This window comes from Benincasa hispida, chromosome 1, assembly GCF_027475165.1.
Source record: "Benincasa hispida cultivar pf3 chromosome 1, pf3_genome.v1.1, whole genome shotgun sequence".
In the NCBI taxonomy this organism is placed as follows: Eukaryota; Viridiplantae; Streptophyta; class Magnoliopsida; order Cucurbitales; family Cucurbitaceae; genus Benincasa; species Benincasa hispida.
The window spans coordinates 65377257-65449345 of NC_143478.1; the positions used below are offsets into that span (position 1 = coordinate 65377257).

Consider the following 72089-nt stretch of genomic DNA (forward strand, 5'->3'; position numbering starts at 1 on the left):
ATAAAGATAAATATTAACAACACTTGTTAACTTTTAAGTGGTTTTACTTGGAACTAGTACATCAACACAAATTAACCTTTCTACAGGTTTATAGCCTTTTATATGACATTCCTAATAAAATCAGTATCTGTCACACAAATACATTATTTTATTTTAGAGTGTACAAAAGGACATTTTATAACTTCTTAAGGACTACATACATTACGTGTATTTTCAAACATTTGTTTCACCAAGCGTATTTATTGAGGGTTCATTTTGACACAAGTATCTCAATTTACCCAAATACTGAAATGTCGTAAACCGATTTTACATCACTTTCGTAATTCAAAATTGTCTCAAATATTTTTGGAGGAAACAATGTTCAAAATTGCAATCTCTATTGCATCTCCTTAGTGGAGTTTGTCATCAGTGTAATGAATATGTTTAACAAAGTACTTAACATGTAATAAGTTTAACAAGGCCAAATTTCTCCAGTTACAACACAATTTCATCCAAATTATATCTAATCCTTAAAATTGAGATCTTATCTCATTTCTATCAATTAGACTTGCCTAAATGACTTAAACTTTAGTCTAATTTCTTTTGATCATTTCAAAAAGAATAAGACTTAAGTTGCATTCTATTAAGATACTTGTTCTCATAATACTCATCAATCATATCAATGATATATTTATGATATCAAACTTACTCTTTCAGTCACTAGACCACTTGGGTCAAAATGCGTAAGTTCAACAGATCTTTGGCTAGGTAGCCTTATCTACTAAAGTTCAATGACACTCTTATTTGAAAAGCAGGACTTGTGACAGACAATAGTAATTTAACTATAATTCTTAGAGGATTACTCGTAATAGTCATTTAACTGCCAAATACAAGTATCCATTTAGGAGAAAAGAATTTGTCTTTCTTTTTGGATTCGTCAATCCTTACTCTCTCTCAAACTAGTATTAAGATGTATTAACTTTTAACACACACAAATATGTATAACAGATTTCAAACAACTTTTGAAAACATGCCTTATAACTAAAAATTATTAATACTCTATGAATTATTTAGTAATAAAGTATGGAGAAATTGAATTTCTCTTATGGTGATAAAAACACCATATTCAACAGGTAATAAAGTGTTGGTTTACAGAAATATGCAGCGGAAGAAAATAGGATCATTAAGCATTCTAATTCCTTAATTTTGACATTAAAATAAGCATGTTCATAGGGTATTAAGAGGGTTTCAATACATATCTTTGAAGATCCTCTTCAAACACGAATTCGAGCTATAATCTTCTCCAATTGAAGTCGTGGACCATCAAGAGATCTTCTCTACTGTTCTTAGCCTTGAATTTGAGTGGTGGAACTCACAATTGGGCTGAATTTGTGAAGGTTTTGGTGTGGGTTTGAAGAGAGGGAAAAATAGTTTCTCCAGAAACTAGTTTTCAACAGCCTCCTTTCCCTTTCAATCTCAAATTTGAAGAGTTTTATCATTCCCTTTCGTGCAGATACTCAAGAAACCAGCTGATGCCACTTCAAATGCATGTAATTAATTGGTAATGTGCGTGAATTGGAAGAATCCACCTCCTATTAAGAGAAGTTTGAATGTTTCCACTAACAACTTACTTTCCAATTTTAATTAATTCCAAAATTAACTAAAATCTAATTTAATTAATTCTAAATTAATTAAGTTCAAAATTTCAAAATCCAATTTCTCAAATTGAATGAAATTGAAAATTAATTTGATTTTAATTAATTAAACATATTTAATTAAATAAATAATAATTTAATATCAAATATTAAATTAAATAATAATTTAATATCAAATATTAAATTAATCATACACCTAATTTTAAACATGAATCCTATTCATGTAATTAATATTTAAATCAACATTTAAATATTATAAACTCTCCAATTTTGTTTAATTTTGATAAATTAAACGTTAATGAATTATATCAAATATAATTATACAAACCCTAATTTAAATTTGAACTATTCAAATTCAAACCCTAAATTCAATTTGAACATTCCAAATTGAAATTCAATTTGAACACTTCAAATTAATATTATTCCAAATTCACTCAGTTTACTAATTCAAGGTGTTCATGTTTTACGAGCTAGTAGTGGGACCTTATGGACCTACAGATCATGAGTTCCAACGATTTGAGATTAATTGGCTAAAACTCTTTAGACCAAATTAATCAATATTCGTTAACTATCGAGTCATGCCACTATAACTCGATAGTTTTGAAGGAACTCGTTTTATAGAGATCCTTGAGTGGAAGTAAATTGTCCAAATTTCATTTTGATTGAAAAACTAAATTTACAGTAAACATACAAGATTTGCATTCATAAACAAATTACAGCATGTAGAAAGAAGAAAAGGATTCAAGAGATATTACCTTTGAAGAACCTTTCTTCTTGTAAATCCCTTAAATAGTCACGAACCTCGAACTCAGCAAAAAACTTGAAGACCCTCTTCAAGAACTTCTCGAACCAAAAGGAGACACTACCACAGTGAGCTTTTGGTATTATCAAGGCGAGAACACAGGAGTGGTGAGCTTTGACTATTTTGGTTTGGAGGGATTGTTTGAATTTGAAGGAGAAAGAAGATTGAAGAAACACAAAACATTTCTGTGAAAACTCTCTATCGTATAGCAATGGCCTTCAATCGTTTAGTCTCTTGTGTCGTGTAAATCTTGTAAGGAAGAAATATAAAGAAATTAATTTCTTTTATTCCTTTTTCCATAAAACCAATTAACCACCCACTAAGGTGGTTGGAGAGAAAATAAGAATTTATTATTCAAAATAATAAAAAATATAAAAAAAATATGATAACTAACTTATCATATTATATTTATATTAAACTATTTGTTATATAAAATATAACACATAACCTATAGTTTTAATATTGTATCATATACAATATAAACTATAGTTTCTTTTCTTTATTTTGTGGCATTTAATATAAATCATATTTATATTAAATTTAACAACTATGAATCATATTCATAGAAATATATTTGAATCCCATTCAAATTTTTATTTCCTCCAATTAAACTATGATGTATCAAATACATTATAACAATTATATCATATATAATTAAATTTCCTCTTATAAATTTGAACAATTAAAATTAACCCAAAAACTGATTTTCAACTAAATACTTTTGAGCTACCAAGGGGACCTTATGGACTTGTAGCTTGAAGCTCCAACGGTACGTCAATAATTAATTAAACTCTTTAATTATATTATCCACCATCCGTTAACTGTCGAGTACTCCACTAAAGATCGACAGCTGCACTATTCGCACTACAGATATATTTCTGTGTCCATTGGATATAACCAATCAACAGTACGATGACCCTTCACAAATTGCTTGTAAGTACAGCTAGGCCAAATTACCGTTTTACTCCTATAGTTACATCTAACTCTTTAAGTACCACTGATTCCTCTAATGAATAATAGATCATAGTCCTACTTGTTGGGGTTGATGACCTAAATCTTCTAGGGTCTTGTAGTTTGTAAACACATGTATGAACAAACATTTGTGATGTAATAATATGAGATATTTTATTCATTACAGTCTATGAAATATGAGATATTTTAGTTGCATTAACCACAAACTAATAAACTAAGATCCCTGGTTGTCGTTGTTACTTAAGCATGTATGTGGAGACATACAAGTGAATCATGCTTTAAATGATGACCTAAATGGTTTGTAGTATATGGATAAAGGAGGAAAACCTTATCCTGGTGATGCTACGAGTGTGGCTCGCTTTGTAGATGTTACAAGTATTGTAAAGTGCTACAAATGGTTTGATCCTGATCATTCATGTATTAGACATACGAGCGGGGATGCTCTATACAAAGGAGTTTGTATAAGACCGGACTATGAAATGTTTAGTTTCGTTATATAACACCGTTCGTGACAGAGACTTTCATTTCACTAGGATGACCATAGGTAACATGACTTTAATCCTGAGTGAGTTGGAAACTCCTGCCTATGAGGGTAGTCCTTTGATTTACATAGGTGTGAGTGGCCAGATCGTCGACTCAAACCTACCACTTTGGGGATTCGTCTGATGGGGGGTTGAGAACTCAGCTACACAAGATGGAATTCACTCCTTCCCCGAAGTAGGGGTAAGTAGATAAATTGCACCCTTAAGGGCTGATTTCGAGGTTTGAAAATTATGGCACCACACCTTCTCTTGGCCCGAGAAGTGATTACTCATAGTATTGATGGAACATAAAAAATGCATGCACAACGGAAGTGATGAAATCAACAACATTCTAATTGCAATAAAAACAGAATAAGCATGCAAATGGGATAAAAAAAATACAACCTTTGAAGACTCCACCACAATCTTCCTCTCCCAAGCTCGATCGATACCACCAACGGTAAATCCCACTATTCTCCGGTTGAAGAACACGATTGTGGGACCGTTATGTTAGTGAAAATAAGGGAATTTCACTATAGAAAGAAGGATAGTAAAGAAAATTTGTGGTGGAAGAATTTAGGTCAAAAGTTGTGGAAGCATTAGTCTTGTAAAATTAAAAAAAACAAAGCCTTTTATAGAGAAAACACATGTAAAATCCCATTTTGCATGTCTTCCATCTCAAACACCATTAGCATGTAATCTGTAGGTGTCCAGCTTGGAAAATGCCTCTTCAATGTCTACTTAGTTAGTGGGAAAATCCAACAATTGGATTTTTCCACTGACTAATTTTTTTTTATTAACAAAATGAAATACAATTTTCAAATTTTGGTAATTATTTAATTAAAACAATTCTAATTAAATAAAAATAAACAAATTTAATATGACATATTAAATTGTTTAAGACACCTAGTTTTGATTAATCACATTAATTAAGTTTAAAAAATACTTTCATGCTAATGATCAAGTGTACTCTAAAAAATAAATAATTAATAAATTAATTATTTAATTGTAAATTATATCTCATATAAAATACAATTTTCCCTTAAGACTGAATTTGAACATTTCAAATTCTCACTTCACCTAGTTCTTTAATTTTGTTCGTATTGAGCTAGTAAGGAGACCTGATGAACCAACAGATCATGAGCTCCAACGATCCGAGACTAACCGGTCAAACTTTTTAACCTAGTTAATCAATATTCGTTAACTAACAGGACTGTCTACTATAGCCTGTAGTTGCACTCACCTCACTGTAGATATATTATGTGTCCATTTGATATAACTGTCATCAATAAGTTGATCCTTTACAGGTTGTTCATAACCTCAGCTAGGTCAAATACTGAAATACCCCTGAGTTACATCTTTTCTCCTTTAAGTACCATTGTCCCTCTAATGAACAATTGATTTAGGATCATAACCACTAAATCCATTTCCTCTCAGGCCAATGAGAGGATAGAGCCCCTTGTTCAAAACTCAGGATCAGCTTTTAAGAGAACAACCTTTCTACAATCCTTAAAATGGGTAGGAGTGAATTCCATCTTGTAAATTATATGTCCCCAGCCATCTACCTGGTCTTATCCCTGAAATGGGAGGCGTATTGAGCAGCGACGTTGGGTTTACCCTCACCTATTCAGATCAAGGGACAATCGCGAATAAACAGGAGTTCATAGACAACTCATGATTCATATCAAGTTATCTAGGTCATCAAGAAGTGAAATTAATCAGTGTTAACAGTAAACGGTGCTAATACGTAACAATGATTATTTCGTGGTCTGTCTTACACAATCACATCGTGTAGAACACCCATGCTCACATGTCTTTACTTGAGCGAACAGATCACATCGTTTAGGACACTTTATAACATTTTTAACAATCATAAAGCGGGTCGTATTCAATAATATCTCCAGAAATAGGTACTCAACCTAATCCAAGTACTATAGACGGTTTAGGCTATTTTACTCGAACTCGATCTAGTTTATGTCTCCACATAAAGTCCAAGTATTCATAAAAATAGCCAAGGGTTCGTAGTTTATTGGATTTAGAGTTATTAAACAATCAACAACTCTTGTCTAAATAAACTTCATATATGTTTACTGTGTACAAAACTACGAGTTTTACGACATGTAACCCAACAAACTCCTACTTGGACTAAAACTTCTAGTGGGTCACAACAAAGTTGAGTGTTGTGAGGAAAAATAAATACAATAAACTAGGGCATCTCATACCCACATTTTCTCCCACTTGCCCTATTTATTCTACAGTAGTCCTAAACGCTTTAGGTGACCCTTGAAAATCTTAACCGAGAAGGCCTTTGTAAACGGATCAGCAATATTGTCCACATTCTTAACAATAGTCCAATGTTCATAACCAGGATTGGACTGATACCTATTGACAGTCCCTACTGCAAAGCATATGTTTCGATGAGTACATAGCATTGCATACATCAGACTTCTGACTACTGATGCATAGGGAACCCGTCTCATATCCTCAACTTCTTGAGGTGTCTTAGGACATTGTTCCTTCTATCCTTAAATCGGGTAGGCGTGAATTCCATCTTGCACCCTATGTTCCCAGCTATCTACCCAGTCTTACCCCTGAGCTGGCGTTGTTAAGCTAATTCTCACCTATGCAAATCTAATAATAATCCTAAATAAACAGGAGTTCATAGTTAGCTTAGGATTAAAGTTAAGTTACCTAGGTCATTGCATAGCCAGTCCTAAACAGTAAGCAGCATTCTAAAGTAAGAGTGACTTATTTCTTGGTCCGATCTTATGAAAACTCATTACATAGGGCACCCACACTCCTCATGTCACCACATGAAAAATTTAGGATCACTTTGTTTGTAGCATTTTACAACTCCTTGTAACAACAACAAAGTAGGTCGCATCCAATAGTGTTACTAGAATAAGGTACCAACCTTATTCGTATACTATAGATCATTTTGACTATTTACTTGAACCTAATCCACTTTTATGTCTCCACATAAAGTTCAAGTATTCATATAATATCCATGGATCTTAGTTTCTTAGATTTGGTATTTACAAGTGCAATTTACAAATTCAATAACAACTTTATTGAAGAAATGTTGAATAACATATTTATTGATAATAGAAAATATTTAACTCTAGAAACTGCGAGTTTTAGGACATACAACCCAACATAAAGGACATTTTAATATCTCCCACTACTTCAATTGAGATGAGCTTTCTGTTGCCAACTAGTAGAAGTTATTCTACTAATTTAAGTATTTGCCAAGAAACACAATTTAATTGTAATACCAAGAAAAAAAATTATAATCAATTCCTCATTAACTAATGAGTATAACAAAAATCCATTTTTGGATACAACAAAAATAGACAATTTTTTTGCTTTTGATAATCCTAGCCTAACGAAGTAAAAAATTCTGAGAGTGAATCCTTGTTCAACTATCAAAGTGTGAATCTTTATTCCCCACCAATAACTTAGTAAATGAAATTTACTTACTCTTATTTTTCTTCTTTTTTTAGGTATTTTTAAAATTCCTCACCATATAACATCCCAAGCTAATTTGGAAACTTTTTCCTTATTGGCTCTTTCACAAAAACTTTTCTTGAACTCAGATAATACTTAACTTTTGAGGTCATTTAGTTTCCTATGACTTTAACATACAATATGTTATAGTCATGACTTTATCTTCTAATCCAGACACACCTTATGTTATCTAGATGATAAAAGTAAGCTATCACGTTGTTTATAATTCATGGACATTTCATTAATTGACAACACCCTTTTGGGAACATTTTCAAGTTGAAGACAAATTTGAAATTACACTGCCATTATGTGCTGATAACATTTTTCCAAGTAAAACACCTAAGACTTATATCAATATTCAAAATTAAAACTCCTGAGAGAAATTGTCATAACTTTGAAATATATAAAGTGTGTTATTTGATTATATGTAATCTTTTATCCATTCTAATTCTATATAGAAATTAAAAGAATGATCCCAATAGATTTAATATGAATCTTATTCATATTAATCTAAAATTTCTATTGATATGATACTCCAGTGATTTAGAACAAAAGTCACTGTAGGGCAATCAGTTACCCTTCACTGAATCGAGATTCTCAACTAAATATTACACCAGAATAATTCTTATTCCTATAATATTTAGTTACCATTATTTTGATCAGAATTTCATTAACCACCTTAATGAAATCTTGTAAGTGTAACCAATTATTATGAAATTTATAATTTTTGCCCCTACAAGTCTGTCGTAGGGAAGAACAATATTGAAAACAAAAAATATAATCCTATCTTTTTCAAGACTTGACCCTGATATTAACTCATGCAAACATCCTTCATAGGGAGACACATTAAAAGCGCCTGAAGACTAAGCATGAATCTCATGTCGTCAACTACTAATGGAGACCGCAGGATGTGTTAACATACGTCCCTCTCTCACTTACTATAAATACTTTCTCTCTAATTTACCTTAATATTGATCCATGCAAACACCATCTATAGTGGGACACATCAAAGGCGTCTCAAGGCCAAGCAGGAATCTCACAGTATAAATTATCTGAGAACTTAGGAGAATCATACATATCATATATATATCATTTTTCCTCTCACTAAGTATTTTTCAATTGAAGGTTTACTACTTAGGTAAATTAGACTAAAAAATTTATCTAAGTCTTGTTAAGTTTGCCCAATATAACTCTTGTATTGGATAGTTTAACAATGTATAATTATCATTTATTAAATATTATTCTAATAATCTATTGCATGCTTATAAAACATTTGGCTAATTCACCTTCAAGGTCGGTTCTCCAGTAGGGGTGTTCCGTTTTTGTCAGCTTTAATACCCCAATCCTAGAAAGAACGTTCCTTAGAAAAAGGTCCCTTATAGGCAAGTGTTCTATAAATTTAATCTCTTTTTTTTTCATCTTAATCCTATTAAAAGAAAATAAATTTTTTTAAAAAAATTAATCTCATTATAATAAAATTTGAGGATTAATTAAACACGTTTTAAATCATTTAAAAAAAATTAATTAACCTTATCCTAATCGCATTGGGCTAGCATGAAATCGAATCATATGCATCTCATGGTATTATTAACTCAACATAACAATTATAAACTAATTAATAAAACCATATTCCATGCATATCACATTCACTAACATACATAATATAACTCTTATATTAATGCTAATGAATAGATATAATATGCATGTTTTTAATCATACATTAAAACATATAATATAACTCTTATATTATAATCATGCAAACTATATAATATGATCATACATATACATACTTTAGGAATTAACCTAAACTTTATGAATATAACATTTATATTTAAATATGATGCACGATCGTGTATTTTTTTAATTAATATAACTCTTACATTAATACTAATGAAACCAATAAACATGCTTTCGTATAATATAACACTTATATTAAATATGATGCATGTACATGAATATTATATCATGCATTCATATAATATAACATTTATATTAAATATAATACATGAATATGTTTATCCTAAGATGATATTTTAAATTGTATGATATAATGCAACATATAATTAATACAATTAAAAATGCATCTCATGCATATTAAAACTATATTATAACAATAATAGACCACATATTAGCACCCCGATAAAAACATTAAATTAAATTACATGAATTTAATTTAAAAACACATGCCTTCAACTATTAGAAGAAAATAGTCACTTTCATGCTTGAAAAAAACTGCCACATTCACGTTGGAGTTTTCCAGGCTTTCCATGATGTACAAACAAGGGCGGATGACAGTCAGAAACTTTTAATCACAAAACATGACGGACGACATAAATCTACACAGAAACCTCTCAGGTATGTACTCCAAAATCCCTTTTCACCTCTATTTTTGGCCTTTTTCACAAGAAACACTTCATCATGAGCGATCCTGACTTACATACTCGATCGACCGAATAAATTCCTAAAACACCGATTCTTTACGTTGATCAAATCAAAGTAAAAAGTTGTAAATTTAATTGTCAATATTTGTAAACATCTATTATGCAAAAAATAACCCACATTCTCTCTAATTTTTTATTTCAAAAATGAAAAATTGAGACATGATTTTTCTTTGAGACTAATTGAAGGAATCGATTTCTCGGCGGAAGTGCATACATGCGTGTGCCATCAAAATTCGTTTTAGAAAAATTGATAAGACAAAGAAATTACATAATAGGATAAAGATAATTCATAAACATGTTGCACAGTGAGTAAGACATACTCTTAAAGACCTCCTTCAATATTTTCCTCTGTACGAACTTTTTGAAGACGTTCTTCAAGAATTCCTTATCCGCGATCTCACGAACAACCATGAATAAGGACATCATCACAGTGTCTTCCTTGCTATTCTTAGGCAAGAATTGAGATTATGAGATCTCAACTTTGGAGATGGAAAGAATAATTTTTACAGAAAAAATGGTTCTGTAAAAATTCCTTTTGAGAGAGATGTTTCTATCTTTTAGAGAGAATTTGCAATGCATTCTTATAAAATCAACAACAATTGTGATTTTAATCAAACTACTGCTCATCTCTTAACGTGAAAACAATGAGAGAAAAATGGTTGGAGGGGGAGTTACAACTCCCATCCACTCACCTGTGTAATGATCCCCTTTGGGAATTATACTTATCTTTAATTGATTAAATATATATCTTAAAATCTATTTAATATATAATTAAATCAATAGTATTAATTAATTAATAATTAAATATCATATATTTAATTATATTTGAATCATATTCAAATAATATCCTCTCATATAACATATAGTTTTAGTATGAATCTTATTCAAATTAATTTTTAACCTATAGTTTTATATGAATCTCATTCATATAAATAATATTTAAATCTTATTCAAATATTTATCTCTCTCATATAATAAAGTATAATTTGAATCTTATTCAAAATTAACTTTATAATATAATGTATCTATATACATTATACTAATTGTATCTCATACAATTAATTTTCTTATTTAATTTGAACAATCAAATTAATCCGAAACAAATGATTCTTGTTTTATCCTTAGTGAGCTAGCAAGGGGACCTAATGAAGTTACAGATTAGAAGCTCTAATTCTATGAGATTAATTAGTTAAACTTTTTAATTAGATTAATCAACATTCATTAACTGCAGGTCCCTCCACTAAAGATCCACACTTGCACTCTTTGCACTGTAGATATATTTCTGTGTCCACGGATATAAGCAATCAACAGTAAGTCAACACTTCACAAATCACTCGTAATTATAGCTGGATCAAATTACCATTTTACCCTTATAAGTATATCTAACTATTTAAGTCCAACTGATCCTCTAATGAACAACCTGTTTATGGTCTTACCACAAACAAAACCCTCTCGGGCTAGTGATAGAGATGGACCCCATTGTTCAAGACTCGGAGTCAATACTTAAGGGAGTAATTCATTTACTTACGCTAAAGAAAGAAATGAGTGAATTCCATCTTGTGTAGCTATATTCCCAACTCGAACAAATCTCTAAAATGGTAGGTATATTGAGTCAGCGAATCTAACCACTCTCACTCATACAGATAAAAGGACTGTCCTCATAGACATGAGTTCACAACTCACCTAGGATTAAGATTGAGTAACGTATGGTCATCCTATAAAATGTTAATCTTTTCAATTAACGATGTTTTTTAGAGAGACTAATTATTTTGCGATCCGATCTTATAAAACTCTTTGTATAGGATACGCCTACTCACATGTCGCATGAACGATTAGAATCAAATCATTTGTAACACTTTGCAACTTCTGTAATAATTACAGTGTGGGTTGTATCCGTAGTGTCATCGAGATAAGGCACCCAATCTTATCCATATACTATAGACCTTTTAAGTTATTGTTTAAACATGATCTACTTGTATGTAAACCATATACATGTTTAAGTTACATAAAATAACCTTGGGTTTTTCTTTAATAGATAATCACATATAAAATAATCAATCATTATTTCAAATAACATATTAACTATGAGGCTTTAAGACATACATCCTAACATTATCTCATCTGTTTTCTCATCTTTTGAGGCTCTAATCGGTCCTCGTTCTTTAGTGGGGCTCTTCAATCCTAGCCTCATCTTTTTATCCTCAGTTTGGTCCTCTCAGCCTCGTCGTTAGTTGCCTGGTCTCGACCAAGTTCATCTTAGCTTCAGCATGGACTCCTCGGCACAATTTGTACTATTAATTTTAGTTCGTTAGTTCTGATGGCCTTGTTATGCGTTGCTTCATGTTGCTTTCATGGTTCTACAATTTTAGTTTGTCTTATTGGATTTTTCTCACCTAAGGTCAGCCTATCCTTTGGCTTTAGAACACAATACTTCGTATCTCCCACATCTTAACCAAAGGGCATTTTTCCTTTGCAGGATCACATACTAATTGTTCCACCTGAACCATTACTGAAGGGTTTAGCTTGTCTAAAATCTAAAGTAGTCGAGTTAAATCACGACCCATTCCAGTTATTTGCTTTTCTAATGTTTCCAATCTTTCATCAGGTCGAGGCGGTGTTTGATTTCTTATCTTCTATAGGTGGAAGTCTTGGTCTAAGTTACCTCCGTCCATGTTCCTAATCTCGTCCTTCTTACTCATATTTTATAAGATATGAAGATTATAGGTAGAACACTTTGTTCTCCACAGACGACGCCAAAATGTTGATGCAAAGTTTGGGATAGAGGGAATGCACTAACCCTCATGTGACACCAACGATTAAAATTTGTTTGAAGAGGAGAAGAACGTGGTCTGCAAAAGAGAAAACCTGCAAAATAGTGTGGTACTTGCTACACACACTTTAATGCTTAATCAAAGAGTAGAAGAATGTAGAAGCTAAAGAGTTCGGGAGTAGAACTCAAGTTACCTCTATGAAATTATAATGATGTATTTATAGAGAAAGTTGACCTAGGGGTATTCTCTAAAGTTTCAGAGTCGCCTTAGGATAATCAGATAACCGATCGGGCCAAGAAGTGTGTCTGGTTTTGTGCTTGGTTCGAGTCGGCTTCGACTTTAGACCTGAGGCCAAACGCCTTCCTTAGACTATATTTTGGGTCTAATATGTCACCTTAGGCTGGGGCATGCATGTAATATGCCCCGTTGGGCATTTGAAAATGGTCTGCCTCGAAGCCGAGGTTGCTGGCTTGGGCCAAATCCAAGCTACCACCCTTTTCCTAGGCCCATTTTAGTCTTTAGTTGACACTTTCGACTCGTATCATGCTTCTTCTTGGCTTTATCGTTCCTAAACATCAATTTACCCTTCGGTCCAAAATCACCCATAACAACTTTGATCTCAATCTCGATCCTGGTCGATATGACACTAGAAAAATTAAGAGTTGAGAAGTGAGTATAAATATAAGAGTTCTTTAAGAGACTGGTAAAAGTAGACAGATGGTAGTTAAGTCTTTCCTCCCACTCGCCCAAAAAAACTGAAATATTTTCTATTTCTTTTACTTTTTACTTTTTAAATGTTACGACTATAATTTTGAATCTCAAAACTATTATTTCAATGTGTGTAATAATTTCATATATGGAAACTTGTTAACTTCAAATCTGAAATGTTTTTTTGGTCTTCAAAATCATAGGCTTGTTTTTCTAGTCATATGAATTCTTCATCATCTTTTTCTTCAAATGGTTTTACTCATTGATTTTGAGCTTTCTCTCTTATTTCCAACCCTCTCTATGATGAGTGAACGTTCGAGGGAGGTGTTGTGTTAACCTTGGGGCATAGCAACTGTCATACATAATTTTTACCAAGATTAGGCTAAATTTTCTTTCAAGGTAGTGATCTCTATGACACAACACTATAGATCCAGAATCAATGGCAAACAACAATTGTGTGTCCATATTTTGTTTTGGGTTAATATATATACATGGATATATATATATATAATACTTATAAGAGAAATTACATTTTTAGTCCTCGAGTTTTGAAGAATATGTGCGTTTGATTCTTGAGTTTTAAAACATACATTTTTAGTTCCTGAGTTTTTTAAAATAGTTCATTTCATTCTTAAGTTTTCAAAATATACCCTTTTAGTCCACGGATTTTTAAAAATAGCTTTAAAAGGTCCTTGTAATAATTTGTCATTATTGTTTTAAAATGGAAAAATAATTTTTAAAAGATCATATCTTCTATCTAAAATTATTTTTTAAACAAATTTTTGTAATTCAAAATTTCATATAACTATATAAAATGAAAATAAAAAATATTTTGGAGATCTCTTAAACCCATTCTTAAAAACTTAGGGACTAAAAATTTATATTTTCAATACTTAGGGTCCAATTTCACCCATCCTAGAAAACTTAAAGACTACAAAGATATGTTTTAAAAACTCAAAGACCAATCATACCTATTCTTCAAAACTCAGAAACTAAAAAGATAATCTGCCCTACTTACAATCATGTTCTTTAATGTTATGATTTGAATTGGAAATTAAGACAATAAGTTGATAGTAAAGTGTGAAGAACTCAGTGATGGTTAGTGTGTAATTCTTTTCATGAGGTTTAAAATTCAAAATTCCATACTCAAATTATTGTACTAATTAAAAAAAAAAAAAAAAAGGACATTTGCAAAAAGGGAAAACCCACATCTTTGTTGTTTGCAAAAATGACAAAAACGAAGCAAACCCACGTATAAAATGATGTAAAATGTCGCAAATGCCCTCACTATACTGATATATACTTGATACATTTGATATACTTGATAATGATGCATTTGACTGATATATTTGATATAATTGTCAATCATGCACTCGTTCATACTGCTGATAAACTTGATACACTTGACTGATATACTTGATATTGATGTATTTGACTGACAAACTATTGATAAATTTGTGAATCATGCACTTATTATACTTCTGATAAATTTGATATACTTGATTAATGATGTACTTGACTGATAAACTATTGATAAAGTTGTCAATCATTCACTCATTTATATTGCTGATAAACTTGATACACTTGACTGATATACATGATAATGGTACACTTGAATGATATACTATTGATACATTTGACTGATATACAGTCTTTAAGCTTGATAATGATGCACTTGACTGAGTTGATATACTTTATAATGATACAACTAGATTTTTATAAAAAACAAAAAAGTCAAACATTTTCTTCTTCACAAAAACAAACCTCCTCCCAACATTTTTGTTTCACCAACTAACAACTCCTCCACACCATCTATCCCGACTACTGCTCTACCTCCTTGCCGTTTACCTTTTTTTACCGCCGCACATTCGACGTGGGTCTTTCTCTCTCTCTCCCTTCCTTCCTCCCACTAGCATTGCTCTACCATTTGTTGTTGGCCGATGCTTTGTCATATTTACAAAATATTAAATATGGATGTCACACTTACAAAATAATATATTCAATTTGTCACCAATTGCAACTTCCAAAAAAACATGCATGGTTAATTTCTATAGAAAAAATATGAAAAAAGTTCATATATAAAAAGTAGAGAGTGAAAAAAGTAACATCATCATTGTTGGTTACTATTATTCATGAAGTCAAAAGCTGGCGGGACAATGGGTTGACCCAACAACCTAAAATTATGTTTCTCTGATATAGTCGAGAGTAGGAAGGAAAGGTGAGAGAAAATTGAATTGATACCTTCATTTTTAAATTTCTATAATTATATATTTTGCATAAAAATTAAGGCCGTAAAAGAAATACTCTTAAATGTTAGGGAAAAAAAAAACCCTTAGGATTGTTTTGTTTTTTTGAAAATGTAGATAACTGAAATATCTATATATTTAGAATTATAAATGTCAGAAACTAAAGATGTTTCACATCCTTTGATAATCATGTTTGTTTCAAATAAATATATTTAAAGATATATGAGAATACTTGGATGATTTGTGTTTGTTTTGTTGGAATTTTACTCGAAAATATCTTAAATTTATGTAATGTTCCAAGAATATCCTTACAACTATTCATTAGTTTATAATTAATTAAATATAACATTTTTTTTTATTAATTTGAACTTTTTAAATTAATATAATTTTATTGTTTTATTTTTTTATTTTTCTCAACGAAATGATATATATATATATATATATGAGTTTAAAATTTTGTTATAAAATAAATTTTAATTTTAATATCTTTTTTAAAAAATAAAACAGCTACAATATAACCAAAAAGAGTGAAATACATGGTTGATAATATTTATTTTAATTATAAAATAAAAATAAAGAAGAACATATATATATATATATATATTAAAAAAAAGTATAAAAAAAAAAAAAAAAAGATGCCCTCAACTTGGGAATCTAAAAAACCTATGTTTCAGAAGGGCATCCAAAACTCTTGAGATGTCCTTTATAACGAAATTTTAAGATGTTCGAGAATCTTTGGATGTCAGGACATTTTTTATTACTGCAAAAACAAACGAAATAATCTAGATGCCCACTTTATGGGAATCTTAGATTCTTACGAAACAAACAACCCTTTAAATTAAAAAGGGAACCTAGAATAAGTATAGTGGCAATGTTTGAATCCTAATTTTATAATCAAGTTCTTCCATTTTTTGTCCAACATTTTAATAGATTTTTACTCTAATGTAATTTTGAAATATCTATAAAATGTCAAGGCTAATATTATAATTAAAAAAAAAGGAGTACTTTTGAAACAGACAAGTTTGGGATATGTTGTAAAACTTTAATTAATTTAAGTTAAGGATTTAGTTTTGAACTCCAATGATTGTTCCCTTTTATTTTTGCATAACAATTAAATTAAAAATTGTTATTGTTAAATTATATATTTGTTTGTATAGACATGCATGATGAGTTAGTAAATTTTTTGTATTTTTTTCCCACATATTTTTTAGTACTCCTTTGTCACATACATTAGTTTACTATCCAAGTTTCATAATACTGTAGATGTTTTATTAAAATGAATATTTATGATACATATAAGTTTTCTTCCATTATCATAAATGTTGATGCGAAAATTGTAACAAAAACAACAAAAGAACAGTAGTTGAAAACAAGAGAGAAATATTATACGAAAGAGTAAGTGTTTCAATTGATTTCTATATTCATTGAAGTAAAAACATTATAAGTATTTATAAACAAATTAATAAACGATCCAGTAATGCATTGTCCTTCCATTTCTATTGTTATCCTTGAAATTCTCTCTTAATCAAATCTCACTAAGCCTTTAGGTCACTAACTCCTAAATAAAAGTCAATAATATAAATTAAAACTAAAAATTATTTTGATTAGTTATAAATTAAGGTTCCATTTGAGATTGCTTTTGCAAACATAAAAAGCAATTGTATGAGAATTTTAACTACCTTGGTTGTTTGATAAATCAATTTATTAATTAATTTACCAATAATAACTTTTAAATTTATTCTAATATGTTAAAGCTATTCGATGGAACTTTTAGGTTTCGTTTGGGATTATTGCAGTTTTTAAAATAATTGCTAACAATTATCCTTTTATAAAATTCAGCTAAGAAAAGAAGTAAAATTGTGTTTAGTAACTTTCAGCTTAAACTTAATAAATATAAAAACATCTTACATAATAACTAAAATGGTCCTATTGTCATTTTTTTTTAATTTTTTTTTTGTAATTTAAAATTTTAAATAATTGTTTAATATGATAGATTTTGTTTATTATAGATTATTTCTTAAATATTAAGAAAAATAGCTTTATTTAAAAAATATATGAATATGGTATTTTTAAAAAAAAAAAACATTTAACTCATGAGAAAATGAAAATAGATTTGATTAGATGAGAAATATATAAATATATAAACAAATATTTTTTTAAAAGTATAAAATTGAAAACTAAATGTTAATTAAAAATTCTACTTAATTTTAGAAGAATCTAAAAGCCAGTAGGATATTACTTTTAAAGTAAACCTGAAATTAACATGTTTTTAAAAGTGATTTTAATATATTTAATTTAATCAATTCCAAATGGCTTTTTGACACAGCCAAATGTAGTCGTAGATTGTAGCTTTCTTTAAAATTTGGTATATTACCTTATTCATCTCAAATTTATCTTTCCATTAATTTAATCACATTTATTCTAAATCTTAATGGTAATTTATTATAATATTTATTTTAAAATATTTTTTTTATAAAAAAAAACTTAGATTAAATAAAATTAGTTTCCATTCCATTCATATATATTTTCAAATAATTTATATTATAATAAATTACAAATTAAATATGAATACAAAAAATTATTAAAATAATAGTTTGTTTTTGTTCATATAACTAAGGGTAATTGTTTTAAATGACCAAATTACAAAAAATATTTTCAAATATAGCAAAATATCATTCTCTATCACAGATAGACAGTGACATTTTGCTATATTTGTAAACAAGTTGGCTTATTTTCTTATATTTGAAAACAACTCTATAACCAAATTACACAAATTTAGTGTTAATTTACTAAACGTCATGTTAGTTTTTTTTTCTAAAATCAAACTTTACATAACACTATTTTACTTCTTTCACATCTCATTTTTTCCAAAAGCATAACTACCAGCAATTTTTTTAAAAGGTATAACAATCTCAAACTAAGTCTAAGTCTGCACTAAATTTTCAACAAAAAAAATCTAGATAAAAAAATACACTAAACATTCTCATGACATGTATAAATGGTGAATTTGTAATTTGGAGAATAGAGAACCTAGAAAACAAAGAAAAAAGACTTTGATACCAAAGTCAGAGATGAAAAATTATGTAGTAGAAAAGAAATTAAAATTTTAAATTATGAATAAAGTCGTATGAAGTTATAATAATGTATATATAAAGAAAATGACTTGAAGTTTATATTTAGGTGAGATAAATTTTTTCTGATCAGACAGAATCTAAGATAAGATCTGATTAGACCAAATGACCTGAAGTTTATATTAAGATGAGATAAATTTTTTTTGATCAGACAGAATCTAAGATCAGATCTGATTAGACCCGCAATTAGTTGGCCTTAAACTTATTTTAGCCTAATTTCAACATTTTTCTTATATTTTTGACATATCTCATCAAGACCAATTTCAACAATACTCCATAATTTTTTTTTTTTTTAAAAAAACACTTTTGGTTCCTAGACTTTCATGAAAGTGATGATTTAGTCCCCGAACTTATGTTTATAACGATTTAGTCCATATACTTTCAATTTTGTAAGAATTTAGTCCTTGAAACTTAGTATGTAATAATTTACTCAATGTACTTTCAAATTTGTAACAATTTAGCCCTTAAGTTAAAAAAAAATGCTTCAAAATTGGGTGTAAATTTTTATTACTTTATGATGCAGACTTTGTATTTAATAAAAATATTGAGTCTCTAATTAGTTTATCGATTTATTTAGGTAAGAAAACTCATTAAATCTTCACACTCATTTCGGATGAAGTTGTTACAAATTTGAAATTATAATGACTAAATTATTACATACTAAAGTTTAAGGACTAAATTATAACAGATTTGAAAGTATAAGAACTAAATCATTACAAACATAAAGTTTAGAGATTAAATTGTTATTTCTTTGAAATGATTTTAATTTTTTTTCTCAAAACATTTCTAAAATTTTGAATTACCAAATATTATAATCTTTATTTAGCATTAAAAAGCAAGAAAGAAATGTTCGATTCCATCCTATATTATGAAGATGCTATGCCTATGCTATGTATAGCTAGCTATCCACTTAAATTTAAAGAGAGAGAGGAAAAAAATATGATAATAATGAAAAGGAGTGATTAGATTAGAGGTTAGGCGTGAAGATATGAAGGAAGTGGAGCCAAACCACTAAAAATTGTCCCATGATTACAAGGGAGGGGGCCCACTTAAGGTGGCCATGATTGGAAATCCATCATCACTATGTTTGAAAATTAAATTCCTTTATTTACTTTTTTTAAAAGATTAAATAAAATTTTAATTCTAATTTATGTGAAACTAAATATAATTCAATTGGCATTTGAATGTTTTCATAATCACGAGATATATAGGTTGAATCTCCTACTTCCAGAAAACTTCAATTTGAATTTCATTTTAAAGTTTTACGTTTAATTTTCTATTTTGAAAAATATTATTATTTTTTTCTCTATTAATTTTCATTTATGGTATGAAAATTTATAATTTAGTTAAATATTAACTTTTTTAACTAACATTAAATTTTATTTAAAAATATGAAAATTAAAATTGAAAATTTAAAAGGAAAATTCTTATAAATAGAAAAATTCTAAAAATATTTACACTTTATAGAAAAAAGTTTCAAAAGTAAATATTTTTGGAACTTTTTGCTTTAAAGTATAAATATTTTTTTTAAAAAATTATATTTAAAAAGACTCTACTTAAAAATGTGTAGAGGAAAATAAAATTAAGCCGGAGTTTAGAGATAAAATATAGCTTCAAGTAGAAGTTGTTGGAGTAATCAATATTTGATATTGATGTTGATAATTATTTATAAAAAAATTAAAAAGAAACGAAAAAATTCAAAAAAATTTGAATCAAAGAAATAAATATTCTATGTTTTTTAAATAAGTTAAATATTTATTATTTGCACTATATGATATTTTGTTACATTTTTATATTTTCTTTTTATTTTATATACTTTTCTATGGAATGAAAATGTTGATTCATCTTTTCAACGTTAAAATGTTAATATTTTAATACCATGGTAACTACTAACCAGGGTTGGTCAAACGTTTTAGCGCATGCTTATGGTTTTTGTTTTTTCTCTCTCTATTTGGCCCTTTTTTTTTTCACTCTTTGGGCCCTACCAACTCCTGGAAGTCCTTCTCTCACTTTTGTTTTTCCATTTTTAAAAAAATCAAATTTCTTTATGATTTTTTAAAAATCCATGAATAGTGCTGCAATGATAATGATTTTGTTTTTGTTTTTTAATTTTTTATTATTAAAATACATTTTATTCAATTTTTGGACCATAAAATTGAAAACATGTAGTAATGATAGGGGGAATATGAAAATTCAACATGAACTTGGTAAACTCGATATTTTTTTTTTTTTTGAGGAATAAACTTGATCAATTTTAATTCAATTTTAATTCAATTTTAATTCAATTTTAATTCAATATTAAATTACTGCTTAAATTCTTATAAGTATTTGCAATTTCTATTCTATGATAAAATTAATGGAAAATTTTAGTGGAGAAACGGATCATGTAGTAAAATTTGCAACCAACATTTGAACTTTTTTTAATTTAATGATATATCTCGATAATTTGAGGTAAAAGATGTAAATTTTGTTAAGTTAATCGATAAAAAAAGACGATTATTTTACCTAAAAAAAATTATTTCCAAAATCAAAATAATTTTCACCCAAAAGAAAAAAAAAATAAAAAAGCCACTATAATTTGAATGTAGATTCCAATATTTGTATACCCAAAATAACTATTAATTTTTCTAGATGAAAATTTTTAATATTGCAATAGTATATATTATTTCCATTCAATAGTTAACCTATTATTAGTAGGGATAACAATAGGGGTGGAGGGGATTAGGAATGCACTCACCATCTTTGTCTCCGAGATTTATCATCTCCATCCCCCACCATATTCTCCATTTTGGAGAGTTGTATTCTCCATTTGAGCATTTTTTATTGTACATTTAATAAAAAAAAAACTTAAAGTTATCATACTATAAAATAAAACTTATAAAAAATTAAGTTATTGTTTTATATTATAAAATGAAAAAAAATGATATATATATATTTGGAGAGGGAAAACTCTCTCCTCGTTTCCAACTAGGAGTCGTTTTGAGTCCTTAGTTTGACTCCCATCCTCTCTCACACAGGAGATTCTCTATCCTATCTATGGGAATTTGATCATGCGGGAATTTTTGTCAACTAGTTATTAAATGAAACATTATTTTACTCAATTATCAAATGTTAGCAAGTAATGAATTGAGGCTCATAATATTATATATTTTCTTGTTCTTTCACCAAGCTCTTCTTTCTGGCAAATAACATTCATGCCAAAATAAATATAATTCTTTTTTATTTTAAGTATAACAACTACGATCAGAAGATTGAACCTCCGACCTATTTAGATCGAAATGTTAAAACCACATAACTAAACTTGCTTCGGCAAAATAAACCTAAAAAAAAAAACGTTGGCCTTGAATAGAAGTTTTAACAGAATCCGAGGTGGCAAAGGTGGGCTCCAGTTGCCCTTCTCTTAGCGTTGACTAAGAAACAAAAATTTGGTTCGTTTTCTTTATTGGTGTGCGGCCATGGCCACGTGGGTCCCACTAACCAAAATCAAAATCACAACACACCTGCCAAAAGCAATTTCCTTTTCCACTTCTCACTCTCACTCTCTCTTTCACTTTGATTCTCAAAAAGCAATTTAGGAAGAAGAAAGGAACCGAAATCCCATATGAAAAAGAAAGGGAAAACAATACAACCCATTTCATTTTTGGGTTCCCCTAAATTTACTCCCATCTCAATCACAAAAACTCTTAAACCCACCTTCTTTCTTCTTCTTCTTCAATGGTGGTATAACGCTTCATCTCTGTTTCTCTTTCATCTTCGCTTATGGGTTCTTTTTGTAATGTGGGTGTGGAGGCTGGGTGTTGTGAAGTTTCGTGAAATCGCCTCACGTTTTGGAGGGAGGAGATATGAAGAAGCGGCCAAATGGGGCTTTGGTTTTGCTCTGGTTCATCTTTGTGGGGCAATTTTGTACCAATGCCTCTGCAACTGTAGAAGGCGATTCCCATTTCTTTAATATTGTTTATTATGATTTCTCTTTTCTTACTACTGATTTGCTTGTTATACTTGCGTAGATGAAAAGAGTGTGTGAAGTTCATCGATGTTTTCGAATTCAATTCTTTTTGGGCAATTTACTTCTTTGCCTAGGGGCTAGGGCTGTCATCTCTTCATATTTCCATTTCTATGGTGGTTTTGACTTTGTGAGCTTAATTGTTTGTCATGGTTTAGAATAGGTTGAGACTTGAAGCACACACTTTGGCAACATTTTGCGTTATCAAATTGACACTAATCAATGATTAACAGAAAACATAAACAATAGAGAATCGGCCTGAAGATTTACGTAGTTTACTAACAACGTGTTACAATGTCATGCAAAAAGGGAGAGAATAGTTTATTATTAGAGAGAAAATATCATATTACAAATTTAGAGGCACTAGTGAGTTAGAGAGTTTATATAATGCACTCCTCTAAACATTAGGGCTAAAGTCGTAAAAAACATTAATAACATAAATACAAAGCTAGTTCCAGATAACAAATTCAAGCTATTCCAACGTTTTGATATCTTCAGAAATGGAGTGATTGAATCCTTGGAGTTTAAAGAATGCCCATGAATGTGGACTGAGTAAATCTAGTGACCAATTAATAGAAATGTGTACTAACTTGGAAAATAAAACGCTGCATTTTCTTTTATTTGCTTGAATTTTATTGTTGAAGTCAGTGATACTCTGTCTCATCGTTATAATATACAATTCTTTCTATGAAGTTCTTGTTCAGTTTGTGTTGAATTTGACAATGTGTTGTTGTTTCTATTCAAAGCAGCTACTGTTCTGCATATATTTCGATTGAATTTGGAAGATCCAAACAATGTTCTGCAAAGTTGGGACCCCACCCTTGTTAATCCCTGCACTTGGTTTCATGTCACTTGCAACAATGAAAATAACATTATAAGAGTGTAAGGGACCTGCTTTCATTTTAGCATTCGTTCATTCACTCGTAAACTTTGGTCAATGTCATACAAAATTTTAACAATTTCGTTTGGGACTCTCTGCAGTGACCTTGGAAATGCTGGATTGTCTGGTAAATTAGTACCACAGCTTGGTCAACTTAAAAGTCTTCAATACTTGTAAGTCATTGGTTACTGTAAAACTTGTTTCATTGAAAGCCTTTAGACTTGAATTCCTATAGCATAAGCGGTTGTATGGGAGCATTCTATTTTTATAGAGCTAACAGAAGCATGGATTGCAGGGAGCTTTATGGCAACGAAATAAGTGGAGAGATTCCAGATGATCTCGGAAATCTGGAAAATTTGGTGAGCCTAGACCTTTACTTGAACGGTTTAACTGGCCCGATTCCAGACACGTTTGGAAAGCTCACACAATTGCGTTTCCTGTATGAACATTCATCCTTTGTTCTATCATTTGTGATTTTACTTTCATTGAATGAGACACATGCTTTCTTAAAGGTTTGACTGTACTCATTGTGCTTTCATGTATCTTTGTTAGTGGCAGATCTAGGATTTTATGTCATGGGGGCACAAATTTCTTTAAGGATAGAAATATAATACATGAACTTCTAGATTAGTGTTCTTTGAACTTTAATTTTTTTTTTTTCTCTTTTTATTTAGGTTCATGAATTCTCAATTTTTGTGTTGAATGGATTCCTAACATATTCAAAATGTTAAAAACTAAATGTTATATTAGATACTAAATTTGACTTCATGTCTAATAGGCACTACTGGAAATCTTTTTAAAATTAATATATCTATTAACTACAAAATTAAAAATTTAATGTTCAATTAGACAAATAATTTTTTGTCTAATAAAATGGTTAATTTTTAAACTTATGGACGTTTTCTCTTGGTATACCTTTGGAAGGATAGTCGGCTAAATGACAACAAACTATCTGGCTTGATACCGATTTCCTTGACTAATATTTCCACCCTGCAAGTCTTGTAAGTATTTACATTGTATATTTTTTGTTGCCCTGAAGTTCAATTTCGTTGGGATTAAGTGGAAGTGAGATAGGAGTTGAAATAGAGTGGTGATAACGTAGTTTTAAACACTGTTCACAGGGATCTATCAAACAACCTCTTATCTGGAAGGGTTCCAAATAATGGCTCATTTTCACTATTTACTCCCATCAGGTATTTTAATTTGCTGATAAATCTAAATCACACGAACTTTCTTCTGGATCAATGTTAGCTGATCCGATACTGACTGCGCCTATCATACTGTTTGTAGTTTTGCAAATAACTTGGATCTATGTGGTCTGGTAACTGGGAAACCTTGCCCTGGGGATCCTCCCTTTTCTCCACCGCCGCCATTCATTCCACAGTCACCATTTTCTTCCCATGGTATTATTATCTGGTTAGAAAGATTACTGAAATAGCAAAGATTATTGGAATATTTCATCTCACCATTTGGTTAGGATAGTAACTGCACTTAAGTTCAAATATACATTGTGTTTGTTGAACCTACAAAATGAGGTTAATTATCATTTTAGAAATGAGTTTCTATAGTTTGGTTAAACCACTCAAAATGTACTCTCTGCTAGTAAATACCTAAACAGTTCGTTTTAAGTAGCTTTTTTTTGGACGTAGAGAGATACAGTGAGTTAGCATCCAAATAAAAAATGCCAAGTGAGAAAATTAGTAACATCCAGTAATTATAGAGAAACATTTTGGAAGATTTAACAAAACTATAGGAACTAAATTTGAACTTTTACGACCAAAACAAACGCTCAACCTATTTTGTGTTTTTAGTTGCAAAATGTAACTTCCCCCTTGTAGCATTTGTATCAGCATATATTTGAGAAAACTTAAAATATGTGTGATTTCTCATCAGAAGTAAACAATCCGAATGGAGCAATTGTTGGAGGAGTTGCTGCAGGTGCTGCTTTACTTTTTGCCACTCCAGCTATCATATTCGTCTATTGGCATCGGAAAAGATCACGAGAAATATTCTTCGATGTCCCTGGTTTGTTTTTGTTGCAAAAGATTCACTTTTACCTTTTTTTAGCTTGCAAGTCACCATGACTTTTGTTTATGCAGCGGAGGAAGATTCAGAGATCAACTTGGGGCAGCTGAAACGATTTTCTCTGAGAGACTTACAAGTTGCAACAGATAACTTCTGCAACAAAAATATTCTTGGTCGAGGTGGATTCGGTAAAGTCTATAGAGGACGTCTGGCTGATGGATCATTAGTAGCAGTAAAAAGGCTCAAAGAAGAGCGAACTCCAGGTGGAGAGTTGCAGTTCCAAACAGAAGTAGAGATGATTAGCATGGCAGTGCATCGGAATCTTTTGCGACTACACGGATTTTGTACAACATCAAGTGAACGCCTCCTTGTTTATCCGTATATGGCCAACGGAAGTGTTGCATCATGTTTAAGAGGTACAATTTCTTGTTTTTCCTTGTAAATGTTAAACAGTCTTAAGTGAATATGTTATATATTATATATTTTATTAAGTCTTGATGCAATACCAAAACCATCCATATCTTTGTTATATTATGAACTCATAATGTAGCTAGTATATTTTTCATAGAACGCCCACAATCTGAAGCTCCTCTCGATTGGCCAACTCGAAAGAAAGTTGCATTAGGCTCTGCAAGGGGGCTTTCTTATTTACATGATGGATGTGATCCGAAAATCATCCATCGTGATGTGAAGGCTGCAAATATTTTACTGGATGAGGAATTCGAAGCTGTTGTTGGCGATTTTGGTCTTGCAAAGTTAATGGATTACAAGGATACTCATGTTACAACAGCAGTACGAGGTACCATTGGGCATATAGCTCCTGAGTATCTCTCAACTGGGAAGTCATCTGAAAAGACTGATGTTTTTGGTTATGGCATTATGCTCTTGGAGCTAATAACCGGACAGAGGGCTTTCGATCTTGCTCGACTCGCAAACGATGAAGATGTTATGCTGCTTGACTGGGTATAAACTCAGGACTTTTGTTTTAGCTCTGAATAGTCTTTGTCTAACCTTTCTCCTTTTGATTACAAACTTGAGGAACTTTTCAGGTAAAAGGTCTTCTGAAAGAGAAGAAGTTGGAGATGTTGGTTGATCCTGATCTGAAGGACAACTATGATGAAATTGAAGTTGAGCAAATAATCCAAGTAGCACTTCTCTGCACACAGAGCTCGCCTATGGAACGACCGAAAATGTCTGATGTGGTCAGAATGCTCGAAGGAGACGGCTTGACCGAGCGATGGGAGGAATGGCAGAGAGTCGAGGTAGTCTACCACGAAACCGAATTGGCATCTTCTCAAACTTCTGAATGGATGGTTGATTCGACTGAAAACGTTCGCGCTTTTGAATTATCTGGTCCTAGATAACTTACAGTTTGATAGAAACAAAATGCCATCATTTCTTTTTTCTTCTTTGATTTAGAGTGCTCACTTTTTTGCTTCACAAAACCTGTGTATATGAACCTTGTTAGAGTAATATATGTATACATAGCTGAATTTTCACAACTCTTCTTTCTAGTTCTCTTGATTATAGTTATTTATAGGTGTTGACAAGACTTGAAAGTTTACAACATTAATTTTACCCCCCTGAAGAATTATTTGTATTAAGTTATTCAATTCTCATTTGAGCTCTTTGTTCGCACGAGATTTCTGGATAAACTTATTTTGTGGAGTTGAACTTGAGTTGGTGTTGGTGTTGATGTTGATTTGATGCAATGTGGTTCGATTTCTAGTATTTGGTCATTTGATTCTCTCTCCGTTGAATGTGTACACTTGTCTTGAAGAAGTGGAGCGCGTGATTTTTTTAAAGTTGAAGTCTTGGAAGAGTCATTATATCTTCAAGAGACTTGTGTTTTCAAGGAGTATACAGTTTCAGGAGTCTAGAGTGTTTCTGATTATTGGGAGAATTCTGTCTGGGTTGTAGAATTATTGATCCTCACAAATGAAGAAAGTGGCTCTCTAGTGGGCTTCTTGGGTTTAGGCTTGACCCTTAGGCCCAACTAATTAGATTTGGGCTTGGTTGGTCTATAGGTCTGGCCTTTGGGCCCAGATAGTTGGACTTGTACGTGGTTGGTCCATAGGTTTGGCTTTTGGGCCCAGTTAGTTGGACTTTAATCCAAATAATAATATCATATTGGGTTTAAATTAATTTTACTCAATCCAACGCTTGTAATGAAAATATGTGGCATCATCGGAATTTGTCTTCAACTTCAATTTGAGATATATGTCAACTCCTGATTAGTCCTAAATTTGACGATTTGGAATTTCGTCATTAATTTGGTAAATGACGTGGCGATTTGTGATTGGTCCAATTTCTCCTTAATGCCTCATTTTTTAGATTTGTGCACATATATGGGTGGGTGAATCGTGAAAAAGATATTTGAATTAAAATGTAAGTTATACATTCTCGACCTTGATCCTGCTTGATGTGAACCTAATCAAACAATGAATTTGGTACATAGCCTTGACTTCAAATTTTGTGTATGTTTGACACATTTTTTTTATGCCAAATTATCCGAATGTGAATTTAGGTCAATGTTTTGACTTCCTTTCTTGAGATCAATTCCAATTTGAATTTTAGCGAATTTATCCTCCACTTAATTCAAATTGAATGTGGAGTAAGATTGAACTTCTACCCGAGATGCATGGCTTGAACTTGGAATAGGACTTAAAGATTAGCTTTGAACCTCATTCAATTTTACTTTGGGATCAAATTATCAATTATGTCCCCTATTTAAATTTGAGATAAATTGGAGGTATTAACCACAATTTGATTTGACTTGATATAAAGCCTAAGCTTGGATTATTTGAATTTGAGATAAATTTTGAAATATGGCCAAATTTTGTTTGAAGACAAGCTTGAGGATAAAATTTAATAAAATCAAATTAAATAGGATCTTAATTTGATGTTTTTGTATTTTATTATTATTTTATTTTATTTTTAGTTTGATTTAAAATTAAAATAAAATCAAATTGGGTAATCTAATAAAAGCTCATGATTTAAACCAAATATTTATCTGAATCTCCCAATTTGTTATAGGACCTTGTGAACCCTCTATAAATAGGACTTCAAACCCGAGGTGAGGCCATCTAATGTTTTGTTTTATTTTTCTTCTCTTTTTAAATTTTTTGTTTTGTTTTGTTTTGTTTCTTTTTTGTTTCTTCTTCTTTTTTCTCCCGTTTTCTTCTTTTGTTTTTTTTTCAAAATTTTTTTTCCCATTATTTGAAACTTTTTTTTTTTTACTAACTTACTTCCATTTTTTTTACAGGAATTAAAACTATTAGGGAATGTTTGATAAATGGGTATAAGTTGTTGGGTTAGGTGGGTATTTATTACTCGTGTTTATTAAGCCCATAAAGAATGTGGATTATTAAAACCACAAACCAGTGATATTTTCATTTTCTTCACTTTTCCCTCATCTTCGTCATTTGGATTCTCCCCCAATCTTTTTTTTTTTTTTTTTATCGTCAAATCTTTGGAATGTCACTTTACAAAAAATTGATATGATGATTTGGTTCATTGTTTTTGTTGGATTTCTTCCAAGGACCGATCTTATCTTATGTTATGTTCTCTAAGACCCTCACTGTGTTATATTATAAATATCGAAAAAGAACATATATTTTGTGATTTTTTTTTTAAACGGCCATATGTTCGGTCGTGTCATTATTTTTGTGATCTCATGAAAAATGTTATTATACTACATCACATTCTCACCATCATAATCAAATGAAAGATAATTATCCTATGTACAATTTCAATTCTAAATATACTATCCATATTATATAAAAATAAACTGTATGATATGTGAAATAATAATGTTAAGTTAGCAAGATTCAATATATATACATACAATATACCAATTAGTAATTGAGATAATTACCTTCAATATATATACATACATTCAACATATATACATACAATATACAATATATCAATTAATTGAGCAACAATAAATGTATTTTGTTGGTATGTTTTACAAATTGAAGAGAATTAGAACTATTACAGTTTTTGAAAAGAATATATGAAAAATAATCTATTATGTTCTACAAATTGAGAAAAAAATTAAGATTGTCCAGTTTATGTCACAACTGATTTGAGAAAATACGTATATATTTGAAAATTAATCAACAATAGCAAAGCATAAAACTAAAAAATAAAAGAATGAAATAAAAACAAATAGAAAAAAAAAAAAGAACTAATCTCATTCACAAAAAAACTGCATTAGATCCCCAACTCAACACAACCCAGCTCCGCACAACAAACATAGACAATAATTACCAACTCAACTCAACTCTACAAACAAATACAAACAATTTAACTCTCCAGATAATAATTACCAACTCAACTCAGCTCAACTCTTTACTTTTATCACGTACCAAACACACTCTTAGTAGCTTGCAATAGGGAGAAATCTTTTTTTTTTAATCTCGCCTTTTTTTTTTTTTTTTTTTTTTGCAAATGGTGAGTTTTATTATTATTGTTGTTGTTGTTGTTTTTTTGTTTGCAGCAATGCCTCTATATGTGATCGCTCCTTGATACACATAGGGATGACCATGGACAGGTCTAACAACCCTATTTAACTAACGTAAGGATGACCCCAAGAAGCTCTAACAACCCTATTATATCGCCACTTCTTGATCAACATAGAGATGATCTCAGAAAGGTCTAGCAACCCTTTTTGATTGACATGGGGATGACCCTGAAAAGGTCTAACAACTTTATTACGTCACTTCTTGATCAAAATAGGGATGACTCGGGAAAGGTCTAACAACCCTATTTAATGATCCCGAAAAGGTCTAACAACCCTATAGGGCTTAGAATATAATAAAGCTTTATAGGGCTTACTCTTATTAATTTTTGTGCCTAACTACGTTTAGATCATACTGTCAAGACTCATTCCTTTATGGTGGTTTTTTTGCAGAACGATAGTTCACTTTACCGAACACATCTCGTCTAGTGAGAGATACCTCGTGATTTTTGGAGAAGAGGTCAGCCAATAAAAGATGGACTTAGCTTTCTTGTGGCAAAGTCATTAGTTGGCCCCTTTGTGGATCGCTGGCCAAGTTTAGACAACAACATGATTCTACCTAAATTATCAAAGAAAGTGCCTTTGACTCAAGGAGAATGTGTGTGGGTCTTACAATCTTCCATTCACGACGAGCCCCCCCCCCCCCCCCCCCAACCAAGTGTTAACTCTCGAACATCGTGTAATTGAGGGTCAGATTCTTTAGAATGCCATAATGAAGATTTCTAGAGAATTCGGCTTTACTGATTGCTATTAGTGTTGGGATTGGTGTCCTAATTCTCCTGGGAGTATCATTAGTTTTTAAACACTTTGTGAACATATTGTTCTTTATAAAATAAGTGTTATTTTATAAACATTTACTCAATTCAATAAACTAAGATCCAAAGTTATTTTATGTAAATCAAACATGTATGTGGAGACATACAAGTGGATCATACATTAAGTAATAACCTAAATGGTCTGTAGTATAAAGATAATGGAGGGATACCTTATCCTGGTGACACTACGGATACAGCCCGCTTTGTAGATGTTACAAGTGTTGTAAAGTGCTACAAATGGTCTGATCCTGACCATTCATGTGGAGACATACGAGCGGGAGTATCCTATACAAAGAGTTTGTATAAGATCGGACCACAAAATGATTAGTCTCTTTATATAACACCGTTGATAATTGAGACTTACATTTCACTAGGATGACTATAGGTGACATGACCTTAATCCTGAGTGAGTTGGGAATTCCTGCTCATGAGGGTGGTCCTTTGATTTGTATGGGTGAGAGTGGCCAGATTGCCAACTCAACTAGCCTACCATTTCAAGGATTCATTTGATTGGGGAGCTGGGAACTCAGCTACACAAGACGAAATTCACTCCTATTAGGATTGGTGTCCTAATTCTCCCGGAGTCTTGTAGTTTGTAATCTATACACATTGTTATGAATAAAATAAGAGTTATTTTATTTGGCATTTACTCATATCCAATAAACAAAGCTCCATGGTTATCATATGTAAACTTAAGCATGTTTATGAGATATACAAGTGGACCATGCCTTAAGTGATAACCTAATTAGGTATATAGTATAAGGGTTAAGATGAGAATCCTGATCCTGGTGACACTACGGATACGACTCGCTTTGTAGAGGTTTGCAAGTGTTGTAAACTACTATAGATAGTAGATCTTGACCATTCATGTGGAGACATGCGAGCGGGGGTATCCTATACAAAGAGTTTGTATAAGACTGGATGACGAGATGATTCGTCTCTGTATATAACGCCATTGATACTGGAGACTTACATCTCACCTAAACAACCATAGGTGACATGACCTCAATCCTGAGTGTTTTGGGAACTCCTGCCTTTGAGGGCGATCCTTTGATTAGTATGGATGAGAGTGGCCAGATTGCCAACTCAACATGCCTGCCTTTTTGGAGACTTTTCTGATTTGGGAGTTGGGAACTCAGTTACACAAGATGAAATTCACTCCTTCCCCGAAGTATGGGTAAGTAGATAGATTGCTCCCTTAAGGGCTGATTTCAGGACTTGAACATAGTGGTCCCAACTTCTCTTTGGAAGAGAGGACTCAGTTATAGTAGGACTATAACTTATGTTAATTAGAGGGATCAGTGGTACTTAAGGAGTTAGATGTAACTATAGAGGCATAACGGTTATTGGCCCAACTGTACTTACGAGCGACCTATGAAGGATTATCACACTGTTGATTGGTTGTTATGGACATATAATATATCTGTAGTAAGGAGAGTTCAACTGTCGATCTTTAGTGGAGTGCCTGGTAGTTAACGGATGGTGGATCCCGTGACTAAAGAGTTTAGTCAGTTATTCACGTACCGTTGGAGCTTTGAGCTATAGGTCCATGAGGTCCCCTTGGTAGCTCAATGGATTCAAGTTGAGGATCAGTTCCTGGTGTTGATTTGAAATATTCAAATTGACAAGAGATAATTTGATTATATATGATATGATCGGTGTGATGTATGAGATACATCAAGTGGAGGATTAATGTAAATGAAATTTACATTAAGAACCATGAAATAGAAAAAGAGTTATGGTTTATATGTTTCATGAGATGAAATATTAAAATTATAGGTTATAAATATGGTATGGTAAGTTGGTTATCATGAATATTTATAATAATATTAGTTATTCGATAATTATCTATTTTTCTCTAATAACCAATTGAGTGGGAGGTTATTGGTGGTTTCATGGTAACCGTGAGATAAAAGAAAAAATATTTTCTTAAATTTAGTAGTTTATGAATTGAGATTTCCATTCTCGGAAAGTTCTCACGGTTGCTGTAAAGTAAATTAAATTTACTAAACGACAGCTGAAGAGAGATTAGACGATCGTGGCGTGTTTCTATACGATAGTCACTCAGCTACCGATTAGCTAAACGATCGTGAAGCTTGTGCTAAATGATCGCATAGCTTCTATTAAACGATTGGGCATCGTCTATACGATTGACCTCTGCCATCTCCCACTTGCTCAATTGTTTACACAATTGTTCCTCCAGTCTTTTCCTCTAACCAAGTCCACACAGAGCCCACACTTCTGGATTCTCATACCAAAAATACCAAGGTAGCCATTGTGGTGGTGTCAAACTCAACTCGACATAGTCGAGGTTTTTTAGAGGCCATTCGCTGTGTTCGTGATCTTGGAGATCGCTGTGTTTGAGTTCGTTATGTTCGTGCAGTGTAGCAGTCGAAGTGTTCGAGCATTCATGATTGCTGTGTTGCTGTTTGTTCGAGCGTTCGTGATCGAGTGATCTTGAATATGAGTCTTCAAAAGTTTGTAGAATTCTATCCCTTAATCTTAGGAAAAGCATGCTGTAATTTCGTTATATGCATAGCCTGTAAGTTTCCGTTTGTGTATTGTAATTGTTGTTTTTCTTATACAATTAAAATTTGGAACGATCATTCTGCTGCTCAAGGAAATCCTCATGTCCGATTTCCTTCAACTCCTTCCCTGAAGTAAGGTAAGTAGATAGATCGTTCCCTTAAGGGTTGATTCCGGGTCTTGAACATAGTGACCACACCCTCTCTTTGGAAGAAAGGACTTAGTCATAGTCGACTGTGATTTATTGTTCATTAGAGAAATCAGTGGTACTTAAGGTGTTAGATGTAACTACACGGGCAAAATGGTAAATTGGTCCAGCTGTACTTATGAGCGATTTGTGAAAGGTCATTGCACTGTTGACTGGTTATATCCAATGGACACAGAAATAAATCTGTAGTGCGAAGAGTACAGTTGTCGGTCTTTAGTGGAGTGACCAACAGTTAATGGATGGTGGATCACGTGATTAAAGAGTTTAGTCAATTATTCACGTGTCGTTGGAGCTTCAAGCTATAGGTTCATAAGGTCCCCTTGATAGTTCAAAGGGTTCAAGTTGAGAATCAGATTTTGGGTTAGTTTGAAGTGTTCAAATTAACAAGAGGAAATTTAATTATATGTGATATAATTGATATGATGTATTAGATACATTAATTGGAGGAATTAATATAAATATGATTTATATTAAATACCATCACATATAAAAAGAACTATGGCTTATATGTTTCATATGATGAAATATTATTAAAACTATAGGTTATAAATATAATATGATAAGTTGGTTATCATATTTATTTATAATATATTAATTATGTGATAATTAATTAATATTTTTCTTTAATAACCAACTTGAGTGGGATGTTATACACGGTTATGGTAACTGTGAGATACAAGGAAAATAGTTTTCTAAAATTAGAAGGATGTTTTCTCATTCGAATAGATCTCATAGAAAAGAGCTACCAAGTAAAATAATTTTACTAAACGATATCATAGAGAGTCTACATGATCGAGTAGCAAAGTCTATACGATAGGCTACTTCTTACTAAATGATCGAGTAGCAAAGTCTATACTATAGGTTACTTCTTACTAAATGATCGAGTAGCAAAATCTAGACTTCATCCATCTCCTACTTACTCGATCGTCTACCTCATTCTTTCCTCTATCCAAAATTACACAGAGCTCACAACTCCTAGATTTTCATACCAAGAATACCAAGGTAACTCTTGTAAGGGTATTTTAATTCTGTTTGAGGTTCGAGAATCGAGTTGAACTCGATTGTGATCGAAGTGCATCTAGACGTTCGTTGAGATTGTGTTCTGATCATTGTGTTCAAGTACTTCGTTGGACGCGTTGGAGATTGATTAAGGGATACTTGAAGAAAGGTTCTTCAAAGGTTTGCATACTCTATCCCTTGTTCATTCTTTTAAAGAAGCATATTGTAATTTATAATTGATGCATAATGGTTTCCGTTTAGACTGTAATTGTTTGAGTTCTTTAACAATGAAATTTGGAATGATTTGCTTCTGCTTACTAGATCTCTATGTTTAGATTTCCTTCAATTGGTATCAGAGCCAGGTTGTTCTGATATTCCAAATTTGATTGCTTTATTGAACTTTATTTTACAGTCTTGGTGGGTTTTTTAAGTGTTCTACAATGCATTTAAATATTAAGTGTGTTTATGGATGGTTGATGGATGTTTCAGGATAATAGCCTCTGTTTTAAAGCTTTCTTTTATATTTCAAAGTTAATTTGTAAAGGCCCCTGCGTTTTTGGGCATAATTAACTTGCTATCAAGTCAGTATTCAAAGTGTTTGATGAGTTTTAAGTTGTTCGTGATGAAGTTTCAAAGCATAGGGATGCAGTTCACTTCGAGGAAGAAGAAGACCAAGTGTCGGTCGTATCATGTAGCCCAGGCTAAATGATCATTTAGATTTGGCTAAACGATCGAGTTAGAACTCTATCGTGTAAACAATGGGGGTAAACGATCGCTGAGAATGTGATACTTGTTGCATGGTAGGCACGTGCACTAAACGATCGTTTAGTCCAACATGCTTCATCGCATAGTCACTGGCTACACGATCACTCGTTATAATATACACATCGCTTGCTCCTCGATCATCTAGACAATCACGCTTCATCGTATAGTTGTCGTCTACTCGATCATTTAGGCTTGCGTTTAAACTTGGTGCGCTGCACAATCAAGTGGCCTTCATGCTTCATCGCATAGTCAAAGGTACTCGATGGTTGCTACAAAATCGTGGTTACTCGACCAATGTTACTAGATGATCACAAGGAAAAACTACACAATTAGTGGAACGAGGCTTCACCCGGGGGGTTCAAGACCTGATTCGCTTTTTTGAACCAGTTAACTTGGTTGTTTTATGTAATAGATAGTTTTCTTTTTTTTTTTTTTAGGCATATTATCCCGGTCCATCATTATTTTTAATATATGAGATGTATGTTTGTTTATATGCCATAATGTATGACATATAGATTTAAAACCCACCTTAGGTTATGCATTTATTCATGCATCATCTTTATATTTTAAGTGTTATAATATAGTAGATTGCATGATTAAATTACTTTAAAGCATGCTCATGCATATATAATATAAGAGTTATATTTATGCATGCATTAAGCATGTTCATGCATCATCTTTATATTATAAGTGTTATAGTATAAGGGTGTATGAGAGCATGTATGCTTAGTTCATTACTTTGTTATATAAGAATTATATAAAAGTAATAATGAATGAACAATGTATGAAGCATGACACTTAGATTTATTTATAAGAGTTATAAATGTCTTGTGGGTGTTGCTTCGCATTGTAGTTGGTTTTAATTGTTTCATTTTTAATAAAAGTTATAATTAATGAATTAGAATTAAAATTAATAACCAAGAGTTGCATGCAAACTTAGGTAAAATCATGTTTTAAAAGAGTTTTAAAATTTGATTGAGATAGACCTAAGTTCATGGTTCTAATGAGATTAGAAACCTAATTTTAATCTTTTAAATCGGTTTAATAGGATTAAATTGATTTGAATAAAAAAAAATTAAATTTGTACTAAATCTATCTATAAGGGACCTTTTGTCTAAGGCGGGTTCTAGCTAGGCTGGAGTATTTAAGCTGATGGAAACGGAACACCCCTACCTGGGAACCTACCTAGAAAGGTAAATTAGATAGATTTGCTATAAGCATGCAACAGTTGATTAAAATTCGTTAAAATGTTTAATGAATGAAGATAAAAAATTGTTCAACTTTCCAAAGTAAGAGTTACTTTTGGGCAAACCTAAACAATCACTTAGTTTAAATAATTAGCCTTGTTTTTTTCTAAGTAAACTAAACCCTAGGTTCTTAAAATACTCAGTGGGAGGAGAAGATATATATGATATGTCAATTCCACTCACGTTTCTCCCTTAATGTTCATGCCGTGAGATTCATGCTTGGCCTTTGGCGCCCTGGGAACATTCCCTTTCAGATGGTTTTGCATGGGTTAATATCAAGGTGAATGGAGAGAGTATTTATAGTAAGTGGGTGAAGGATATGTGTCAACATGTCCTGCGGTCTCCTCCATTAGTTTACATCGTGAGATCTTCTTGTACGACCTCGTGGCGCATTGGGAGTGTCTCCATTCGGATGGTTTGTGTGGTTGGTCAATATCAAGGCGAACTCCAAAAATGGATAAGGTCACTTTAATTTTTGCCCCAATCGGATTTTTTCCCTTCGGATTGGCTGCTTTGAGCGAAACTCTAGGATCTAAAATGAAGGGTCATACTTACGAAAAATTGTTAAGCAAGCTGATGATTTCTTGACCAAATCAATGATGACTAATCGTTATAGGAACAAGAGTTGTTCTGGTATAATGATTGGTTGAGAGTGTCTCAATTCAGATGAGGGATAAATTGACTACCCTTTGGTGGCTTTTGTCCTAAACCACTGAAGCATCATTGCAAAACTAGATGTATTATACGGGGTTCATTTAGATTTTGCTAAACCAGATTGGATTTTCTTTAAAAGAGTATTTATTAAAATCTAATGTAGATTAATATGTTTTTTTTTTCAGCAACATGTCATTATATGATTTTCTGTTAGTTTCCTTTTCTAATTTAACCGATTACATACATTGGAAAGAATCTATTAAAATGTATTTCATGGTAAACGACCTCAAGTTTGTCATTGTTGAGGAGTGTCCTCAAGTCCCAAACTCTAATGCATTGTGAATTGTTCGTAATGCATATGAGGTGTGGATGAAGGCTAATTCGTTGCCCCGACTTCACATTTTAGCTAGCATACCTGATGCATTAAGTAAGAGGGTTGAGAACATGGTCATTGCACGTGAGATCATGGACTTGTTGCAAGAATTGTTTGAACTTCAGTTCTCACTTTTTGAGCAAAATGGGAGTGATGACAAAGAAACCAGTAGTGCCAATTCCAAAGATAATCTCCACTCTTTCTTGAATGTCAAGGGACTAAAAGAGAAAGCAATTGTTGCTAACTCTAATGAAGTTCATCGATGAAAATTGTTCTCTGAATGGAACTTGGAGCTTATATAGGTTTTGATACGAATCCCACTACTCTCCAAAAGGGGAAGAAGTCTAAAGACAATAAATGTGATTTATTTGTCTTGGAGACGTGTTTGGTAGAGAATGATGATTATGCCTGGATACTTGATTCAGGTGCTATCGGCCACGTAAGTTCTTCCCATCAAGGATTTAGTTCCTGGAAAATGTTGGAAGCTGGAGAGATGGCTCTTTGAGTCGGTATTGGTGAGGTTGTTTCAGTTGTTGTTGTAGGCAGGCTTAAGTTATTTTTGGCCAAGAAATGTTATCTGTTACTGGATAATGTTTATGTAGTTCCTCATATCAAGAGGAACTTAATTTCAGTTTCTTGCCTGATTGAACAAAGTTATTCCATCTCCTTTTCTGAGAATAAATTGTTTATTTTTAAGAATGGTATGGAGATTGGTTTTGGTTCAATGGAAAATAACTTGTGTGTACTAAGGTCGTTAGTCATAAAAGCCTTGCTTAATGCTAAAATGTTTAAAACAACGACAACTTCAAAATGACCAAGGGTTTCTCCTAAGGAAAATGCCCATCTTTGACATCTAAGATTAGGTCACATCAATCTCAATAGGATTGAAAAGTTGGTGAAATGTAAAAATTTAAATGGTTTAAAAGAAAACTCTTTGCAAGTATGTGAATTTTGCCTAGAAGGCAAGATGACCAAACAACCTTTTACTGGAAAAGGCTATAGAGCCAAGGAAACCTTGGAGCTTATACATTCAGACCTCTGTAGTCTGATGAGTGTTAGAGCACGAGATGGGTATGAATATTTCATCTCTTTCATGGATGATTATTCAAGATATGGGTATCTATACCTAATCCAACATAAGTTTGACGCTCTTGAAAAGTTCAAAGAATATAAGACTGAAGTTGAAAATTTGTTAGGTAAGAAGATAAAAATACTACGATCTGATCGTGGTGGAGAGTATATGGACTTAGAATTCTAGAACTATATGATAGAACATGGAATTACAATTGAAAGAACTCTTATCAAAGAGGACCTATGAGTGGAAGCAAGATCGTTCCAAATTCATTGTGACAGAAATACCGCATTCACAAACATACAATAAGTTATGCATTTAACAATAAATTACGGCATGCTTTTAAAAATTAAATAACAAAGGAACGAGAGACATACCTCTTGAAGAACTCTTCTTCTCTTTATCTCTCACTCTCATCAGGACCAGTAACTTCTTGCTGTCGCTGTGAACGCCAAGCCTATCGTCCACAAAATCTCACTGTCGCTCGCCACCAAATGGTCTTCTACACGAACAAGTAGCAAGGAGGACACCACCACTCAGTAACGTCGGTATTCTCAGAGTAAGAATCCAGTAGGTGTGGGCTTTGTTGGATTTGGTAGAGGGGAGGAGGAAACTATGATCATTTACAACGACCAAGCAAGTGGGAGAGATATTGTGTCTATCATATAGATGGGTGCTTGATCGTTTAGTAAAGGGTGCACGATCGTTTAGTGAATCGGGGCTGATCGTTTAGGTAAATCGCTCTCGCGCGCGATCGCTTCGTAAAAAACTACATGATTGTTTAGGTCGGCTGCACGTGTACATGATCGTTTAGGACAACTTGAGCTATCGTGTATGCTCTCGTTAGCTAGATGATGTGCAGTGTACAATTCATGAAGCAATTATCCGATCTCTTGCAAAAATGAAAACTATTTTCATTTTATCCTTCAGTTATGAAAACCGAATGCAACCTCTCACTATCAGGTACGGTTATGGAGAAAAACCACCAACAATTATCTCATAATTTTTTTAAAAAATAAATATAATCATATTATATTTATAACCTATAGTTTTAATATCACATCATATGCAACATATAAACCATAGTCCTTTTCTCCTCCCCTAGATATAAATCATATTTATATCATTTTTCTCCGATTAATGTATCTCATACATTATGTCAACTATATCATATATAATTGACCAGTTTAATCATGTCATATATAATTAAATTCCCTCTTATCAATTTGAACATTTCAAACTGACCCAAAAATTGATTCTCAACTTGAATCCATTGAGCTACCAAGGGGACCTTATGAACCTGTGGCTCGAAGCTCCAACGGTACATGAATAGTTGACTAAACTTTTTAGCCACGAGATCCACCATCCGTTAACTACCAGACACTCCACTAAAGATCGACAGTTGCACTATTCTCACCACAGATATATTTCTGTGTCCATCGGATATAACCAATCAACAGTACAATAACCCTTAACAGATGCTCGTAAGTACAGTTGGGTCAATTTACCATTTTGCCCCTGTAGTTACATCTAACTCCTTAAGTACCACTGATCCCTCTAATGAACAATACAACATAGTCCTACTATGTGTGGACACCTCTCGGGCCATGAGAAGGTTTGTAGTGTCATATCGTTCAAGCCTCGAAATCAACCCTTAAGGGAGAGTGAATTCTATCTTATGTAGTTGAGTTCTCATCTCCTAAATCAAATGAATCCTCAAAGTGGTAGGTTTGAGTCGGCAATTTGGCCATTCGCACCGATGCAAATCAAAGGACCGACCTCAAATGCAGGAGTTCCCAACTCACTCAGGATTGAGGTCATGTTACCTATGGTCATCCTAGTGAAGTGAAGTCTCTGTCATGAACGGCGTTATATAACGAGACGATAACACTTCGTGATTCGGTCTTATACAAACTCCTTTGTATAGGACGCCCCCGCTCGCATGTCTCCACATGAATGATCAGGATCAAACCATCTATAGCAAGTCACAACACTTGTAGTAAAAGTCACAACACTTGTAGCTGTTTTACAAAGTGAGCCGCATTCATAGCATCACATCCACCTGTATGTCTCCACATACAATATTTATATTTCTATTGAACTATAATTTTAATTTCTAAATTTGAGGTTGGTGTTTATTTGATCTCTAAAATAAAATAAATTTGTGTACTCTTTTAATTTAGTTCATACGATCATTGAACTTTCAATTTTATGTATAATCCATGACAAATATAAAATTTTAAAATTAATTGATTTATTAGATATAAATTTTAATTTTATATCAAATGGACTCTTAACTTTTAATTTTATATCGAATAGACCCATAAATTTTAAAACATTGAAACTTTCAAAAACTAATTTCAAAGTGACTAAATTTAATTATAAATTGTTTGGACTAAATTTTAATTTAGTGAATTTGTAAATTAAGTTTTTAGAAAAGTTGAACCACCGAATATTGGAGGTAGAAGCGGATGGAGAGAAATTCGAGAAATTCAGAGGGCAAAATGACATGGATAACCCAAAATAGAGGGTCCAAATAAAATTTGACCTAAACACTCGTTTTTTGCCCTTTTGTTTATGTCATCTTCTCTCGTAATTACCGAGATCACCCCAATTCATACTTCTTTTTCCATCTTCTCGCTCTTATTTCTCTTCCTTCAATCTACACTTTTTGACTTCTGCAACTTCTTCTTCTTGTGAAAAAAAAAATAGACAACTTCTACAATTTCTTCTTAACATAAATTAGAATGAGACCAAAGAATGAGCAATAAAAGAGACCAAAGAACGAGAGTGAAACCAAGAAGTGAGAGGAAGAAGCAAGAGGAAAAATATACATAAAAGAAAAAATTGAAGAAAAAATTATAATTATGTATGATGTAGAATAAGAGAAAGAAGCGTAAGAAGTGAGAAGTAAGAGAAAGGAACGAGAATAGGTTTTTGGCCAAATTTCAATTCAACCCCTTGAAAGAGGCTAACCATGCAAATTTCCTAAACTCGGAAAACAGAGCCATCTTCTTCTATTGCTCGAAAATATAAAAATTATATAAAGAAATATATTACTTTATAGAACCTCTCTTATATAAAGACTATTTTCGAAATATGTTACTACTGTTTAAAACAAAAAATATCTAATATATATTAGCTTTTCTTAGCACTCTTAATTTTTTCTTTTTTAAAAAAAATTGATAATATATATAATGTGGGAGATCAAACCTCTGACCTCGATGCTCGGAGGAGGGAAAAGTTGTCTAAATTTGAAGGCATCAGATGGCCCTGGGCTTAAGTGAGAAACACTGCAACTTCCAATTATTTATTATTGGAAGATTCAAAGTCATTGTACAAGAAAACTTCTAACATTGATGAACAATAATAGAACAAGTGATAAGCTCCTACAAACAAGAATTACATTTTATTTTAAGTTACATAAAACATCTTTATCTGACTTCTTTACTCTGATCAATTAAAGCTTAAGTTTTACAGCTTTGAAATGGCATAGTCCAAAGCATCAACAAGAAAATCTGCAGATGAGAGGTGCAAAGGAGTATTAGCAAAGACATCTCCAAAAATCTTAATTTTCAGAACAAACAGTACATCAAATGTTAGCTTTCATTATTTTCAATGAAAAATTTACAACATGATTTAAAATTATAAAAGATACCTGCATCATTTTTGGTGAAACACATGGGGGGCTTTATTCGAAAAACATTCCCATGCAGACCCCCTTTCCCGACGAGAACTCCCAGTTCTTCAATCAGGATGAAATGAGTCATTAGTACAGTAGCTATAATTTACTTTGAGTTCAACATTATATTCTTTGGAAATCAGAGAATTGCAGTACCTCTTAGTTTCTCAAACAATACTGCAGTTTCGGTCTTTGCCGGGTTTTTTCCCTTCCGGTCGGTTACGAGTTCTACACCTACCATTAATCCCCTTCCTCGTACATCTCCTATAACTGGAAAAAATACATTGATCAAATGACATGGTATGGTTCACAGTACCAGCAATTGGAAGGAAGATAATTAGTTCTAATGTTGTTCTAAAGCTTTGCAAAATGCCAATTGTAAGAGGTATTAGAGCAGAATGGACTACTCAGAAAGATAAAGTCTTAAAAGAAACCAAAGTCCAAGAGAAATTACTTTCATATTTTTCCTGGAGAGCTCTCAATCTCTCCAGTAAGTGAGAACCGACATCGGCACAATGTGCCTGACGTCTCTCTTTGTCAATAACTCTTAGAACTGCAAGTCCCCCAGCAGAACAAACTGGGTTCCCTCCAAAAGTGTTGAATTGAATTTTTTGAGCCATTGTGCTCGCTATTTCAGGCGTTGTCACCACTGCTCCCAATGGTAATCCATTTCCAATACCCTGAAAAATTGAATACTTAGGACTGCTGGGAATAAGTTTTAAGGCATGAACAACAAGGGCGATGAACTGCAGTGGTTTTCCAACAGAGATTTACACGAAGAGCGAATACATTTTGCTGAAGGTCAAGAGAAATCCTGCAGGAATAATACCTTTGCCATGGTTACTATATCGGGAATTACGCCCTGTGTTTCAAAGCCCCAATAATGGCTTCCTGTTCGACCAAAGCCAGTTTGAACCTCATCAGCAATGCAAACACCACCAGCATTGCGAACAATATCGTAAACAAGTTTCAAGTATCCAGGTGCTAATTCAACAGCTCCTCCAACACCCTGAGATAACCGAAAACCTAACGTATCTTCAATTTTACGTAGAATGTGCATATCATGTTCAATTTCAGACACCAGAAAAACAAACCTGAATTGTTTCAGCTATAAATCCAGCAACTCTTCCTGAAGTACCATAATCTATATGATCTTGGACGTCTTTGACATAACTACTAGCATCTGGCCCAAAGACACCACGATATGGATCGGGATTCACAACATGATGAATTTCACCCTACAAGCACAAGAATATTGCAGACAAATCAAAATAGTTGGATCAAATTTTGCAGCCACCAACTAAAACCAACAATAGCTTATGTGTTTCCACTGAGTAAACTGCATGTGAAAGCTCCATCTTGCAACATGGCTTGATGGACCCATGATTTTACAAATAGCAGTTGCAAAGAAGAGTGGATATTACTTCAAGTAGTCACTTGAACTGTGTCAATAATATGCTAAAATGTTTCATTTAAATTAAAAGATGCTGCAAGACTAGATCAGACTAGTTGAAAACAAGGCAATGTAAGTTCTATCTCTAACATACAGGCAGCTAAACGAGCAATAACACTGGAGATTAAGCTCTGGGTAGAAAACCTGAGGTATTGGGTACTTCCATGTGTTCAAAGCTGTCAGTCCAATTGTGTTCGAACTTCCTCCATGGTATGCATTTCTCAGTGCAATCATACCTAGATTACCACTGTACAGACGGGCCATAAGCATGGCTAATTCATTTGCTTCTGTCCCAGAGTTAACAAAATATACAACCTGCATAACCAAGTGAAATAAGCAGAAGTTTGAAGCAATATAGAAGTCTGATATTCTTTAAAAAGGTGGTAAGGAGAATCAAGGAGTGATGAAATAGAAATTGAGCCACTAAAGTTGAGAACGATGAAAAGATCCACCGGTTCTAGGAATTCAACGTCTCTTATCCCACAGGTCCAAAAATATGGTATGCCTCACCATCTTTAAAGGAAGATCCAAATACAACCATACAAGTTCAACAATTCCACAGAGCCTAACATATACTGTATGCTTTGCTTCATTATCAATCATCCACTGCTAAAATATATTAATATTATGTAATAATTCAAAAAGGAAAAAAACACCTTCAAATTTCCAGGCATCTTTTCTGCCAATGCTTCAGCGAAATCAGCTATCGCATGGTGTAGGTATATGGTTGTAGCATGCTGTAAAAGTTTGTTTTGCTCATTGACTGCAGCTAAAACATCAGGATGGCAATGCCCACAAGATACAGTAACTATTCCAGCAAAAGCATCAAGGTAGCGCCTTCCATTCTCATCAAACAAATATTGCATTTTTCCTTCTACAATGTTGAGCTGTAAATTAAGAGAGTAAGTCAAACAGATCAGTTTCTGAAGAATGTGTGGAGATGTGGATTGAAGGGCATCCATCAATTACACAAAAACCAATTGGCCAGGGGTGGGTAGAATTCTAATAGAGTAGGGCAGAAGTTTCATCCAAACCAGTTATGCATATAATCTTTCAATTCGAAAAACTTATGAGGGGAAAAATCGAGAAAAAAACTTTGAAACTTATCCATTTTTATATACATTTTTCTAATCTAAGATGTGTCTCTGCCCTGCCCTTTGAAAATAGCAACCTTTCATCAAATTTCTCTTACAGTAGGCATGTAACACAGCTTAAATCAAAGTGCCAAAACAGGAAAGCACTAACCATAGAAGTTGAAACTATTCATAGTGAAAAGCTGTATAGAGTTATGATTGAAGTAAAACTCGACTCAATCTGAGGTCTCGATGAGTGGATCACATTTACTACGCCATACCAAAGTAATCTGATAAAGACAGCGATAATGTTTTAAAATGCATGAATATTTATATAAAAAGAAACTAAAATAACATGATTCTCCCAGGGCAAGAGAGCCTTAGTAAGTGAAGTTTCCGGAATTGGATTGCAGCAAGAGAATACTTCTTTGAGAAATAACTTCTCATAAAATATTATGGGTTCTCTTCTACCAAATTCCAACAAAGAGTATCCAATTTTTCTATTTTAAAATAGAAAATCTTCATTCCCAAAAAGTAAGAAGAATTTTAGCATGCATAAACCTTTTTTCGCCGCTAATAAATTCGACATGCACAAACCAAGATCAATTTATAGTGATGTATGTTGAAACAAAAAACAAACAACCAATTGTATCTCATAAGACAGTGAATTGAATACTATCAACACATCTGCATGTGCTAGTCACCATCACGTAGCAACGAAACAGGAAAATGGGAAAAATCAAGCAAAATCCTGCTTAATAATTGCGGACAAAATGTTCGCGTTGCTTCTTCCACAAAACACAATCGGTTCAGAGAAATGAACCGACAGCAGAATTCCATAATCAATCTTTTAACAGAAAACCACAGCAAAATCAAGAATGCAGAAAACAAAACTGAATCAAATAAGGAGAAAGAAGTGGAAATGAGAGAGATTACTGGCTTCTGGTAGTAGTGGAAAAGCGAAGGCCCTAGAAACTTCTTCCGCTTCTGAAAAATTTCATCGGCGAGCGGTCCTTTATAAGGTTTCGGCTCGTAATCAAAAGGCGGAAGAAGAGGTTTGGGATCGGCGGCATCCGTGGCAGCGGAAGATACAGAAGAAATCGAAGAGAAAGAAGTGGAAAACGGTGGCCTGGAAAAGGCGTAGAGCGCCTTCGAGTTGGCCTTCCTCAAAATCTGGTTCCGAAACGCCATGGCCGATCAGTCTAAGCTCCAAAATGAACAGAGCTTTTGGATTTCTGCCAGAGATGGCGGCTGTGTCAGCTATATGTAATGTAATGTACTGTATAATAATAAAAATTAATGCAGTTATGGCTAATTTGGGAATTGGTAAAGAATCATGATTCCAAGAATCTGCTGACGTGGATATTCATTTTTTTTTTCTTTTTTAACATATGTATTTCTTAATAATCCGTGTTGATGACTAGATGCTGATCATGCTGTTTCTAACCCACTATGATCAAGGGATTATAATTGTTCCAAATATGAAAAATATTAATAATGATTGAAGATTTGTGGCCCACTGGGGGTTCCTACTTGAATATATAAATTAATTCTAAGTCATCTTTTTTGTTTAGCCCGATTGTGGAGGAGGTTAGGAGGAAAATGAGTCCACGCCTTTCTATTTTAATAGCTTTGAATTTGACAAATACCTTAGGTTACCTTCTTATTTTTCTAAAAATAAAAGGCGTAAAATATGTTAACAAAATAGTGACGGGATGTAAAGGTAACATATCATCTGTGTCTATCAATATCATCGATTGATAGAACTCTATGATCTATCAACGTTTATCATTAATAGTTCTAAAAATTTACTATATTTTGATTTATATTTATTTTTAATAATTTTAGCTTAAAAAATAAACTTATGAGAATTAATACTATTTATTATATAATTTTTCGAAATGCAACTGATTTTACATGAATGGTAAGTTTACTTTTTATATTTTAGGTTTAAAATTTTAATGTGCTTGATTTGAGGAGTCAAATCTACCAATCAATTATTTTTTTTCCTTTTAAATTTATGGGTTTTTTTAATAATTAAAATATAGTTGGTTTGCATAAGGCTCTTTTACCTATATATATGTGTGGTTAGCTCATATTTAAATAATAAAATATTCTAACTAAAATAAAAAAGAAAAAGAAATGCACAATCTTTTCATCTTCCTCTCCTCTCATCTATTTGTTCTTACACATATCTCTAATCTTCACTCATCTCCATTCTCTCCTTCTCTTTCTCCATTTTAGCAACCCACAACATCCACGCCTCTCCCTAATGCATTGATTACCATCATCACAGTTTTTGTTTGATGTCACAGCCATGATATCATTTTGATATTTATTAGATGATATAATTAAATTTATCTTTATCCATTAGCTTAAGCTTTTAGATTAATTTATGTTATAAGATGGTTTGAGAACAGGTTGGTTCAGGATATCTTGTGTTCAAATCCTTACAATGTTATTTCCTTCCCTAATTGATATAGCTCACGAGTGAGAGAGTGTTAGATATTATAATTAAATTTACCTATCAGCTTAAGCTTTTATAGTTAGGAAAGTCCTATGCTCAAGTGTTATTTCCTTCGGGATTAAAATTGATTTCCACTTATTGGGTCTAGAATAGTCCATTACAAATACGTTATCCTCTTTTCTCTTTATTTGATGTCACTCTTATTGCTTTTAATTCAAATTATCATCTAAATTTAAAGTAAACGGTCAGTTATAAAATTAATTCAATATCAACTTATTACTTATTTTCTAGACCGAAATTCTTTTAAATTTCATAGCAACATGATAGTAGAAATGTGTATTAATAAAATGGTAAAAAGGACCTAAAAGGTTTTTCCTCATCTAGACTTTTATATACGAGATTGTACTTAACAAATAATAATAATAATAATTGTTAGTAACCGCCCCTGTAAATTTTTGGCTTGATTTATTTACCCATCTGTTTAATTTGAAATAGTTTTTCTAATTTTTTTTTTTTTAAAAAAAAACATTGATTAGTATATTGAATAACAGATAGAAAATAGACTTTTATTGCTGCAAGAAAAAGAGAATTTTTTGTTTTATATTTTTAATCATTCCATATATTATTCACTTTATTTAAAAAATAAATAAAAAAAAAAAAAGGTCAGTTACGTCATTATCCAAATGGTAGCTTTGGAAATTGCTTTCTAAAGTTGGGTCTTACGTTTTCGTTCTTTTTACGATAATTACGAATTCGAATCTTAGAAAAACAGCAAAATGCAGCTAAACTAAGGTTGTAAGATTCCTCTTCAATCAAAAACATAATAATATTTAAATTAAACTTCAAATTTAGGCTTTGAGTTTTGAGCTCATTTGTATTTATTTTATCCTTCAATTTAAGAAAAATAATAATATAATAGATTTAAATTTTTTTATTTTCCATCTTATAGATTCATTAACTTTAAAGTTTGGTGTACAATAAGCCCCTTTGACAAATTTTAACTTTTAATTTTGTATATATATTTAGATATTACATTACAAAGAAAAAATAAATTGGAACTTATCAAGTAAACAATCACTAACACTTAATCACTTGAACTATGTTCGTTTCGATGAATCTGAAATTGTGTTTCTTTTAGTATAATGATCATGGAAGTGAGAAATCAAATCATCGATATTTGAATTGATAATTGTTACCTTATTTAGCGAGTTATGTTCAAAATTTAATAGTCTATCTTTTTTTAGTACAACAATATGTAAGGTGAGAGGATTCAAATCTCTAATCTCTTAATCGAGAATACATATTTTATGTTTATTGAGTTATGCTCCTATTACAAATTTATAAATATTTTAAATATTTTAATTATATGTAAGAGGGGAGAAATGTTCAAAATTAGAACCTAGACGATATTAGTTTGGTGTTTCACGTTACTTTTTTTAGTTCAATAAAAGTGGATAGACTCAAATAACATCTCTTAGTCATTAATTAACATATATGTTAGGTCAATTAAATTATGTTCGATTTGATTTTATTTATTATTTTAATTGTCATTTATGTTCACTACAAGAAAGTTTCCTTGACTTTTCTATTTGTTAGAGGTGATCTTGGACCGAAGGGTATAACCGACATAAAATATGAATAGAAGCAACAAAGTTGAGGAAATAGTGAAGTTTGGACCAAGAATAGCATTCTAGGCCCAAAATGGGTCAAGGGCAAAGGGTTAGCTTGGGTCAAAGCCCAAATTAGCATGCTCATATGCTCCATACCAGAGCATCGACCTAGGACCAAAATGGGCATAGGGGGAGATGCTCGACCAAGTCGAGGTTGGCCCTAATTAAACATGCACTACTACAAATTTGGCCTTTCTTGACGCACAAAATTTTTATTTTCTTGATAGTCATGGAAAAAAACCATCAAAAAAATATATTAATTTCTTGAAATTATTTTTTGTGTTTAACTTGACGTACATACACGTTAAGAAAATATATTTCTTGATATAAAAAACATAAGTTTCGACAAAATGATGAATTCTCGATTTTTGGGTTCGTTGATGGTAAAAGAGAAAAAGCACTTTCTTAACGGATAATTGCCATAAAAAAAGAAGTATTATTTGACAGATACAGACCATCAACGATTCTATCCGCAAAAATAAATATTTAATTCGTGCACGATTTGTATTTTTGGCGCACGGATATTGTCAAACGAAAATGACCTCGTTTCCATTTAGATTTTTCTTGATGGGCAATCCCCATCAAGAAAAATGGTTTCATCAAGGAAAAGTCCAAAAAGTGTTTCGTTTTTATCTTAGTTAAACCACGTCGTTTTGAGCCCTCTTCCTTCCTAAAAATTATTTATTAAGCCGTGAACCACATCCTGCTGCTCCGCGCGACCTACCACCGTGAAGATCGCTGCTGACGCCGCCGCCCAAGTGACCGTCGGCTGCTGCCCAAAATCGAATCTGATCTGCCACCGTGACTTAGAACATAGACGCCGTGACCTGTTAATGTTGGCCGTGGCTGCGCTCAGCAAGGTATTCATCCATTCTCTTCAATTTGCCCTAACCGTTCACTGTTTGTTTCGATGGTTTTTGTTATCAATTGGTACTGTTTTTTTGGAATTTTCGAATTAGGTCATCTAGCTCTCTGAATCAAAAGTTTGATGGTCATTCTTCGAATTGTGATTCGGTTATAATAATTAATTAATTGGTTTACTTTAGGATTGGTGAAATGGAAACAGATGCAGTTGGATTTTGGTTTTAACATCGATTAAGATATTAAAACTTGTGGGGATCTTGATTTTGAATTTTTGATCTATTACAGTGAAATTTGGCATTTAAATGTGTATCACCAATAGTAGTTGATTTTGTACAAGGGAATTGACTTTCTTCCCTCCTCCAGCCATGGCCGTCCAGTATTATATTTCGATCTCCTCGATTGCTTTCAATCGTATGCTGCATTTTGGTTTTATCTCTAACTCTCGTTTTCTGTTCGATCAGCAAGAACAACTAGATTTCGAATGGAAAGCAGGGTGGCAAGAAGAATGCGTGAGCATATTAATTTGCTAGGGGCCTTTTGCATGCGATAAAAGAGTAGAGTTGAGTCATATTATTTGTATTTAGGGTAAAGTTAAGTTGAGTTGAGTATCTTTGCCATTTTTGTAAATGAAATTGATTTTGTCTTTTGTTTTTTTATTATGATTGATTTTAATTTTCAACTATATACGTATTTTCCTAACTTTTCTGAGATAAAAACAAAAAAAAAACTTCGAATTTTTTTCCATTCTCAAAACATAACAAATTCTTTATAAAGTATTTATATACCAAACACAAAATTTTGAACTTAATTTTTTAAACACTCAAATAGAAGTGATTATTCCATTCAAAAACTCAAATTAATCATTAATTACTTGTAAAAGTTAAAAAGAATTGAAAGGATTAGTGTCATCAAATGAAATTATTGGCATTGTTTTAGATAGTAGGGGTGATACATAAATGTTAATCTTAAAAAAATCAAAATCTTACGATTTAAATTACAAAACCAACTATTAGATATTATTTTTTTAACAATTTGTGAAATATGGATTTATCTTTTTCTAAAATTTGTGAAATGATTTTAGAAATATTGATGTATATTTTTTCTACATCAAGGGATAAACCATAGAAAGAAAATAAAAAAAGAGAAAGAGGAATTGAGAAAGAAAAGGGAAAATAAAACCCATACAAGTCCGACAAAGAAAGAAGAGAGAAAATGAGAAAGATGAACCAGAAGGCGAAAGAAAAGATGAGAGAAGGGGAGTGAATGTGAAAAGATGCATGAGAGAGAGAAATGACAAAGTAATTGAGGGAGTTGGGAGAGTAATGAAAACACGTGGGAAAATGGGAGAGAGTGAGAGTGATAAAATGGTGGATAATTAAACCCACCATTTTATGTTTATCAGTGGTCGTCGAAGTTGGGCACACGAAGGTGGTAGTCGGAGTATGTCGCCAAAGTTGCTTGTGCGAAGGTAGTCATTGGAGTTAGTCGCTAAAGGTTTCGTCAGAGGTGGTTAGAAGAGCCCAAAGTTCTTCGTCGAAGTTACTGGTGCGAATGTGGAAATCGGAGTTGTTTTTGTTCCAAGGTGGTTATCGGAATTGGTTGCCGAAGTGTTGTCGAAGGTAGTTGTCGGAGCTCGGAGTTGGTCGTCAGAGTTGGCCGTACAAAGATGGTCATCGGAGTATGCCGCTAGAGTGTGATAGCGGTAATCGCCAACGGAGATCGATGGATGGAACCATTAAAAACATTAGAGAGAGAGAATTGGGGGAGAGTTGGGATGAGTTGGTAAAATAACTAACTCAACCCAACTCTCCTTGGACTGTGAAACACCCCTTAATTTCTCAGATGTTGGTTTTAGTTTTGGAGTACATTTATATATCTATTATTTGTTGATCATTAAGCACTGATCCATTTGCCAAGAAGGGTTGGTATGATTTCAAGGCTCCTTCAGTTTTCACGGATAAGAACGTTGTTAGACTCTTTTTTCGCAAACCCAGGGTACCAAGATAAATCGTCCTTCTTCTAATTGCTTTTACTTTTGCATTTTTATCTGGAAAATGGGAGTGTAGAGTGAGTGAAATGATTGTATAATCTTAGAGGGATTGTTGAACTTGACCAATGTATGAGTTCCATGTTTATGAGTTTTTTCCCTTTATATCCATGTTAATAAATTATGCAATGCAATCTCTATTTTCTTTTGTAACTAAGTCTAAATCTGATGGGCTTCTAGTATTATGGAGGTTGTGATTTTTCTAATTTCTTCTATTTATAGTTTTGTATTGATGTTTTTCCGAGACTAGAATATCTGGTATATAGGAACCAAATATTAGATTTTATACGTTGTTTTTATGTGTAAACTTTGTATCTTGTTTCAGTGTTTTCTAAAGAAGGGTGGGTATTATTTAACTTTTTTTTTTTTCAGCTCTTCGGGATATAGGAATAACGTACAATTTATGGGTTGTACCAATTTCTTTCTCGTTTACATATTTTGCTAATTTAATTTTTTGACGTGACCTTGATGCTTATTGCTAAATTAATTATAGGACTACCTTAACTTTTATTATCTTATCATTAAACCTTAAAAAAGCAAATCCGTGGCGAAATTTTGCTTGTTTTATGTTGATGGTTTTTCTCTGAACTAAAAAACAAAAATATGGGATTCATATGGATTTTTAGATTTCTTGGTTAAAATCATTATGCATGATTATGTTTCCCTCGTAATCTTGAAGATAGAGAATTAAAATCAAATGGTTTCATCATTATTTTAATAATTTAGTTTAGTTTTAGTTAAATTTAAATTAAGTTAGCACTCATTTATTTAAATATTTCTAATCTTAAAAGTTTTTTTGGTTTGCTCTTAAATGTTTATACGAATCTGATCCAAGTATGACGGAGGAATATGCATTTATCCATCCTACACAAATTTCAAGTGGTTCAGACACTGATGAACAAAGATCTCGATTCCTGATGATAGATTGTTGTTGATGAAGAATAAATTTTTGATATGTCCGTATAATTTCGGGTAAGTTTAGAAAACAAGTATTTTGTTTATATAGTTTTTGGATTGTAAATATTTTTATTTAACTTTATTGAAATGTCTTTTATATAGATTTCATTCGATAGTATTTGTTATTTGCTTTTGAATTAATATGGTGTACTCAATTGACTCTTTGGGATATGGTGTACGAGAGGGGGTGAATGGTTAATACGTAAGTATTTAATAGTTCTTTCACGTTGTGTATATAATGTAAACATTTTGATATCTTGCGTATTTGTTTTTTAGGGCCATAATATTGTTTTATGCTTGAACAAATTTGAGACCTCGGTCTCTTACTTGGGTCCCTATTAAGGTAAACATTTCAATTTTGATTGAATGATAATATACGTTTGATTAAAATATTTGTTTTTTTATAATGTGAGTTAAAAGAGCACATATAATGTGCTCAACAACCAGATAGTACGGAGTGTGGGTACTATATTATAAAGTTCATGTGCGACATAGTAAACACAGGAGCAAAATAATTATAGACATGGTATGCATTTTCTTAGACTATCTTCTTTAACTATAATATTTACACTTAGTATAATTTTGTTAATAAATTAATTTACTTGTTTGTTTGCAGTTGAGAAGACTGACAACTTATAGTAAATTGGAATTAGATGCAGTGAGAGTTGAGTATTGTGACTTTATAGGACGCTACATTTGATGGACTTTTGTTATACGATGTATCAATAGTTTAGTATGTATGGGTTTAGGATATGAGATATGATGTCAATTTTAGTAGAGTTAGGTATCATATGATCAGATTTTTAGATACTGATTGTTTGTAGAATTAACATTGTTTTACTGGTTGATTAATGAAAATTATTCGGTTGATTTGTTGGATAGTAAGTTTATTGAATATGTTACTTGTTTCAATAAGATGGTATGATAATATGAATTTAGATATGTGTTATTGAAAATTAGGAGTTGTGTATGATGGATTGCAAGATATTTGTGTAGTTGTTAGTGTTGAAGGAATTATGTAGTAGGGGTGTTCAAAAAACCTGATGACCCAAAAAATCGATCAATTCAACCCAATCCGTGCAGTCTGGGTTGGGTTATCAACTCATTTGGATTGGGTTGAGTTCAAATAAATAAAAATTTTGTGGGTTGGGTTGATTCATGAGTTTACCTAAAATAATCAAAACCAACCCAAACTTATTATTAACTTTAAAATGTATATATATATATTTTTTTAATTAGGTTACAATTATATATACGTATATTTATTTAAGTTTTTTCAAGGGTAAGTTCTTTTTGAAAACTGTTCTAATTAATGAAAGGGAAATGAGAAAAATGGGAAGTGTGTGAATTTCATTCTAGAAAACTTCATATAAATACATATCTTAAGTCTAAGAATAGATTCCACAATGTTAGCAACTAATCCCACTAACTCCACAAGAATAGGAACTTAGACTAGACCAACCCAAAAACTAATTTGCAGTTTTGAGTTATTAACATTCTCCTCCTAACTCAAATACTGCAAGCACTTAACTTGCTCTTAAAAGGTTGAAAATGACTCACACAAAATCCAGGTTCAGCAAGTGATCATCCATCTTGTTCTGGTATGATGAATCCGTCTGGTTGCTCAACATAGATCTCTTCTTCTAACACTTCATTTAGGAATGTTGACTTCATATTTAGCTGATACACCTTCCATGCTGGGCTGACACAGCCAATAGCAACCTGATTGTGTCCATTCTTGCAACTGGTGCAAAAGTCTCAGAAAAATCAATTTTTCAGACTTGTGCATACCCTTTTTGATGAAAATGCCCCAACCTCTTGTGTCATAACTCAGTGTCATTTACTTGACACTTGAAAGCTATTTGCTCCTTCTCGAGTGGATCCAATGAGAAGCTCTTGTGCTGCATCTTTATTTTGAACAATTCATTCCCTTTGGAATCAGAAATGAGGCACTTTCCTTCTTCAAACAACACTTTGAATCTCTTCTCTACTAATTGACTAACGCTTAATAAGTTTTGATCAATTTCAGGGACAAACAACACTTCAGTAATCAACTTGGTTCCAGCACAGCTCTCTATTGACACTGTGCCCTTCCTTTTTACTTCTAGATACTCACCGTTTCCTATATTCACCCTTGACTTGAATGACATGTCGAGGTCCTTAAACAACTCTGTCACTTGTCATGTGATTGGTACACCCACTATCAACCAACCAACAACCATCACATTGAGTGACAGATGAGAAACAAGTAGCCACAAAGAGTTGATCTTCTTCTTGTTGTACTACAACATATGCTCCTCCTTGCTGTTGAGTTTTTTCTTCCTTCCAAAATCGTTCAATATGCCCCAATAAATTACATCTTCTACATTTCATATCTGACCTTCTCCAGCATCTGAAATGTGGATGATTCTGCTTCCCACAGTGCTTGCATGTACTACCAACATCCTTTGCAGCAGACTCTGAGCTACTGCTGCCACTTCCCTTCTTCTCTCTTTCATCTTCTCCCTACTGCAATCTAGCTTTCAATGCCCCTCAATGCTTCTTTCTTGTCTCATCAACCTCCTCTGCTCTTGTGCTTTCAAAGCACTAACCACTTCTATCACCTTGAGTTTTAGAGGTCTTTAGTATTTTCTAAAGAAGCAATGGTTGCTTCATATCTCTTAGGTACTGAAACTAGAATTTTTTTAACCAATCTGTTGTCAGATAAATTGGTTCCTAATATTCTTGCCTTGTTAGCAATCCCAATCAACTTATCTGAGTACTCTTTAATGGACTCAGAATCCTTCATTTGCATTCTCTCGAATTCTTGCACCAAGTTCAACACTTTCATGCCTTTAATCCTCTCATCACCTTCATACTCACTTTTGAGGAACTCCCAGATCTCCTTTGCCGACTTCAAGGCCATAATTCTGTTGAATATGGTGGGAGACACAGTTGCATATAGGCAAGCTCAAGCTTTTGCCTTCCTGGTGATCCTCTTCTTGTGAGTCTTGATCTGATGTATTGTTGGGTTATTAGGAAGTGGAGCAATCTCATAGTCTTGCTCAATTGCTTCCCAATAATCACAACCCTCTATGTAGGCTTGCATTCTGATAGCCCATGCCTGGTAGTTTTCACCATCAAACACAGGTGAGCCAATGAAGAAAGACTATTTGATCCTAATTCCATCTCTAGCAACTCTCATAAGTATATCACTCAGTTTCTCTCGGAGATATTTCATTGATTCTCACTCACATATCTCCTAAGAATTGAAGGCTCTGATACCACTATTGTTCTAACTAATGAGAGGGAAATGAAAAAAATGGGAAGTGTGTGAATTTCATTCTAGAAAACTCCATATAAATACATATCTTAAGTCTAAAAATAGATTTCATAATGTTAGCAACTAATCCCACTAAAAAAATAACTTCAACTATTTCCTAGAAACTAGGAATTGACTAGACCAACTTAAAAACTAATTTGTACTTTTAAGTTACTAACAAAAACCCTAATTTCCTCTTATTTACTTCAATTAAAGCATGCTATAAATTTAATGCATAATATTTCTGTCTCTGAATGATTTAGTTTTTGTGAAATATTAAAATTGGGATCTGATTACGCTTCTGCATGACTTTCACAAACCTTCAATTAGTATCAGAGCGAAGGTTTTTGGGTCCCAATTTAATTTTTTTCGGAATTAAAATACATGAGTTATGGTGGGTGCTGTTTCGTTACTGCATTTATGTAATGAATGTGGGCTTTACACATTGTGGATGTTTTAGGATTGGTCTTTCGTTTTACTATTTTTTTACAAATTCGATATGTAAGGACCCATTGTTTTTTGTTGTAAATTGCAATCGAGTCTGTAAATTAATTTTTCAGGTCATTCGTGATTTTTTTCGACGAAGATCTGAGGTTACGGGGCCAAAAGCAGAGAATTTTTTTAGGAGACATCCGCTGTACAAAATGTTCTGTATAGTAGCGCTGCGACGCTAGGGTGATGGCGGAAAGCAATTTTCGTAGCGTCGCAACGCTCCAAGACGTGTAGGACCACGTGTTTTGGTCGGTTCACCAACAATTTGCATGGTTGGTTCGGTTCACTAGCAGTTTGAGTTGTTGTTTCGGTCTAGGTGGTTCAATTGTTTTTTTTTTTTTTGTATTAATTTATTTTTAATTAATTAATTTAATATAAAAATTATATTAATTTAATTAATTGTTAGAAAATCAATCTCGGTCCAATAATGTGTTTATTTATTTTAAATTATGCATTGGATGTATGATTTATTTTATTATATATGTCATCATGTATGTCATAAAGAGATTCCCACCATAGGTTATACATTATTCATCTATCATAAATATTATAAATCTTATAATATAGTTGCATGATTTATTTAATAGCATGCTTATGCATCATATTATATAAGAGTTATAATATATGTTTGCATGCGTTAATAACTTACGATGCATCATTTATATTATAATGGTTATAATATATAGTTTGAATGTATGGATGAATGTTGTTATTTTTTTTTTTATTACTTTGGTATATAAATGTTATGTATGGTTAAGTAATGAAAATGAGATTGCATGCAGCATAACATTACTTTAGATAATTTATTAATATTATATTTTTACAAAGTAAATCATTAGATGTAGTCTTCGGTTTTAATTTATTTCATTTATTCTTTATAATTGTTATAAATAAATAAATGAAATTAAAAATTAAAATCCATAATATAGAGTTGCATACTCACATAGGTTAAAAATTATTTTTTTAAATAATTTAAAATGCAATTCACTTTATACCTATGATTACATTATTTCTAATAAGATTAGGAATATGTTTGATATTTTAATTAGTTTAGTAGGATTAAATTGGTTAATATTAAAAGATTAAATTTGTAACAAATGTATAAAGGACCTTTGTCTAAGATGGGTTCTATCTAGGCTGGGGTATTTAAGTTGATGGAAACGGAACATCCCTATCTGGGAACTGATGTAGAAGGTGAATTACATAGATTTATTACAAGCATGCAATGATTGATTAAAGTTTATTAAAGTGTTCAATGAACAATTATCAATATTGTTTAACTATCCAAAGTAAATGTTGCATTGGGCAAAGTAAATATTTGCTTAATAAAAATAATTAGTCATATTTTTCTAAGTTAATTAACCCTAGGTAAAACACTCAATGGGAGGAAAATGAGATATATGATACTTCATTTTTCTTATCATGTTTCTCCCTAAAAGTTTACACCGTGAGACCTATACTCGGCCTCGAGGCACCTTTGTTTGTGTCCCTCTACGGATGGTGTTTGTATAGGTCAATATCAAGGTGAATGGAGAGAGTGCTTATAGTAAGTGGGAACGGGACGCGTGTCAACACATCCCACAGTCTCTCTCATTAGTTTATAATAAACTTTCATGCTTAGCCTCGAGAAACCTTTGCTTGTGTCCCAATACGGATGGAATTTGCATATTTTTTACTCAAACTCTAAAAATGCATAGAGTTGATTTAGTTTTTGTCTCAATCAGTTTTTTCCTACGATTGGCCCATTGGGGCGAAACTCTAGAATCTAAAATGAGAGGTTACACTTACAAAAAAAAAATGTTAAGCTAGTTAACAATTTTCTGGATCAAACTATGGTGACTAATAATTATAGGAATAAGAGTTGTTCTGGTATAATTATTGGCTTTTACCCTACCCCATTGCAAAATAGATATCACATAGGATGCATTAAATTATTTTGCTAAATTGATTGGTTTTTTAAATTGGGTCATGCTTGTTTAACTAATATAAAATAAATTGTATGTTTCAGCAATTTTTAATATGACTTCTGCTACACTTAATATGCTTACCGCTAACAAATTAAATGGTGATAAATACACAACCTAGAAAAAAATAATCAATAAAGTTCTAATCATCGATGACCTACATTTTGTCCTAGTTGAGGAATGTCCTCAAGTTCCACCAGCTAATGGCACTCGAAATACTTGGGAGGCATATGAGAGCGATGTGTTCGAGCAAACGAAAATGCTTGAGTGTACATCTCGACGAGCCTATCTGAGGTTTGAGCCAAGAAGCATGAGCTCATGCTCACTGCTCGTGAGATTATAGAGTCTCTGAGGGAAATGTTTGGACAATTGTCCACTCAGCTTAGGCACGATGCACTCAAATACAACTTTAATGCCCGTATACCATAAGGGGCTTCTGATCGAGAACATGTTCTGAACATGGCAGTCCACTTTAATATGGTGGAGATGAATGAGTTTGTAATTAATGAAGCCAGTCGGATTAACTTCATCTTGGAAGCTTTACCTAAAAGTTTCCTACCGTTCCATAATAATGTTGTTATGAACAAGAATGACTACAATCGGACTACCCTGCTCAACGAGCTACAGACTTACCAATCCTTGATGAAAGTTAAAGAACAGAAGGGTGAGACAAATGTTGTCTCGTCCTCCAAGAAGTTCCGCTGAGGTTCAACCTCTAAAACCAATTCTATATCTCTTCTTTTGACACAAAAAAGTGGAAGAAGAAGAAGGGAGGCCAGGGGAAGGCTAACCCATCAGCTGCTGTCTAAAAGGGTAAGAAAGCCAAGATTGCAAACGGAATATGTTTCCACTGCAACCTACAGGGACATTGGAAGAGGAATTGTCCCAAATACTTAGCGGAGAAGAAGAAGGTCAAGCAAGGTAAATATGATTTACTTGTGTTGGAAACTTACTTAGTGCAGAATGATGATTTGACCTGGATTATAAATTCAGATACCACTAACCATGTTTGTTATTCATTTCAAGGAATTGATTCCTGGCAGCAGTTGGCAACTGTGAGATGATGATGCGTGTTGGAATTGGGCACGTCGTCTCAACGAAGGCAATGGAAGGACTCTGACTTACTTTACATAAATCTTATATTTTACTAGAAAATGTATTTGTAGTTCCTGATTTGAAAAGGAACTTAATTTCTGTAAAGTGTTTATTTGAACAACAATATACTATACTTTTTTCTATGAATAAAGTGTTTATTTACAAAAATGGTATTGAGATTTGTTATGTTAAGATGAAAGATAATCTTTATATGTTAAGGTCGTTAGCAACAAAGTCCCTCCTAAATACTAAACTTTTTAAAATTGCAGTAACTCAAAATAAAAGACAAAAAATTCTCCTAAAGGAAATGCCCATCTTTGGCACTTAAGAGTAGGACACAAAAATCTCAATAAAATTGAGAGATTGGTTAAGAATGGACTTTTAAGTGAGTTAGAATAAAATTCTCTATCAATAAGTGAGTCATGCCTTGATGGCAAAATGACTAAGAGATATTTTACTGGAAAAAGGTCACGGAGCCAAAGAACCCTTAGAATTTGTACATTTGAACCTCTATGGTCCTATGAATATTAAGGCAAGAGGAGATTTGAATATTTCATCACCTTCACTGATGATTATTCAAGGTATAGGTACATTTATTTAATACAACATAAGTCTAAAGCTCTTGAAAAGTTCAAGGGGTACAAGACTGAAGTTGAAAATGTATTAAACAAAATAATAAAAGCGTTTCAATTTGATCGAGATGGAGAGTATATGGATATAAATTTCCAAGACTATTTAATAGAACATGGAATTATATCCTAATTCTCAGCACTTGGTTCATCTCACTAGAATGGTGTATCAGAAATGAGAAATCGAACCCTGTTAGACATGGTTCAATCTATGATGAGTTAAGTTTCCTTACCTGACTCATTTTGAGGTTATGCAGTATAGACTATAGCCTATATTTTGAACCATGTTTCATCCAAAAGTGTTATTGGAACACCTTTGGAGTTATAGAATAGTCGTAAAAGTAGTTGCACTATTTTAGAATCTAAGGTTTCTCAACATATGTGCTTAAGGCTAATCCTAAGAAATTGAAATCTCAACATATGTGCTTGAGGCTAATCCTAAGAAATTGAAACCTCGTTCAAAATTGTGCATATTTGTAGGTTACCCCAAAGGAAATGGTTACTTCTATGATCCTAAAGATAACAAAGTGTTTGTGTTGACAAAAGCTACATTTTTAGAAGAGAACCACATTAAGGACCATAAACCATGCAGTAAGATAGTGTTAACTAAACTTTTCACCGAAACTACTGAACCTTCAACAAGAGTTGTTGAAGAGCCCAGTACATCGACAAGAATTGTTAATGTTGGTTCATCTAGTAGTTCACATCCACCTCAACTGTTGAAGGAGCCTCGACGTAGTGGGAGGGTTGCAAATCCGCCGTTATATGGGTTTAACATAAACCTTAGCTGTCATATCTGATGGCGATGTTGAAGATATATTTTCCTATAAGAAAGTAATGGAGGATAATGACAAAGATGAATGGATCAAAGCTATGGATCTTGAAATGGAGTCTACGTACTTCAATTTAGTTTGGGATCTTATAGGTCAACCTGACGGGATAAAACCTATAGATTGTAAATGGATCTACAAGAGAAAACAAGGTGTTGATGGAAAGGTGCAAACTTCAAGGTTAAGTTTGTGGCAAAGGGTTATACCCAAGTTGAAGGAGTCGATTATGAGAAGACTTTCTCACCTTTTGCCATGTTGAAGTCTATCTGGATACTTCTGTTCACTGCTTCATATTACGACTATGAGATTTAGCAAATGGACGTAAAGACTGCCTTTTTGAATGACAATCTTGAGGAGACTATCTATATACAACAACCTGAGGGATTTATAATCCAAGGTCAAGAGAAAAAGGTTGCAAGCTTAATCAACATATTTATGGATAGAAATAGGCTTCTTGAACTTGGAATATAAGTCTTGATACTACAATCAAATCTTATGGCTTTGATCAAAATGTTGATGAGCCTTGTGTTTACAATAAATCATCAACAGTTTAGTAGCTTTTCTTGTGTTGTACGTAGATGATATCCTACTCATTGAAAATAATATAGATCTACTGACTGAAATTAAACATTGGCTGGCGACCCAATTCCAAATTAAAGATTTGGGAGAGAAACAATTTATTCTGGGCAATCAGATCTTTAGAGATCGAAAGAACAAAACGTTAGCCTTATTTCAGACATCATATATTGATAAGATACTTGTCAAGTATTCAATGCAAAACTCCAAGAGATGCTTACTACCTTTAGGGTATGGAGTTGCTTTGTCTAAGGAACAGTGTCCTAAGGCACCTTAAGAAGTTGAGGAAATGAGACAGATCCCCTATACATCAGCTGTTGGTAGTTTGATGTATGCGATCTTATGTACTAGGCCTAACATCTGCTATGTAGTGGGGATAGTCAGTAGATATCAGTCAAATCCAAGATTAGATCACTGGATTGCCATTAAAACTATCCTTAAGTATCTTTGGAGAATGAGGGACTACATGCTCGTATATGGGTCTAGAGATTTGATCCTTACAGGATACACTTACTCTAATTTTCAAACTGATAAGGATTCTAAGAAATCCACTTCAGGATCAGTGTTTATTCTTAATGGAGGGGCTGTAGTCTGGAGAAGTACCAAGTAAGGGTGTTGGAGAAGTACCAAGTAAGGGTGTATTGCTAACTCCACCATGGAGGTAGAGTATGTAGTAGCTTGTGAAGTTGTCAAGAAGGTTGTCTGGTTTAAGAAGTTCTTAATTGATTTGGAAGTAGTTCCAGATATGTCAAAGCTCATCACCCTTTATTGTGATAATACTGATGTTGTGGCTAATTCCAGGGACCCTAGGAGTCACAAACGCGAGAAGCATATAGAGCAAAAGTATCATCTGATACGAGATATTGTGCATCAAGGGGACGTGATCGTCACATAGATAGCTTCGACGCGCAACGTCACTGATCCATTTACAAAGGTCTTCACAGATAAGGTGTTTGAGGGTCACCTATAGAATATGGGCCTATGGGACATGCCACATCTAGTCTAGGGCAAGTGGGAGAGTTTGTACCGGGCATGTATTGTATGCCCTATTTTCTTGTTTTTGTGTACTTTTATATTAGTTTGACTTTTATGATGTATATCCCACCAGCTTTAGTACAAGTGGGAGATTGTTGGAGTTGATGCCCTGAATCTCGTAGGTCATGTAGTTTATAATTTTAATGTACAAATAATTTATTTATCTAATAAAATCTCAAGCATTTTATTTGATATTTAATAGCATTAACCCACAAAACCAATAAACTAAGATCCAAGGTTGTCTTCTGTAACTTGAATGTATGTGGAGACATACAGGTGGATCATGTTCAAGCGATAACCTAAACGGTCTGTAGTAGATGGATAAGGTCAGGTACTTTATCCTAGTAACACTACGATACGACCCACTTTATAGTTGTTACAATTGTTGTAAAGTGCTACAAATGATCTGATCCTAATCATTCTTGTAGAGACATGTTAGCGGGGGCGTTCTATACAAAGAGTTTGTGCAAGATCGAACCATGAAATGAATAGTTTCACAATATAATACCGTTGATAGGATAGACTTACATTTCACCAAGATGACCAAAGGTGACTTGACTTGATCCTGAGTGAGTTGTGAACTCCTGCTTATGAAGGTGGTACTTTGATCTGCATGGGTGAGAGTGACCAGTTTAGCCGACTCAATATGTCTACCATTTAAGGGATTTGTCTGGTTAGAGAGCTGGGAATGCAACTACACAAGAAGAAATTCACTCATTATTTATAGTTAGAGGAAGTAGATAAATTGCTTTCTTAAGAACTGATTCTGGGGCTTGAAAAATGTGGTACCACACTCTCTTCTTGCCTCAGAGGGGTCTAGACATAGATGGTCTATGACTTATTGTTCATTAGAGAGATTGGTGGCACTTAAGAAGTTAGATGTAACTACAGGGGCAAAACAGTAATTTTGGTTTAGCTATACTTACGAGCAATTTGTGAAAGGTCAACGCACATTGATTGGTTATATCCAACTCATTATTTATAGTTAGAGGAAGTAGATAAATTGCTTCCTTAAGGACTGATTCTGGGGCTTGAAAAATGTGGTCCCACACTCTCTTCTTGCCTCAGAGGGGTCTAGACATAGATGGTCTATGACTTATTGTTCATTAGAGAGATTGGTGGCACTTAAGAAGTTAGATGTAACTACAGGGGCAAAACAGTAATTTTGGTTTAGCTATACTTACGAGCAATTTGTGAAAGGTCAACGCACATTGATTGGTTATATCCAATGGACACAAAAATATATTTGTAGTGCGAAGAGCGAAACTGTCGGTCTTTAATAGAGTGACCGATAGTTAATAGAAGTTGGGTAATTTAATTAAAGAGTTTAATTGATTATCCAAATACCATTGGAGCTTCAATCTATAGGTTTATAAAGTCCCATCAATAGCTCAATTGGGATTATTGATAATCAAATCAATTTTATATTAATTTGAATTGATCAAATTAATTGAGAAAATTAATTATATATGATATAATTAATATAAATTAATTATATGTGATATAATTAATATAATGTATTTGATACGTTATAATAAAAAGTTTTATATTAGAGGAAATAAATATTTGAATATGATTCAAATATTAATTATATGAATTTAATTTACATAAAAACTATAGGTTAAATTTAATACGAATTTGATTTATATTAAATACCATAGATTAATGAGAGAATTTCAAATTATAGGTTATATTGTATCTGATATAATATAAACTGTAGGTTATATCTTATATTATATATAAAGTATAATACAATATATTATATAGTAATGTGGTTATTATATAATAATATATTAATTAAATTAAAATTAATTTTATTTATATTTTAAATTTAATTAAGGGATGGAGTTGTGTAACTCTCAACCCTTATTTCTCTTAAGTTGATCGTGGGAGTGAGGGTAGTTCTGATTCCTTCTTCTTCTTCCCTTTGAAGATGGAAGGTCTGAGAATACATAACTCCCTCTCCTCTTTTTTTCATTAATTTAATTGAATTACGGAGGGACTTACAACTCCCTCTCCTCTTTTTTTCCTCCACCCACTTAAGTGGGTGGTTGTAGATATTTGACTTTTGATAGGAGAGAGTCTCCTTTTTCATAAAAAAAAAGACAGAAACGTTCTATGTGTGAGATTTTCTCAGAGAACAATCAAAATTCTTCATCCTCCTCTCTTCTCTCAATCCCTTCCCTCATTCCAAAATAGCCAGAGCCCACCACTCCTGGGTTCTCTACCTGAGAATACAAAGGTCGCCATCGTGGTAGTGCCCGTTTCTAGTTTGAGGGATTCTTGAAGATCTGTCTTCAAAGGTAAGGGTTTTTAAAACTTTTTTTTTTAATTAAGCATGATATGTTTTTCTTTTCTATAAAAAAATTCATTATGTGAAAAATAGGAATTGGGTCAATCCCGCTTTCGTTCAAGGTTCCCTTCAATGGGATCCTTCAATTGGTATTAGAGTCAGGTTTATGATCCCAAATTTCATTCTATTAATTATTTTTTACAGAGTTGGTGGGTTTTCCTTTTCTACATTCTATTCATGATTCATGTGATGAATGGCCATGTGATGAATGTGGTTTTGTCGATGGATATTTCGGGATAGGATACTTAATTTACGAAATTAATTTGTAAAATTAATAATTTTTTTTTTGAATCAAAATGTTTTTTTAAAATCAAATTTGAAATTTAAAAACTGAAAAATACACAAAATGGAAAATTGAGATTTTCCATTGTCATCTTCAAGTAGCTCACCCATAACCCACCATCTTTAGCTTCAATTACTCCAAGCATGAGCTGCATCTCATGCAGCTATCTTCCTTGCATGATGGTCTGCAATATATTGAAGAGAATTGAGTGAATTTGAGGCAATGCAATCGTAAGAATTTCTGCACAAAAATTCGGTTGAAGAATGAGTTCTTCTAGTGGGTTGCTGCTGTGAACTATTCTCCATGTTCCCTTGATTCAAGCTTATTTTGAGTCCCACAACTCAATCTAGAGCTCCAAGATAGTGGGGAAGATCTTGTGGTGATCTGCACAAAGATTTGGAGAGAATTGCAGCTAGAAATCAAGATTTCAAGAGAACTACAAAGGTATGACTTGAGACCCATTTATTTCTGCCAGAGCATGCTTTAGTTTTTTACCAAAATTAATGAATTAGAGTGCTTAATAATCATTGTCGCTTCCGCTGCGTGCCGGTACAATCCAACATCCCCGTGGTCAGGGTAAGTAGATAAATTGCTCCCTTAAGGGCTGATTCCAAGGCTTGAACAATATGGCACCACACCCTCTCCAGGCCTGAGAGGGGTTTACTCATAGTTGGAATATAATCTATTGTTCATTAGAGGAATCAGTGGTACTTAAGGAGTTAGATATAACTATAAGAACAAAATGGTAATTTGGGCCCAGCTGTACTTACGAGTAATTTGTGAAGGGTTATCGTACTATTGATTGGTTATATCCAATGGACACAAAAATATATTTGTAGTGCGAAGAGTGCAGTCGGTCTTTAGTAGAGTGTTTGACAATTAACAAATGGTGAATAATTTAATTAAAGAGTTTGATTAATTATTCATGAACCGTTGGAACTTCAAACTACAGGTCTATGAGGTCCCCTTGGTAGCTCAATAGGATGAAATGAGAATCCGTTTTTGGATTAATTTGAATTGTTCGAATTAATTGAGGGATTTAATTATATATGATATAACTAAGTTATTTTAATTATATATGATATAATTATTGTAATGTATTTGATACATTATAACATTTGTGAGAGAAAATAAGTATTTGAATATGATTCAAATATTGATTATATGAATTGGATTCATATGGTTAAATTCGATGTAAATGTAATTTATATTAAATGTCATTAATGAGAGAAAAGAAACTATAGGTTATATTGTATATGATACAATATTAAAACTACAGATTATATGTTATATTTGATATAACATATAGTTTAATATATATTATATGATAAGTTAGTTATCATATTAATATATATTAAATTAAATTAATTTTATTAATTTAAAATTGATTTAAATTAATTAAGGGAGGGAATTTTAACTCCCTCTCCCTTATTTCTCTCCACTTTACGTGAGTGGAAAATGTGGCTTGGTAGAGGTCTTCTTCTTTCTGTAACAAAATACATAAAAAGTTTTGTGAAAGTTTTGTGATCCCAGACAAGAACTCAATCTTTCTACTTCCTCTCAATCTTTCCTCCTCCCTCTCAATCCAATATCACCAGAGCATCACACCTCATGGATTCTCACAAGAGAATACTGAGGCTTCTTTCTTGGTTGTCTCCAGTTGGAGATTGGGATTTTCTTTTGAAGAACATCTACAAAGGTAAGGGTCTCCAATAACCCTAATTATAATTATTTTGTATTTTTCATATGCATGTTTTATTATTGTATGATTAATGCATAATGCCTTCCTTTTTTTTTTTTTTTTGGTAAAATTATCAATTCTGTAAAAATGGGATTTGGGTAGATCCACTTCCGCTCAAGGATCCCCTCACATGGGTACCTTCAATATATACTATGGCTTTCAATATGAGAATGAAATTTAATAAGTATTGGAGGTCTCTCAAAAGGATACACAAAGTGTTGTTTCTAGTTGTTGTGCTTGATCTAGGATTATGTGTCCTTTTGTTTTGTAAGTATCTATAGGGATGGAGTTTCTAGAACAATGATTCATGAGGTGAAAGTTTGTTTGATGAAATTGTAAGAGTTTTATAAGACAAGTGATTCAAGTGGTCGTGCTTCTGAACAACCATATCACATAGTTGGAATGAGTGAGGATTGTGATGACATGGAAATGGATTTATAGTTAGAATACAAACGAAGAAGAAAAGAGAAAAATTTGAGTGAAATAAGAAATGATGTGGAGAGATATCTATCAGAACCTAATGAGGATCTGATCGAAAATTTTGATATTTTGAATGGGTGAAAATTAACTACTCCCAAATACAAAGTTTTATCACAAGTTGCTCGAGATGTTTTAGTCATACCAATGTCATTAATTGCTTCTGAATCAGCATTTAGTACCAGATGTAGAATACTTGACTCTTTTAGAAGTTATTTATGTCTTAAGACGGTGGAAACTTTAATATGTATACAAAATTGGCTACGTGCAAAGTTAATGTTATTAGATCTAACTCCACAAATTGAAGAATTATAAACTTGTGATCAAGTTTTATCATATATATAGTGTTACCTTTTATATATAACGCTACATCAATATATTGAAATTGTGAAAACATTCTTGTATAATTTATTTTCTAAATCTTTTTTAGGGTTCAAGGAGAATGAAAGATTATAGACGAAGGGTTAAGAAAATTATGCGAAAGTTTCTCAGAGAAACACTCATAGGAAGTGAATTTTGTGGTAAGTAGTCATCAATAAAAATAAAAAAAATTACAAAAATTTGATAGTGCTCTAAATATTTTCATACATATACAGGATCAATGGATTGTTTAAGTCTGTAGGTTGTCGTTCAAAAATTCAATGGACGACTCTTTTTAGTAGCTTTTGTGGACACTATAGTCATGTTTATGGATTTTAAAGACTTTGTAGACATTTGAAAACGTTGTAGTCTTTATTGTGAATTTTGTAGACTTTTTTGTGAATATTATATAGTTACTTCATATCTTTGAAAATAATTAGGTCATTTAACATTTTCCATTTGAGATCGTGAGTAAAGAAATAAGAAGTAAGATCCTCTCAAACTTTTTTTGAAAGAGAACCGATGGAATCGAACCAACGCAACCCATTTTTTATATGTTTGATTGGTTTGGGTTCATAATTTAATAAGGGTTAGGTTGGATTAGAGAAATACACAAACCTTAGCATAGGGTTGAGCCTAAAATATCCCTAAACCCAACCCACGAACACCTTTACCTACGAATTCCCCGAGGGAATCCCCTCCTCAATCCCCATAGGAAATTTTGCAGGGATGTGGAATGAAATGGGTAACGGGTATAAGGGACGGGGAAGCCATCCCCGCCCCCCGCCCCGCCCTGTGGAGATCTCTAGTTTTAGGTCATTTGGGTAAGTTTTAGTGAGTAAGACAACTCTAGATTCCTTTCGGAAACTAGTCTAAGGTGCTTTTATTGGTCTCTAATACTTGGAAGCTTTCTTTGAAGACATGGAATAGCTTTGGAACTATACGGACACTTTAGCGAGGACCCAAGTCTCTTTGGTAAATTTTAGGCTTTAGAACTTTGTTTAGAGCCTTTCCAACCAAATTTAGATATTGTAATTTAGTTTTTAACTCTTAGATATTCTTTGTTTGTAGTTTAAACTTGGTTTAAGGGGTTCATATTGAGGTTTAAGGTCATTTTAGGGACTTTTGGATTAATTTAGGAGCTATTTAGAATACTTAGGTAGGTAGAATTCTACCTGTTGGGTCTATTTGTTTATGTACTAGCATGATGCATATTTTAAATATCATTATATATAATTATGATTTATGTTATCATGATATACGTGGATGTTCTTATATGATTAAGCATGCTTTAATGTTCTTGTATTGACATTTATAAAGTGTGATAGTTTTTGTTGCAGTTATATTGTCTTGCAAATATAAGCATGTTGCATGTGGAACATGACATGTATAAGAATAGTAGAACATGACACATAAATCATTTGAGAGAGGCAGAGCATGATGCGTAAATCATGTACGGGTGGAAGAGCATGACGTGTAAATCACGAGTAAATCATGTGAGGGTGGTGGAGCATGATGCGTAAATCATGTGAAGGTGGTGGTACGTGACACATAAATCATGTGAGTATGGCGAAGCATGACATGTATATCATGTGTCATGTATAGTTACATATCATAGTGCATTAAATCATGTGTTAGTATGTTTAGATGTGATCATTCTAATTTAAACTGAGAATGTCTTATAGTTGTAAGTAGCAAGATGTGATTGATATTGTTGTTGTTGTATATTTTCCTATATATGTATGTTGTTTGGTGGCCCTTCAGGTGTGGGCTACTTATCAGTACAAGTGTGTATTGATCCCTCATCAGATTTTGTAGGTATTGATGATCACTATGACCTTAGTGGCGTGGAGAAGGGAGCTTGAGAAAGATCCATATTTATGCTTGTCACTATTCTTTTCAATTTTGTTAGGAGTTTAGTTGTTTTGGAATATTTGAAATTTGAGACTAGTTTTAACTTTATGTTAATCTCATTTGTAGGAGTTGAGATTTTGTAATAGCCTTTGATTAATTTATTTTGTGGAGTTTCACATTAGTTTTGAGTTTGATTGAGTCTGGTTTAAGTACATGTTTTAATTATTTGTGTTCTGGAAACTCTAGCAATTTTGTAAAGAAGAATATATCATTGTGAACATCATTGGAGTGTGTTTATTTGAAATAGGTCTTGAAGAAATGTTTGGTTTTGTCGTAGTAGCATTGTTATGTTGCTGAAATTTTTCTAAAGTATGAGGGTTAGTAAAGTTAGTTTAGGTTAGATTTTTGTAATGATCCCTAGTTTAGTATTAAAATTTGGGGTCATTACATTAATTAAGGTATATTTCTCAAAATATAAATTTTGAGCTTGAGTTTATCAAACATGTCGACATAGAAAGGATTGGCTTATGTGAAAATTAGTCAAAACATAATTAAACTCATTTTTAAAACATGAGAATTTTAGACCAGTAGTCAAGACACTAGAAGATGTCGAACATGTGTGATAAAAAAAATGAGATTTGGTGCACAAGAAATCTTGCAAATGTCTATTATTGATTATATGAGGAGAGATGATCTTTCATGGTGGATGCAACATAATTAAGATAATTAATTGAATTGACTGTGTATGAAAAGCTTGATATGTATCTTGTAGATGTAGTCACAACATGGTTATATGAATCTCTTGTTAACCATCGTTAATATGAAAATCCCTGAAGAATTAAAGATAATAAAATCATATAACTCAAATGATAAAGAATTATTTTTATAAAAGGTCGCACAATTGCAGGCTTCCATTGCCACAAATTATGACGTAGGCTCTTATTAGGAATGGTGTCCTAAATCTCTTTGTAATCTCATAGTTTGTAAACTTTGTATAAACATATTGTTGTTAATAAAATAAGTGTTGTTTTATAAGCATATACTCAATCCAATAAACTAAGATCTGAGGTTATTTCATGTAATTTAAACAAGTATGTAGAGACATACAAGTGGATATTGTTTAAATAATAACCTAAATGATCTGTAGTAGATGGATAAGGCTGGGTACCTTATCCTGGTGACACTACGAATACGGCTCACTTTATAGGTGTTACAATTTTTGTAAAGTCTACAAATGATCTGATCCTGATCATTCATGTGGAGACATGTGAGTGGGGGTGTCCTATACAAAGAGTTTGTATAAGACCGAACCACGAAATGATTAGTCTCTTTATATAATGTCGTTAATAATAGAGACTTACATTTCACTAGGATGACCATAGGTGACATGACCTGAATCCTGACTGAGTTGTGAACTTCTGCTCATGAAGGCAGTCCTTTGATTTGTATGGGTAAAAGTGGTCAGATGGCCAACTCAACAAGCCTACTATTTTGGGGATTCGTCTTACTGGTAAGTTGGGAACACAGCTACACAAGATGGAATTCACTCCTTCCCCGATGTAAGGCAAGTAGATAAATTGCCCCCTTAAGGCTTGAGGGTCTTAAACATAGTGGCCACACCCTCTCCTAGTTCGAGAGAGACTTAGTCATAGTTGAACTATGACTTATTGTTCATTAGAGGAATCAGTGGTACTTAAGAAGTTAGATGTAACTACAGGGGCAAAACGATATTTTGACCCAACTATATTTATGAGCAATTTGTTAAGGGTCATCGCACTGTTGATTGGTTATATCCAATGGACACAAAAATCTATTTGTAGTGCGAATAGTGCAGCTGTCAGTCTTTAGTGGAGTGACTGGTAGTTAACGGATGTTAGGTACTTTAATTAAAGAGTTTAATTAATTATTTGAGTACCGTTGGAACTTCAATCTACAGGTCCATAAGGTCCCCTTTGTAGCTCAACAGGGATTTAATCGATGATTAATTTGAAGTGTTCAAATTAATTGAGAAAATTAATTAAATTGATTATATATGTGATAGAATTAATATAATGTATTTGA

At 32.5% G+C, this 72089-nt stretch overlaps 2 protein-coding genes and 1 long non-coding RNA gene across 4 annotated transcripts; 2 read left to right on the top strand and 1 right to left on the bottom strand.

Moving 5' to 3' along the window:
* The first annotated feature begins 22282 nt into the window (after positions 1–22282).
* On the top strand, positions 22283–27143 carry LOC120073452 (somatic embryogenesis receptor kinase 2-like). 2 transcript variants are annotated; one of them, XM_039026316.2, is made up of 11 exons: positions 22283–22663; positions 23486–23618; positions 23718–23789; positions 23912–24055; positions 24546–24617; positions 24738–24809; positions 24907–25019; positions 25510–25641; positions 25716–26057; positions 26210–26604; positions 26691–27143. In XM_039026316.2, the coding sequence occupies exons 1-11, from the start codon at positions 22576–22578 to the stop codon at positions 27003–27005; spliced, it is 1878 nt and encodes a 625-aa protein (XP_038882244.1). In that variant the 5' UTR covers positions 22283–22575; the 3' UTR covers positions 27006–27143. The 2 variants fall into 2 exon arrangements, with proteins under 2 accessions (XP_038882244.1, XP_038882285.1); XM_039026357.2 differs by having other exon boundaries at positions 22325–22663; positions 25513–25641.
* Positions 27144–42104: 14961 nt separating this feature from the next.
* On the bottom strand, positions 42105–46337 carry AGT2 (alanine:glyoxylate aminotransferase 2). The gene is made up of 9 exons (XM_039022149.2): positions 45970–46337; positions 44617–44847; positions 44105–44275; positions 43602–43745; positions 43337–43516; positions 42962–43187; positions 42664–42777; positions 42484–42570; positions 42105–42343 (listed from the first exon to the last, which is right to left on the bottom strand). The coding sequence occupies exons 1-9, from the start codon at positions 46222–46224 to the stop codon at positions 42300–42302; spliced, it is 1452 nt and encodes a 483-aa protein (XP_038878077.1). The 5' UTR covers positions 46225–46337; the 3' UTR covers positions 42105–42299.
* A 3344-nt stretch (positions 46338–49681) lies between these two features.
* On the top strand, positions 49682–53923 carry LOC120084185 (uncharacterized). The gene is made up of 4 exons (XR_016524140.1): positions 49682–50030; positions 52917–53053; positions 53315–53564; positions 53655–53923. It is a non-coding gene; the product is annotated as an uncharacterized LOC120084185 (long non-coding RNA).
* The last annotated feature ends 18166 nt before the right edge of the window (positions 53924–72089 follow it).

Bases quoted from the DNA above. Each gene is read 5' to 3' on its own strand.
- LOC120073452 (XM_039026316.2), top strand. From the start codon at position 22,576: ATGAAGAAGCGGCCAAATGGGGCTTTGGTTTTGCTCTGGTTCATCTTT. The intron at 24,618-24,737 runs GTAAGTATTTAC...CACTGTTCACAG, and splicing joins ATTTCCACCCTGCAAGTCTT to GGATCTATCAAACAACCTCT. The intron at 24,810-24,906 runs GTATTTTAATTT...TACTGTTTGTAG, and splicing joins TCACTATTTACTCCCATCAG to TTTTGCAAATAACTTGGATC.
- AGT2 (XM_039022149.2), bottom strand. From the start codon at position 46,224: ATGGCGTTTCGGAACCAGATTTTGAGGAAGGCCAACTCGAAGGCGCTC. The intron at 44,848-45,969 runs GTAATCTCTCTC...CTTAATTTACAG, and splicing joins TCCACTACTACCAGAAGCCA to CTCAACATTGTAGAAGGAAA. The intron at 43,517-43,601 runs GTTTGTTTTTCT...CGGTTATCTCAG, and splicing joins TTATAGCTGAAACAATTCAG to GGTGTTGGAGGAGCTGTTGA.